This window comes from Salvelinus alpinus, chromosome 34 (assembly GCF_045679555.1).
Source record: "Salvelinus alpinus chromosome 34, SLU_Salpinus.1, whole genome shotgun sequence".
Lineage (NCBI taxonomy): Eukaryota > Metazoa > Chordata > Actinopteri > Salmoniformes > Salmonidae > Salvelinus > Salvelinus alpinus.
The window spans coordinates 11,798,666-11,870,754 of record NC_092119.1 but is presented as its reverse complement, the minus strand read 5'-3'; the positions used below and the strand labels follow the sequence as shown (position 1 = coordinate 11,870,754).

Here is a 72,089-nt window from a genome sequence, read left to right as displayed (position 1 = left end):
TACTACAGCAGAGCCTGGACACTACAGCAGGGCCTGGATACTACAGCAGAGCCTGGATACTACAGCAGGGCCTGGATACTACAGCATGGCCTGGATACTACAGCATGGCCTGGATACTACAGCAGGGCCTGGATACTACAGCATGGCCTGGATACTACAGCTTGGCCTGGATACTACAGCATGGCCTGGATACTACAGCAGAGCCTGACCTGGATACTACAGCATGGCCTGGATACTACAGCAGGGCCTGGATACTACAGCAGAGCCTGGATACTACAGCAGGGCCTGGATACTACAGCATGGCCTGGATACTACAGCAGAGCCTGGATACTACAGCATGGCCTGGATACTACAGCAGGGCCTGGATACTACAGCTTGGCCTGGATACTACAGCAGGGCCTGGATACTACAGCTTGGCCTGGATACTACAGCATGGCCTGGATACTACAGCAGGGCCTGGATACTACAGCAGGGCCTGGATACTACAGCAGAGCCTGGATACTACAGCATGGCCTGGATACTACAGCATGGCCTGGATACTACAGCAGGGCCTGGATACTACAGCATGGCCTGGATACTACAGCATGGCCTGGATACTACAGCAGGGCCTGGATACTACAGCATGGCCTGGATACTACAGCATGGCCTGGATACTACAGCAGAGCCTGACCTGGATACTACAGCTTGGCCTGGATACTACAGCAGGGCCTGGATACTACAGCAGGGCCTGGATACTACAGCAGGGCCTGGATACTACAGCATGGCCTGGATACTACAGCATGGCCTGGATACTACAGCAGGGCCTGGATACTACAGCAGAGCCTGGATACTACAGCAGGGCCTGGATACTACAGCATGGCCTGGATACTACAGCAGAGCCTGGATACTACAGCATGGCCTGGATACTACAGCAGGGCCTGGATACTACAGCTTGGCCTGGATACTACAGCAGGGCCTGGATACTACAGCTTGGCCTGGATACTACAGCATGGCCTGGATACTACAGCAGGGCCTGGATACTACAGCAGGGCCTGGATACTACAGCAGAGCCTGGATACTACAGCATGGCCTGGATACTACAGCATGGCCTGGATACTACAGCATGGCCTGGATACTACAGCATGGCCTGGATACTACAGCATGGCCTGGATACTACAGCAGGGCCTGGATACTACAGCATGGCCTGGATACTACAGCATGGCCTGGATACTACAGCAGAGCCTGACCTGGATACTACAGCTTGGCCTGGATACTACAGCAGGGCCTGGATACTACAGCAGGGCCTGGATACTACAGCAGGGCCTGGATACTACAGCATGGCCTGGATACTACAGCATGGCCTGGATACTACAGCATGGCCTGGATACTACAGCATGGCCTGGATACTACAGCAGGGCCTGGATACTACAGCTTGGCCTGGATACTACAGCATGGCCTGGATACTACAGCATGGCCTGGATACTACAGCAGGGCCTGGATACTACAGCAGAGCCTGGATACTACAGCATGGCCTGGATACTACAGCAGGGCCTGGATACTACAGCAGGGCCTGGATACTACAGCATGGCCTGGATACTACAGCATGGCCTGGATACTACAGCATGGCCTGGATACTACAGCAGGGCCTGGATACTACAGCAGGGCCTGGATACTACAGCAGGGCCTGGATACTACAGCATGGCCTGGATACTACAGCAGGGCCTGGATACTACAGCATGGCCTGGATACTACAGCATGGCCTGGATACTACAACAGAGCCTGACCTGGATACTACAGCTTGGCCTGGATACTACAGCAGGGCCTGGATACTACAGCAGGGCCTGGATACTACAGCAGAGCCTGGATACTACAGCATGGCCTGGATACTACAGCAGAGCCTGGATACTAAAGCATGGCCTGGATACTACAGCATGGCCTGGATACTACAGCAGGGCCTGGATACTACAGCAGGGCCTGGATACTACAGCAGGGCCTGGATACTACAGCAGGGCCTGGATACTGCAGCATGGCCTGGATACTACAGCAGGGCCTGGATACTACAGCAGGGCCTGGATACTACAGCAGAGCCTGGATACTACAGCAGAGCCTGACCTGGATACTACAGCAGGGCCTGGACACTACAGCATGGCCTGGATACTAGAGCAGGGCCTGGATACTACAGCAGGGCCTGGATACTACAGCAGGGCCTGGATACTACAGCATGGCCTGGATACTACAGCAGAGCCTGGATACTACAGCATGGCCTGGATACTACAGCATGGCCTGGATACTACAGCATGGCCTGGATACTACAGCATGGCCTGGATACTACAGCAGAGCCTGGATACTACAGCATGGCCTGGATACTACAGCAGGGCCTGGATACTACAGCAGGGCCTGGATACTACAGCATGGCCTGGATACTACAGCTTGGCCTGGATACTACAGCAGGGCCTGGATACTACAGCTTGGCCTGGATACTACAGCAGGGCCTGGATACTACAGCATGGCCTGGATACTACAGCAGGACCTGGATACTACAGCATGGCCTGGATACTACAGCAGGGCCTGGATACTACAGCAGGGCCTGGATACTACAGCAGGGCCTGGATACTACAGCATGGCCTGGATACTACAGCAGGGCCTGGATACTACAGCTTGGCCTGGATACTACAGCATGGCCTGGATACTACAGCAGGGCCTGGATACTACAGCATGGCCTGGATACTACAGCAGAGCCTGGATACTACAGCATGGCCTGGATACTACAGCAGAGCCTGGATACTACAGCATGGCCTGGATACTACAGCAGGCCCTGGATACTACAGCATGGCCTGGATACTACAGCAGGGCCTGGATACTACAGCATGGCCTGGATACTACAGCAGAGCCTGGATACTACAGCATGGCCTGGATACTACAGCAGGGCCTGGATACTACAGCATGGCCTGGATACTACAGCAGAGCCTGGATACTACAGCAGGGCCTGGATACTACAGCATGGCCTGGATACTACAGCTTGGCCTGGATACTACAGCATGGCCTGGATACTACAGCATGGCCTGGATACTACAGCAGAACAACGTTGCACACATCCAGCCTCACCAGACACACACTTTTCAGAGAGACGGACACACAGATCTCATCAGAGATAGGGGTAGAGAGTGCGAGAGAAAGAAAGAGAGTGAGAGTTAGAGGGGGGAAGGAGAGAGAGATAGAGGGCGGAGGGGAGAGAAAGAGCAAGAGATGGACAATTGATAGAGGGATAGAAAGCCAGATAAACTTTGAGGGGATTAGAGAACAGAGATGGACGGAAGGACAGGGTATGACAGCGGCAGAGAGAGAGAGAGGGGCTAAGATGCTGCTTTCGACTGGCCTTGGCACCTCACTTCTGATCAAACACTTCCAGAACCTGTCAGAAAAAGGAGAGATGGAGAGATGAGGAAGGGAGGGAGGGAGGGAGAGAGAGAGGCCTCGCTCACCTTCAAACACAAGAGGAGCAAGAGAGGAGAAATGCCAATAAGGCAAAACAACACTGACTGACAGAAACAGAGAGGTGGAGACAGATGGAGGGAGAGAGAGATGGATGGAGAGAGAGAGAGATGGAGGGAGAGAGGGATGGAGGGAGAGAGGGATGGAGGGAGAGAGAGATGGAGGGAGAGAGAGGGGGATGGAAAGAGAGATGAGGGTGAGAGGGGATGGAGAGAGAGATGGAGGGAGAGAGAGAGATGGAGGGAGAGGGGGGGTGGAGAGAGAGATGGAGGGAGAGAGACAGATGAATGGAGAGAGAGAGAGAGATGGAAATAGAGATGGATGAGAGAGAGATGAGGAGGAGATAGGGGGATGGAGAGAGAGATGGAGGGAGAGAGAGAGATGGAGGGAGAGGGGGGTGGAGAGAGAGATGGAGGGAGAGAGAGATGAATGGAGAGAGAGAGGGATGGAAATAGAGATGGATGAGAGAGAGATGAGGAGGAGATAGGGGGATGAGAGAGATGGGTGGAGAGAGAGGGGGATGGAGAGAGATGGAGGGAGAGAGAGGGGGATGGAGAGAGGGGGAGGAAGACAGAGATGGAGGGTGAGAGAGGGGGATGGAGAGAGAGATGGAGGGTGAGAGAGGGGGATGGAGAGAGAGATGGAGGGTGAGAGAGGGGGATGGAGAGATGGATGGATGGAGAGAGAAGGGGATGGAGAGAGAGACGGATGGAAAGAGAGACGGATGGAGAGAGGGGGATGGAGAGAGAGATGGATGAAAGAAAGATGGATGGAGAGAGAGATGGATGGAGAGAGAGATGGATGAGAGAGAGGGGGATGGACAGAGAGATGGATGAGAGAGAGATGGATGGATGGAGAGATGGATGGATGGAGAGAGAGAGATGGATGAGAGAGAGATGGATGGATGGAGAGAGAGAGAGATGGATGGAGAGAGAGAGTGGAGTGTGAAAGGAAGAGAGGAAAGCATTCCTGAGAGATGCAAGGAGAGTGGCAGGTCTCGGGGCCATTGTTAGTCTCCTTCCCTTCCTCCATCCCTCCCTCCGTCCGGTCGTCACATCAAAGGTGTCCAGATTTTTTCTCTGCTGCCTTCTCCATCTCTCGCTCTAAACCGAGGTGATTTGGATTGATCTTGTGTAATACTGCATAAGAGCTGACTTTTGGTCTGACCCTTGAAGTCCATTTCACCATGAGGTAAAACCTCACTTCTCTTTCATCTAAGAACGACCGCTAATTGAACAAACGTTGGAGTGAATTTACACTCTATCCAGATCTAGCACTCTGAAACTAAGGAAAGGTGAAGGTTGTGATCTGGGCTTATTTTGTCTATTAGACCCAGTCTGTCAGCTATCCCCTCTCCTCAACCTCAGCCCTGGTAGGTAGGTAAGATGCCCGGGAAGGTTTTCCCAGCCTACCATGCACCCTGCTTGGGCCCTAAGAGGTTCTCACCCAAAAGGACCAAGCAGGCAGGCAGGCATGCATTGCGACAGGCAGACAGTCTGGGAGACAGATAGAAATGACATCTGGGATCTGCAGGATCATTTCTCCTGGCAAATCAGAGGCCCATGGTAATGAAGTCTGAGGCATTATGGACTTTATTTTGACCGCAACACTCACTGGTCTTACTCATTATTTCTAGAATACACACCTCTCTTCCTGAGACCAGCCTATTGTATATTTGTTCACTCTCTCACCCCTGGCCTAAATCCACACAGATTATACTGAACCACATGTACCAGCTTTATGAAATGATAGAGGGGCTTCCAACCAGATATCCCCATGCTGGTGTTGTCAGTGATGTCAAGATGAGTTATAGACTCATAATACACATTCTTATCCAGCAATGAGGATGCTCCCTAGAAGAAATGAGGATGCTCCCTGGAAGAAATGAGGATGCTCCCTGGAAGAAATGAGGATGTTCCCTGGAAGAAATGAGGACGCTCTCTGGAAGAAATGAGGACGCTCCCTGGAAGAAATGAGGACGCTCCCTGGAAGAAATGAGGATGTTCCCTGGAAGAAATGAGGACGTTCCCTGGAAGAAATGAGGACGCTCTCTGGAAGAAATGAGGACACTCTCTGGAAGAAATGAGGATGCTCCCTGGAAGAAATGAGGACGTTCCCTGGAAGAAATGAGGATGCTCTCTGGAAGAAATGAGGATGCTCCCTGGAAGAAATGAGGATGCTCTCTGGAAGAAATGAGGATGTTCCCTGGAAGAAATGAGGACGCTCTCTGGAAGAAATGAGGACGCTCCCTGGAAGAAATGAGGATGTTCCCTGGAAGAAATGAGGATGCTCCCTGGAAGAAATGAGGACGCTCTCTGGAAGAAATGAGGACGCTCTCTGGAAGAAATGAGGACGCTCTCTGGAAGAAATGAGGACGCTCTCTGGAAGAAATGAGGACGCTCCCTGGAAGAAATGAGGACGCTCTCTGGAAGAAATGAGGATGCTCTCTGGAAGAAATGAGGACGCTCTCTGGAAGAAATGAGGATGCTCCCTGGAAGAAATGAGGATGCTCTCTGGAAGAAATGAGGATGCTCCCTGGAAGAAATGAGGACGTTCCCTGGAAGAAATGAGGATGCTCCCTGGAAGAAATGAGGACGCTCCCTGGAAGAAATGAGGACGTTCCCTGGAAGAAATGAGGATGCTCCCTAGAAGAAATGAGGACGCTCCCTGGAAGAAATGAGGACGTTCCCTGGAAGAAATGAGGATGCTCCCTGGAAGAAATGAGGACGCTCCCTGGAAGAAATGAGGACGTTCCCTGGAAGAAATGAGGACGTTCCCTGGAAGAAATGAGGATGCTCCCTGGAAGAAATGAGGACGTTCCCTGGAAGAAATGAGGATGCTCCCTGGAAGAAATGAGGACGCTCCCTGGAAGAAATGAGGACGTTCCCTGGAAGAAATGAGGATGCTCCCTGGAAGAAATGAGGACGCTCCCTGGAAGAAATGAGGATGCTCCCAGAAAGAAATGAGGATGCTCCCTGGAAGAAATTAGGATGTTCCCTGGAAGAAAGAAAGATGAGAGGGAGCAAGGTTTACATTCAACAGAAACATAATAATGGAGTTTCCAGTTCCTCTGATGAGAGTAAAATCCAACACACAGGGACAGCTGAATACAAAACCCAAATGGAAAGTAAAAACGAAAACATTTTTGTACACACAACTATTTTTCCTGTGTAGCTCTGTAGTCGGAAGATTAATGAAATCAAAGCTCAGTGCTTTCAGTACGACTTCCAGAGCCTCACAGGAGCTGTGGTCTAATTGCTCACCTAAGTAGAGAAAGCAATCAAACAGAGGATAATTGGGACTGTTTGCTAACAGTCAGATTGCCATGTTCCCAGTTCCCATTCAGGAATCAATGTTATTTTGTGATTGGAAATGCAGGAAACTAGAAGCTAGAGCATACAAAACAACGTTCCCTTACCCCTACCCCTCTTTAGAAAAAGTACATCTCTTTATCCTTGCAATTTTTTTTTGTTTCTGAAATAAAGTTCTTAGTTCTGAGAGGAATAAAAAATATGATGTGACTGGTAGTTAGTGTGCACACAGTGTGATGTGACAACAGAGTTAAAAGGCGAAAGACATTCTCAAAGGGTGTCTGATTATTCACGATCAGATTACTTTTAAATAAAGTCTAGAGAAACACTTTGATGGCCACAGCATCAGTCTTTCTCTATTAGAGGCCCTAGTTCCTCCCCTTCTTCATTCCCCTTATAAACTGTTATCTCCATGACCGCGGAGGGGGAGCAAACAGCACATCACTGTCTCACAGCCACACACATCCTCATTTACTCCACATTAGCATAATCATTTTTTTTTTTTACAATAATCACTTAACTGTACTACAGGAACAGGGGGAACCGAAGGAAGGGGGAATTAAAATCTCTTCTATATTGGGGAAGATAACTAAAGCAGGGTGTCATCACCCCAGTGTGATGTTATCATGTTATCAGTGTGTGACAACAAAGCGATGGGAGAGAGATAGAGAGATGACCCTATGTTGGAACCACATAGCTGTCCTGTTTCACTCGTGGAAGGGGGCAGGGGTTCACCCCAAACGGAAGCTTCTCGGGGTTCACCCCAAACGGAAGCTTCTCGGGGTTCACCCCAAACGGAAGCTTCTCGGGATTCACCCCAAACGGAAGCTTCTCGGGGTTCACCCCAAACGGAAGCTTCTCGGGGTTCACCCCAAACGGAAGCTTCTCGGGGTTCACCCCAAACGGAAGCTTCTCGTGGTTCCCGACGGAAGCTTCTCGGGGTTCACCCCAAACAGAAGCTTCTCGTGGTTCCCGACGGAAGCTTCTCAGGGTTCACCCCAAACGGAAGCTTCTCGGGGTTCACCCCAAACGGAAGCTTCTCGGGGTTCACCCCAAACGGAAGCTTCTCGGGGTTCACCCCAAACGGAAGCTTCTCGTGGTTCCCGACGGAAGCTTCTCAGCATCAGAGTTGAACTCTCAATTTTAAATTCAGTTCACCTGCTGTTGTAGATTAATGTAATAGTAAACCAATGGCCACTTAGAAATGATATTGATCACTTACTGCAATATGATGTCTGTAGGGATACTAACTCTAGTGTTGTAATATTGTAATATTGCACTGTTGTCACGTAGTTTACGAAAGTTCAATCAGTAAGCCTGAATAGCTCGTCACTTTTACATTTATCTAGTAAGCACAATATAATTCTCATCGCGTCCTATCTCACAGGCATAGCAGGTATTCATATGGTAGCGTTTATAATTATATCTCATTAGCATAGCAGGTATTTATAGGGTAGCGTTTATAATTCAACCTCATTAGAATAGCAGGTATTTATAGGGTTGTGTTTATAATTCTACCTCATTAGAATAGCAGATATTCATATGGTACTGTTAGCAAGCGTGCGGAATGTCATTCAACTATTAACTTGAGCCTATGAGCATGTCACACTAAGGTAATTCCACCATGCTTCCTGAATAACCTATCGGCTCATTCGTGTAATAATCACTTTCCAATCTTTCAACCAATTGGCATAGATCTAGGGGATCCTTTTTTTGTTGTAATTATCTTTTTATAAGAATGTTATTGTCTTTTAACAGAGGTTACATAGACAACCAAACAAAATGAACCACACAGACGAAGTACAATACAAATAATAAGGATAAAGCAAAACTTTATACAAAATGGAGAGAAAAATATATATATATATAAACGTTGCAATTATAACATGGGTATTTATGGGAGGTTTTCTACATAAGACCACAATGGAGACCAGATTTACCTAAATGTATCAGATGTCTGGTGTAAATCAAAGGTAAGTTTCTCTCGGGGTAGAATAGCAGAAGCTTGAGAAAGCCACATTCTCGTAGATGGTACATCAGGTGTGGATCAAAATAACAATATGCATTTTTTGTCTAAGTATACAAGGGTACATCTCTCCATCCCTCCATGGCTCTCTGCCTTGTTTATTCAAAGTTATAAGCTCCAGCTTCCGTCACCACCACCATGACATGACAGCAACATGAGAGTATGAATTATGGATTTCACACAGTTTACTGTTGATGGCAACACCACGTCCTAATTAACCAGTGTATATTAATTAGTAACAGCTGGTCATCTGTTGAGGCGTTCATTTGCTAAGCCACTGTTCCACATATATCTAATTTGAATACATCAATCTCCAAAGGTGACAAAATTGCGTGGTTAGTCGAAACGGTGATCTTTTCTTCTCCTGACAACCAGAACAGAACATTCAAGGAATGAATGAACGAGAATCCCTTCTTCCATGCAAATAAAAAAAGCAATACCATACATCTCTTGCTCTCTCTCACACTTTCTCTCTCTGTCTGTGTTGGGGACTCTCGCTCTCTGTCTGTCTGTGTCGGGGAAGGAAGGAATGCAATCATGTCAACTGTTTCTCCCTCACATCAAGTGGAGCAACCAAACGCACGTCGTCTTCGTTTTGCCAAATCCCACTGTGGGAGGATGCCACCGGCTTATTTTACATACTGCCCGTTGTCTTTCATCCTTAAAAATGATTCATTGTTCAAAGGACATGAGAGTACAAAAGGACTTATCCTGTCTAGGAGTTGAAGAACAGACAATAGACCCACAAAAATGTTTTCAGTCAGAACATAAATTACACATTCTGTAAATACAAAATATCCTGGCGTGTAACTATTGAATTTCATTGGTAATTATCTGTGTACAGAGACACACCAAAACAAATCACATCATGACTGACGTGGGTGACTGAACATTGTGCCAAAGACAACATTTGGGTTAAAGAAAGCTATGATAATAGACCGCATGTACGCACGCACGCACGCACGCACGCACACACGCACGCACGCACGCACACACGCACACACACACACAGTGTGTAGTCTAATAGGTTAGTGCATGGCATTAACATAATCAACATTATGGCAGTATGAGTTATGACATTGTTCTACTTTATAATATCTCTTCTGAGCACTTGGCAGAGTAACCTGGAAGGTAGGATTTTATTATATTAATTAGTATGAGACAAATACTATTCTACGGTGGTGGTTGGTTAATATATCCATTCTGTTTGGGTATAGTATAGTACAGCGATGTGGCAACTCTCTGTACAAACATTCTGTTTGGGTATAGTATGGTACAGCGATGTGGCAACTCTCTGTACAAACATTGTTTGGGTATAGTATAGTACAGCGATGTGGCAACTCTCTGTACAAACATTGTTTGGGTATAGTATAGTACAGCGATGTGGCAACTCTCTGTACAAACATTGTTTGGGTATAGTATAGTACAGCGATGTGGCAACTCTCTGTACAAACATTCTGTTTGGGTATAGTATGGTACAGCGATGTGGCAACTCTCTGTACAAACATTGTTTGGGTATAGTATAGTACAGCGATGTGGCAACTCTCTGTACAAACATTGTTTGGGTATAGTATAGTACAGCGATGTGGCAACTCTCTGTACAAACATTGTTTGGGTATAGTATAGTACAGCGATGTGGCAACTCTCTGTACAAACATTGTTTGGGTATAGTATAGTACAGCAATGTGGCAACTCTCTGTACAAACAATTTGAGGCAGTGCAACCCCAGCCCACCCCACCGATTACACACACAAGCAGACAAGCGCACACACACCGATCCCCCCTCACACACACACACACACAAATCCAGTAGTTGCTGTTTTTCATCTTAATGAATTTCTGAACTTGTGAGCCTCCTTCCTTTTCCTAGTGCTGTGCTGCTGAGATGGGCTGCGTAGCGTAGAGGAGAAGACGAAGGGACCGGCTGCCAAATCTTTTGATGTGTCAGGAGGGAGAGGGACAAAATGGAGGGATAAAAAGAAAAGCTTTCCCTCTCTAGGCAGTGAGGGATATGGTTTATAAACTTGACATCTACAGAAGTTATCTCTGGTGCATTTGCCAATCTTCACTCCGTCTTGATCCAGGACTCCCAGTCCCAATCTCTGCCACTGTTCTGTCTCTCTGGGTGGCTTGGTATTCTTTTTCTTTTTTTGTATTAACTCTGAATGTTTCACTGCATGTTTTTTTCCCTTACTCATTTAATTATAATTTAAAAAAATGTTTTTGCACTTTTCTACAGTTAAAGCTCTTAATGGTTAAAATCACCCGCACATTTTCCTTTCAGCATCTTTTCCGCAATAAATGATAAATGATTTAAAATAACACAACCTTTTATCTCACACCCTTTGAAGGCAGCAAATTAAAAATGTAAATTGGGAGCTAATTAATATGCAAATGTATTCATTCCCAGTTAACAATTAGCAATTAAACCTGCAGTGTCTAGAAAGAGCATAGAAAAGATGTGTAACTTAACTTATTATAAAAATTACGCACACAAAATTCTAATTGACTTCATAAATATTTCCCACTGTCTTTCTTTGTTTATGTGTAATGATTTTGAAATAATGATGCATTTTATCTGTGTAAAATACATTTTATCCCTAAATGCTAGATGTCAAATATAATGTTTATTTTCACCCCTGCCTCTGAATGCTTCTTCCGCGTGTGGACTGTGTGTGTGTCCAGAGCTGATGCACATTAACATTTAAAAGTCTGCATGGGAAGTTATTTAGACTGGATGGTGTTTAGATATGAATACGTCTGTATGGTATCGCTGGGCAGACAGACGGTTATTGCACATCAGAGACACTGGTTTTCTGATGGATGTTGAGGTACAGGAATCAGAGAGAGAGAGAGATGAAGAAAGGAGACGGAGGGGAGAGATACCTTTGCCTGATCTGTCGGAGATTATCAAGATGGCGCTGCTGCAACAGCAATACTACAACTACAATCACTAATAATACTGCTACTGCTGTTATTATACAAAAAAGGACTTATACCACATGCAAAACATTTTGTGTTACTCATACAATTTTATTCAACCTAAACCAACATGAACAATAGTAGGTCTCCTCTCAAAATAACATGTATATTAAGAGGTATATTAAGAGATCGTTTCACTTCTAAATAAAGGGTGTTTAGTGACCGTTTGTCTGCGTATTTACCAAATGACAATCTAGTGTGAGCATGTGTGTGTGTTCCCAATGGCCTCCAACTAAGCTAAGGAAGCCCACTTCTCTTCAGGCTCTCACACTCCTCTATTCAGATAGCTGTGGTTATGGCATTTCAAATGCCCCAGTAATCATCCCCTGTTATCGCTGTCTGTGTTGTAACGAGCGAGGAGACATATGTCCGATTCCCCTGCTGTTTTTTTTATAAGCCTGCATTCAGTCCCAAACATTCAAATCTCTCTCCTCTCTCAGCTTGTATTTGCATCTGAAGCACTAACAGCCTAGGAAATAGTGCAGCACTTACTTAGTGACATTTCTCTCTCGTCCGCCTATTCCGTACGCCCAGGGAGACACAATAACAATCAGCATGCATTTAATTTAAAAAATGTGTTCCCTTTAGAATTCCAACAGGGCGAAAAAGAGAGAGAGACATCTCAGTGTGCTGTGAAAGGCAGCCGAGTATCATGATGTAACACTACCGTACTGTAGGTAGGTAGGCTACCACTACAGCAGTGCAATATTAATGCTAATCAAAAGACAGTGAAACCAGCAGGGTTAGCATATAAAACACAAATATTTTCTTCTGTCTTAATTTCTTAGCAGGGATTTTTTCTTGGAGGGGATTTAGCCACACACACAAACACATTTCTGTGAATTTAATTGAACGAACCTTCTGAATTTAAGAACAGTAAAATGTCACGTTGGCAGCTTTGCACTGGGAGGGATAATTCACCCTTCAATAAATAGGGAAGTTGTCGAGGTAATTGATTTCTACTCAGTCCACTCAACTGAAAAATCTGCAAGAGGAATAACCAATATCTATTCATTAAACGATTCAACAACAAGCAACTAATTCCTAGCTTAGGCTACTCCACCTGGTGCCTACAACCCACAGAGAATAATAACTCCTATTTAGGTCAATGTGATTAGAGTCTTACAGTACTTTGGAATCATAAAACATTTCTGAATTTCACCCTTGTCAGTGAGAGCTCCAAAATGAATGCAGAGCACTTAAATCAAATTGGAAGTGCTTTTGAAATGAATGAATTTAAAAAGTAAACAAATTGTCTAAAAAAACAACACATACTTAGTAGCACATACTTTAAATGACAATAGTCATTCAAATAACCCTCCAAAATATGCCAACTGTGCTTCATGTCAAAGTCAAGTGTCTCAATTTGAATCTGAATGATTGCAGCATTTTGAGAAGTTAAAGGTCCAGTGCAGCCGTTTTTATCTGAATATCAAATCATTTCTGGGGAACAATTAAGTTCCTCACTGTGATTGTTTTCATTTTAAAATGGTCAAAAATAAACATAATAGCTTCTTAACAAAGAGCAATTTCTCAAGCAAGAATTTTTCTTGGAATGTCTGGGATTGGTCCGAGTGACGAGAGTAAAACTGAAAGCTAATTGCTATTGGCCTAGAGGTTTGGAACTCTCTTATTGGTCTATTAACTAATTTACCACCCGGTGATGTCACCAAGCAGGCCAAAACTCCATCCCACCAAAGCTCTTAAACTAAAAGGACATTATCATAATTTTCACAATTTCACAATATTATTCCAACCTCATAGTGGCGAAATACAGTATATATAAAATACAGGAAATCTAATTTTTGACTGCACTGGGCCTTTAACCTCTCCCGTTTCCTATCTGGGCCTAATTATTTTGAAAGGACTTATTAGAATTATGTACCTAAGCACGGGATCTAACCCAGAAAATAAAGCTTCATGAAATTACAGACTTCAGAGGGAAATGAAATGAAGGAATAAGAGAATATGGCAACCCTGGGCCCTGAGCTGAAACTCATTATTGTTTACCTCTCTTATGAAGACATAACCAAAAGCAATGTTTTATCCACTTTAAACATTTCAAAGAAACAGCGAAAGCCTGTGGGTACAATAACAGCTTTAAATAGTCTTCAACGCCCATCCTCAGGGGATTACCCTGCCTGAAAATACTTAATTTAATAAATATGCTCTTTAACCTCACACTCTCATTTCGCATACTGTTATTATGAATTCATACGGTCTCTTTCTCTCTCTCTGCTAAATATTTATCCTGTTAGCTACTCCTTAACCATACATATTTTACTATTTTAGGAGGACCACCTACATTCGTTTTCGAATGCAATTGGGTTCATTAGTACCTCCAAGATAATACAGTGTGTGTGTGTGTGTGTGTTTATTGTAAGCACTGCTAAGTCTCTAATCTTTCACAAATAATTCTCCTTGATCTAATCATACATTTATGCAGGAGAGAAACTGATGTTCTTAACATGGCTGGTCCAAGTAAAATAAGTTAGTACATCAAATAAATTATACATGGCGGAATGTGTATAGTTTGTGCATGTGTGGTGTGTGTGCGTGTGTATGTACACACCCTCACTAGCCCATGTTTATTTGTTTTTGTTTACAGCTATGTTATTATTTACGAAGTCACTAACTTAAATCCAATGTAGTAGTTAACCTGCTCTTAGCCTCTTGTTTGCACTAGAGATGCTGTTCTCATTTTCTTGTGCAGTAAGCCTGATGGAGGCTGATTAAACGAACTGATTAAAATTACCCTTGGAATTTTTATATGTGCAGTCTCACAGCGTGAGCCTACCGCTGTGGGTGTCTGCTATAAAGCTGAGGAACCACAGTATTTCTGCCTATCTGTAGTAAAATCTTGTTGGATTAAGGTAAAAAATGTCTCCTGTCACCACAAATAAGTATAGTCAGAGATGATTCATATCACTGGGTAGGGAACTGATATGAACTGATGAGATGTGTCTTTCTTCGTGAGCTGTGAGCCGTCTGATCAAACCTCCACTCATGTACCGCAGTGCAACATGTACTGCAGACCTGGGCAGAAAATAGTTGCATGTTGTAGTTTATTTGAAAATAACAACTTTTCAAATACTCGAGGTAGTTGAATATAATTTATATAGAGTTTCAACTAAAAGGCAACTATTTTCTTTGATATTCAAAAACGTGTCTCAGAAAAAACAAATAATATTTGAAAGAATTGTGAACACCTCTCAGAAAACCAAATAATATCTGAAGGTATTTGAATATATACATGTTATTTGAAAACATAAAAATATGTATTTGATGGCGGCGAAATATCTGACGAAGAACCCAAAAAGTTAATTGAATTAGTGTAAATATATTATCATAAGCACATGGTATGAATCTTAAAATATAGCCTATACCAGGGGTAGTCAACCCCACGAGGTCCAAAGCCTGCTGGTTTCCTGTTCTATCTGATTATTAATTTCACACACTTGGTGTTCCAGGTCTAAATCAGTCCCTGATTAGAGGGGAACAATGAAAAAATGCAGTGGAACTGGCTTCAAGGTCCAGCGTTGAGTTTGAGGGGCCTCTAGCCTAGAATGAAATACATGAGGGACATGGAAGCCCCTAAAAATTAGACTGGAACACTTTTGCAGCTTCAAAATGACTAACAAATATATTTTCATAATGAGTGACATAAGGTAATACAGTAACACTTCACATCAAGTTCACATACATGTCTAGTAACTTTGTGATTATTACAATAGCAACGTTGTTACATAGGACTTTGGAAATTGCTTTATAACAGCATAATAATGGAGTTATTACATAAGTGGAATAAGGAACAGTCACTATTCCTCGTGTACAGTAGTTAACTCTCAGCTCATTGCAATGCAATTAAAATGCAATTACCAAAGTATTATGAAACATGCTAATAAAATGTTGTTCAAAAAGTAATTCCAGTTGTATTACACAGGAACAAGAACCATTTCATTTCAAGGGTTACTGAGAATGCTAATAGTAACAAAATATGGCTGTTAAGTGTCAAAGGGAAAATACATATACCAAACCTGCTTTCGGTGGAAAAATCATGTTAGTTTGTATTCTGAGTAAACTACTCATTGATCGATGGTATTGTGTGTGTTTGAAACAAGAACACTTACCCTCAGATGGTCAAAGATATTCAAAGTTGTTTTTGCTAAGAATCCAACTTGGTGTTTGCAATGTTTGCAAATGGTTTTGAATTACTCTGCAGTATTTTCAGATATCATAAAATGAATTGCAGCTTTCAACTTTTTCAGTGGCATGTTGAAAGCACAGGAGGGCTGTGGCACCTTAATTGGAGAGTACAGGCTCGTAGAACAAGTGGAATGGTATCAAATACATCAAACACATGGGGTTCCATTTGGAACGCAGACTGTACCCATCTGATTGACTGACTGTGGGGAAGGGAGAAGATGGAAGTCATTCGGGAGTGGGACGGGTAGCGAGGATAAGTGTCTGCCTTATAAATCAAACAATCAAGTGATCAAATTCATCACAGATGCCTTTCTTATGGAGTGAGTCAAACAGATGTAGCTAGGCCTATAGGACTTGCAAATGGGAACACTTGACTCACTGACTGTCTCAAACTTGATACAACTTTAGTGTGACACAAATGATGTATTGCATATAAACAATGTATTTCACAGCATTCATCACAACAAAAACCATAACATGACAATGGCCTCCATAGTCATTCCAATGGTTATGTAAACATACTGAAGGTCGGTCTATCCAGAGAACGACAGCTCCCTCTAAACCAATAACAACACTTATCTTGAATGTGATAAGAAAGGTGTGTGTGCCTCAGGGTGTGTCAATCCTGGCCATTAATTAAAAGTAAGAAAAAAGTAAACAGTAATTAATTAATTTACTTCAAAACATGTAGATCACTAGGAGATACTGCTGTGATTCTGTGTTGGTTACAATGTTTATGCAAATCACTGATAAATAAATGAAGGAGGGGAAAACAGGGAGGGAAAGCTAGAAAGGCAAGAATACAAATCACGAGTCAGACGAATGAAAATAATGTAACATGTCCAACTTTTCAATGAGCAGAGTGTGAAACTTTTCAGTGCTAGGCCTACCTGTCACCAGCCTTCCACAGAACAACAATATGCCCACAGGCCTATACAACAGCTAGTCTAATAGGCTAGTCAATTTGGAAACAATACCCTATGAGGGAGCCTATATTACTCCCTAAAAGTTCTCTCAAATGCATTCCTTCCTCAGAGCCATCAAGGATGAGAAGACAAAGAGGACATCAGCTCTCCCATTGCTCAAGTCCTTTCGCTCAGCCAAGCCTCACACTATCTCCTCATCCGGGAAGGACACACGCATGCTTTTCACCTTTACATTTCTTCAGGAGCCGGGACGGAGACAGGGACGAAGTATCTCCTTCATTATTGCCGTCACTGTGTCAAGTGATCGTTCGTTCCGCGTCTCAACGTGCACCATGAATCTCCCGTTTGGGGAGGACATTTTTGGGGACAGAAGTGCACATCGAGTAGAGTTGCCAGAGCACTCCGTGTTTTATCCGTTGGACATCTCAAGGGCCACTCTTGTTTTACACAGGCATAACTCACATTTTTTTCAAACTCTCCCATAGTTTAGGTCCCAGTGCAACATCTCTGGAGGGAGGCTCAGGCTAGAAACAAGATAGGGCTACTCAGGGACTCATATCTTATTCATGAGCCACGTGTCCGGTGATGCAAGTGAACCCCAATAGTTTCCAAGGCTATCAAATTGCCAGCAACAGGTACAATAATAATTAAGTTAAATGTGTATAAAATAGGCTACAAAATAACAGATGGGTTGGATCATTAATAATGGCAACTTCTTATATAATAATCAAGTTCTTATATGTATCTTCCAACTGCCTGCATCCATAGACCTATCTGATTACATATTACAACGTTTGTTTAAAAAAATCTTACTTTGAAACATTTGCATAGTTGCTGCTCCTCCACCTCTCCTTCCTCAGCACAAACAGCACATTCGATTTAGAACTCAGCACCCCTGAAAATATGCAAATGACCCTGAAAATAGGCAAATGAGAAAAACGTGTTTCTGACCAATAGGGTTAGGCAGTGTTGCAGTATGTGCGAATCTATTTCCGGTTGGCGTTAGTGCGGGAATTTTTGAGGCGCATCGAGGATAACTTGGAAATAACAACAAGGACAACGAGGTTTGCATTAGACATTAAAAACCTGTGAAATTCAATGTCTTTGTTTAGATGTATTGACATAACGTGTTTAAGAACAAGAATATCCCGGAAACGCGGTGTTTTGCTTATCATCCAAGGCTTCATCAGAATGAAGGCCATTTCTAGCATGCCGTCAGCTAACACGTTAGTTAGTAATGTTGTTAGCTAGCTAGTTAGAGTATCTCGTTGGAGAAATTGTTTAGCTACCAGTCCGCTGGCTTTTGCAATTGTCTGCAAATCATGGATGCACGCGTGTTACCTATTGGCATTAAGTTCGCTTAAATTAGCTAGCAACTAACAAGTAGTAGCCGTTAACTAGCTAGGTAACGTTAGCTAGCTAAATATAGGAAATGCCTTACTAGATTTGATGCAATTTACATTGTGCTGGACTAGCACAATGTAAAAACTATATTGGTTGCATCGAAGTTATGAAAATCTCTCCCGCCCCAATTTGTTGTAAAAGTCTAACTCTGGCTAGATTGGTGATTGTAAACTCTGTAGCTAGCTAGTTCGTCGAGCCAGCGTGAACCTGACAATAATCGAAACAGCTACCTACCGTAGTGGTTACCAGATCGATTTGAAAACTCACGTGATCCTATCATGTGATATGGTGTTTACACGTCATATTCAAACTTAACTGAGACGTTAAGAAACAGCTTTTGCAGATATATTGTTATTAACGGTCAAATAAAGGCATTGCTATGATATATGATCTAGGAGTATGCAGGATAACGTATTGGCTGGTAGTCACAAGATAGTTGTGTTGAATTAACTAAAATGTGGTAGATGTATAGATTATATAGATCATGTATACGGTCCCTCCAGATGCCCCCAAAAGCCCAGGCAGCAGGGAAGGGCAGAGGACCAGCCAAGAGGAAGCTTGCTGAGGAGTTTCCCCCTGAAGAAGTACTGACTGATACCAGCAAGAAGTCCTGGAAACTGGGAGCCCCTATCGGACAGGGCGGCTTTGGACTGCTCTATCTGGGTAAGAGAAGCATGGCTACATGGGTGATAAAACACATATTCTAGTCATTGATTGTTCATTCATTTATTATTGATCAGGAATATTACTGTATGTCTTGCATATGTTATTTTAATATATATATATTTTTTAACAGCCAATGAGAATTCATCTAAAACAGTTGGAGCTGATGCCCCATATGTCATCAAAGTGGTAAGACAACTCTGGCTTGATAGCACATGCCTTTGTATATGAATGCACGATTCGCCTCTGTTCCATCTCATGCCTATACAAGAAAGACAAAGGAGACATTTAACGTCCTTAGAATGCCTGTACAGTTAATGACAATATACTCAACATGTTCAGTTCAATCTGATAGCCCTGCATGACTCCAGGCCTACCTATGCTGCATGTATAGTGTTTCCAGAGTATAACTGTTCTCTTTATAATGTAATCTAAATTGACCGTAATGGGATGAATGAAGCTGTACTGTTTGGTCAACTGTCCCACTGTCCTTTTTTTTTTCTTAATCTAGGAGCCCAGTGACAACGGACCACTGTTCTCAGAGCTCAAGTTCTACATGCGAGCTGCCAAGCCGGATCTAAGTATGCATACCAGACACCACTCCCTCCCTCATGAACACACACACACACACACACACACACACACACAGTCTCTCAACACTGGAACAAACAAATACGCATAAAGAAATGAGCAACTTTCTTAATTAAGGAAGTGTAGTTGTAGCCCTATTTAGTGAGGGCCTCTGTTTCCAACATGGTGCCTTTGGTGGCTCCTGTGTTTGCCCCAAGGCTGCAACTTTGCATTTTATATCATAACAATCCAAATGTCAATCTCCCCTGACAATTAACTGTTATATTGCTAAGGAATGAACACTCATATTTTATTCATTGGAATATGGCGTTGTCTGTTGGTAAATATTTGTCCCAGTAGGAGATTACGTTACGGCCGGCACTGGCTTGGCCCGCACGGAATTATGCTGCTCTTATTACTTTGAACACCACTACCACCAAGTTTTATTAAGTGTGTTTTGAATCATTTCAATAATTTGCCTTGTTTTTACTTTTAAATGGATGTTATCTCAGTTTAAACCTTTAAAAGTGAACTGCCTTTTAGCGTGTTGTATCGTGAATGATGTTTAGGCAAGTATTTTGCTTTTTTTTCATATCTAGTATTGTTTAAATAGTTGTGCTACTCATGATTCCATAAAGATTATTGTTTTATATTGATACAACTGTTGCCATTTTTTTGTATTTTAGTTCAGAGTTGGATGACGTCTCACAAGATGAAGTATTTGGGAGTTCCGAAGTACTGGGGGTCTGGACTACATGAGAAAGGAGGAAAAAGGTATTGGGTAGTTAAGAAATAATACATGAGAGGCTATGAGATTTTTATCATGGCTTTGACATGGTCATAGCCACGAGGCGAAGCCGATTATCGTAGACCACCACAGCCATTAGAAAAATGTCATAACCCATAGCCTCTCATGTATTGTTGTTTTTATACAACGCTTACCAGCATTAAATAGCAAGATTACTTCCCAAATCATCAATTTTTGGAACTCTATCACTTGTTTCTCCACAAAAGATGTTGGTATCTGGTTGCTAAGCAACCATTTTTTGTTTGTCCAGACGAAACCAGTTTATCAAAAGTTGCTGACTAATGACCAAATTATCAAACAAAACGCATATTGCAATTCGCATACTGCAATTGGCAACTCCTCAACGCCAAATTTCATTACAAAGCTAGCTAGCAACGAAATAACCAAGCTAGCGACGACTTAAGCTAGCTAGCACAAGGAAAGGTTCACTTTGAAAATGAAATTTCTTGACTGCCAAACAATGTCCATAACAATCTCTCGTTCTGCTGTCTCTTTTTCCAGCCTTGATCACTGGTTACACAGCACTGACAGCTGTATTATTGACATGACAACTGGGTCAGAATGGATTATGTGACAAAGTATTCGTTTTGATTGTGCGACTAGTGTCAAGCTACAGCAAAAAATGAAAAGTTACAACTGGATGCAACCAAGTTTCAGATGAGTTGCTTATTAGTTGCAGGGGGTGTTACACGAAGCAATCAAGAAACAACTCGGTTGCAAGCAACCAAAGTTTGTAAAAGTTGATTTGTCTAACTCCAGCCTAACAATGTGAGTTCCAAACCACCCGTTGTGTAATGCCTCTTTTAAATCTGGTTCTTCCAGTACCTTGGCAGCAATCTGTTATGATATGTCAGCCATATAAATACCCGTGGACCAGTTTGGTATATTTGACACACCCATGAAGTTAAGCGGTTGTGCGTGTCAAACCAACGCCTTACTCCTCCAGCTACAAGCAATTTTGATTGATTAACATAGACAGTATGTTATCGGGGTGTGTCAAATGGCACCCTATTCCCTTTATAGTGCACTACTGTTGACTGGATGCCATATGGCTCTGGTAAAAAGTCTATAGGGAATAGGGTGTCATTTGGTATGCACCCTGAATCTCTGCTTCCCTCTGGTTCCTTCCTTCCAGGTACAGGTTCATGGTGATGGACCGGTTTGGGACGGATCTTCAGAAGAAATTTGAGGAGACTGGAAGGAGGTTCCCCCGGAAACTGGTCCTGCAGCTCGGGCTGAGACTCGTGAGTTTTGTCGTCATAAAGCTGCCGATAGTAGAGCCAAGAAAAACAACTAACTAAAGCATTGATATATTTCATTCACTCTATGAAACATCTTGGCTGTTTATTTAATTGACTATATCTTTACATTTGTCATTTATCCAGAGTGGATTAGTTCATTCATCTGAAGATAGCTAGGTGGGACTAGGGCGGTTATGGTGACTGTATTACAGCCACACCGGCGGTTACGAGTCATGTCAGCAGTCAAATTCCACGTGACCGTTTAGTCACTGTAATTGGGCTTCTCCAAGCTCTTATGCTGCTGCTGGTCATTAGTAGCCTACCAATCTTGCTAACTGCCTGCTACTCAGCACTATTGTCCCTCTAATCACTCTGACATCAATGCAAATGTATAGTGATAATGATCAATTCTAAATCAAAACAAATGTAACACTTATGATTTAGTATATGTAAAGACAAGATTAAATCAAGAATAGTGTCATGACAATATTAGCCTATCACTTGTGAATGATGCCCAGCTTTTTTTGCGCTTTTTCAAATCATTGTCGCACACCTCGTGTAGCCTAGCTCATGGGCCTATATGTTTTGATTCGTTTTTTGTATCACAACTAAAGTTGCCGAATAACTTCTTAAAATGAAGCACATTAATCTGCTTTACAACAGCTGTAGAGCCCAACTGGCAAACATACGCAGCGTGTGAGTTTCAAGTTTGGGGAAGATCATTTTCACCATAAAAATGCACCTTAATAATAACAGCATTACATGCCTAATTGCATTTGTGGCCACTTTTGATAATGGTGTTTTCCGCTAATGGAACATTTGCACTACTGCCGTGTGCGCATTGCTGCGCTTATATTGTGAATAAATAGCCTAATAGTTTATAAACATTTTAAGCTAAACGTTCTCACTTGTGTCAGGCGCATTGCTTAAAACTGTTTTTTTTTATGCTAGTGGTTGTATTAATTTGGGATCTATTGCATCCCACAACAGTCCCAGACTATGGAATATTTATTTCTCGCACAGAATAGAGTTTGTCAACTTTTGTACTATGGGGATAGCAGATTTACATGGGCTAGTGCTTTTGCTGTTCGTTAGGCCTACTCATCTTGTTGGCTGATGAAAAGTAAATGTGGACAGTTCTTCCAATATCTTCAATATCTCCAATACCTTTCATGCAACATTTTTCAAATCATCATTAGTCACATGCAGCCTTACACCATGCAAAACCGGAAACGCGAGTGCGCCATCGTGTGCAAATTGATTTTGTCCCCCCACCAAACGCAATCACGACACGCAGGTGGAAATATCAAAACTAACTCTGAAACAATTATATTAATTTGGTGACAGGTCGAAAAGCATTAAACATTTATGGCAATTTAGCTAGCTTGCAGTTGCTAGCTAATTTGTCCTATTTAGCTAGCTTGCTGTTGCTAGCTAATTTGTCCTGGGATATAAACGTTGAGTTATTTTACCTGAAATGCACAAGGTCCTCTACTCTGACAATTAATCCACACACAAAACGGTCAACCAAATAGTTTCTAGTCATCTCTCCTCCTTTCAGGCTTTTTCTCCTTTGGACTTTAGATGGCGATTAGCATCTAACTTTCATAAAGGTGTATTACCACGACCAACCGACCTCAGTTCATCTTTCATTCACCGACGTGGGTATAACCAATGAGGAGATGGCACGTGGTATCTGCTTCTATAAACCATGGGAGAGGCAGGATTTGCACCACGTTCAGCGTCACAAATAGAACTGACTTCTATTTTAGCACTTGGCAACGCAGACGCTCGTTGGCGCGTGTGAGCAGTGTGGGTGCAATGATTGAATAACATGTATGTGTAAATTTATTTAGCAACGCAAGCGGTGTGGTCAGCATGTTAGACTGTATTAAAAATCCAAACATATAGCCCAACATTTGTATCACAACTAAAGTTACATAAATAACTCTAAATTAAGCATATAGGAGTACCTGTTTCCTTCTCATCTGCTCAACACATAATAGTGCGCTTTCCCTCAAATCGTCAGCTATGTTCATTGTATTCTTCATAATATAAAATAACGCCACGGAATTCTAAGCAAATCTCATCTGCTAAATGAACTAGTGTAGCCCACAGCCATATGGCATAGCCCCATCAGGGCCTAACATAAGGACAGCTCAGAGTATGCTATTCTGTTTTTCTGAAATGGACTACATTTTCTTCATATCCTGTTTCTTTAGACCTGTCTAAAATAAATAATGGATTTATTGTAATGGTGTAGGCCATTTTACATGGATTTATTATACTTTTTAAAATGTAGATGGCTTGTAGGCTACTGATGTGGAAGCCTGGAGATGCTACATTTGTTTATATTAATTACCAGTCAATTAACGTGAGACCGGCAGCTATTTGCTTGACAATCACCGGCTGACAACCTTTCATGACCTACACAGCCCTCGGTGGGACAACCACATAGCTCAGTCATAGTAAGTAAATTTTTCCTTAATAAAGTGGCTATCTGCAAAGTCAGTGCTAGTAAGGGGGAAAAGTCAAGTGTTAGCTCACGAAAGGCAATATGCATCTCCAGACGGGATATGACAAGTGCCTGGATTAGGACCTGCGCCACTTCCTGTGTGAGGAAAGATCATACTCTACAGATGTTGTAGAGCATGAACCTGCAGGAGCGAGTCACTGCTTTGATGTTTGCAGAGAACGACCTGGGGGCTGTGCAAGTTCACGCCAAGTTTATTTACACTCTGGGAGGGGGACACTTTGTCAACCACGATGGAGAGGTCTTGGAGCGTGCAGGCCTTCCCCGGGAGGAATAGAGCAGCTCCCTCTTGTTGAGCTTGAGGTGGTGGGCCGACATCCAAGCTGAGTTATCTGCCAGGCACGCAGATATCTTTCGTGTTCAAAATGTTGTTTGCCTATGTATTATTATCTCTGTAAATAATGTTTGATATTTGTGTTGCCTCTTCTTCTCCCCTCACTTGTGTAGCTTGACATTCTGGAGTACATCCATGAGCATGAGTATGTCCACGCTGACATCAAAGCCTCCAACCTCCTCCTCAGCCACAACAACCCCAATCAGGTCAGTGGCTGTCTTTTCCAAAGATATTGGCCTTGAGCTGTTGTATTTTCTTGGGTCCTACCTGTCTGTCATTCACGCTAGTCCAGCACTTACACACCCGATTCAGCTAATTCTTAAGCCAAGGCTTGATACGTTTAGTTGAGTCTGTTGAGTTACAACCCAAGGAATGGGTTGAGAAACACGTATGTAGTGGAGCTTTTTGTCCTGATATGGCTAGCGTCAATGCTATGCTAATCCTGTTAGATCTAACTATGTCAGGGCTGTATAGCTTGCTAGAAATGTGCCTTGTGTGTAGCAGTGGAGGTTGCTGAGGGGAGAGCGGCTCATAATGATGGCCAGAATGGAGCGAATGGAATAGTATCAAACACATAGTTTTCATTTGTTTGATACAATTTCATTCAGTCCATTCCAGCCATCACATTACACCCCAGCCATTATTATGAGCCATCCTCCCCTCAGCAGCCTCCACTGGTGTGGAGTGACTAGCAATGTTAGCGTACCTGTAGACTTCCAGTCAATGCTAATTAGGATTGGCTCGCAAACTACAGCCAAGTTCCTTTATACTGCACGCAGAGACATGCCAGACTCTAGCAGTAACCCTTTACAATGGAGAGGCCTATTTCTCAGTCTGGGTAGGATTTCAAATGGTTGTCTCTACTTCTTGAAGTGAAGTAATGCCTTTGACCTGATATGTAAATTGAACAAACATTGGATATATTTATTTATTTGATTATGCTGCTGCCGCTGGTTCATTGGATTCAATTCGACATTAGAGACATAAGAGGGGAGGGGGGGGTGTTCTTTATTCTTCTCTAAACAGGGGAGAGATTAGATGGTGGCTAAGAGCTCTTTCAAGCAAACAAGGTGGGGGCAGGGGCAAATATGTAATTTAGAGATTAATAATGTTTCTGCGGTGTGTTATTAAAGTGCTATTTTTAAATTACAATTTAGAAAGCAACCCCTTGGGAGTGTCAGGGTTAGCCTGCTCCCTGCCTGCAGTTATTGGAAACATTTGTTTGACTTTCTGGGAGCTGAGGATTTGAGCAGGGAGGGAGGGAGCTGTGGTTTACTGTAACTATGCTTTGTAATGTATGCGTTATTGTTATAGTCCAGGCGATATGTGGAAAAACATGTTTTCATAAAAGCATGAAACTTAGTACACATGTACAGTGTTATTAGTAGTAATTTAGTTACAAGCAACATCATGTTAAGTATACTCACTCATTTGGTTGGCTGTGTGTCAGTGTGTGCATGCATGAATTTGTCTGTTTTGTTTGCAAACCTCTAGGTTTACTTAGTAGATTATGGACTGGCCTATAGGTACGCTCCAGAAGGAGTGCTGAAGGAGTACAAGGAAGACCCTAAGAGGTGCCATGACGGAACCATCGAGTTCACCTCCATCGACGCACACAAAGGAGTCTGTAAGTACAGTACACCTCACTGAGCCAAGCCAGGGGTAGGTACGTTCAGTTGGGAGTAAATGGAAGAAATCATTGTTTTTCAAAATAAAAAGGTAACCTGATTAGGGCGTTCACCCACGGTGCTCAGAATGACAGAAATCACATTTACATCATGGTAATTGTTCTTAACAGAGCATGGAAGTCGAGGATGCAATGATGTGTATCCTTGCGATGACGTGTGTCCTTACAATGACGTGTGTCCTTACAATGACGTGTGTCCTTACAATGACGCGTGTCCTTACAATGACGCGTATTTTTACCACACACTTTGAAGATGTTAGAATAACTGTCTACATTTACTTTTCCTCAACCAAGACGAGTAACGAACAGCAAAATCATAGCATAGACAGAGTGTGATTTTGAAGTCTGGGGAAGAAAATCTTCACCATAAAAATGCACCTTTATAATAAGGCATTCCATGCATCATCACATTTGAGGACTGATGTAAGAGAGCCTACTAATCCTAATGTGATGAGTAGATTGAATAGTCATGATTTAGGCTAATAATATAACTCAATCACTGTTTGCAAAAAAGACAGTTCAATGCATGGCTGAGCGTATAGTGTAGAGGCCTGGGCTATATTATATATGTTTCTTCTTTCTTTGCACGGGGAAAACACATGTCATACAATTCTACTGCACTTTATATGATTGTAGACATTAGTACAATACTTTTTTAATACGACAATTTACAGGGTAGCCTACTCTGCTGACACTGATAAACAGATCAATGAAAACCATGTGGTCCATATAATAGACCTACGAGAACGAGAGACATCTAAACTGGAGGAGGAAATTATGATAAATAATGAATATGAACAGTGCGCACTCACCGGGGATATGGCCGGTGCTCTCCGCTGGAGCCATTAAGATAGGCTATAGGCCTGCTGTGGTTCGCTCAGTTAGGTTGAGAATTTTTAAAGACCGATTTAAAAATACAGTCTTTTCATTGTCTTCTCTTTACAGCATTAGCCATTTGCTTTCCAAACTTGTCCCGAGATTTGAATTTTGATATATAGTGGGGAGAACAAGTATTTGATACACTGCCGATTTTGCAGGTTTTCCTACTTACAAAGCATGTAGAGGTCTGTAATTTATCAGGGGTACACTTCAACTGTGAGAGACGGAATCTAAAACAAAAATCCAGAAAATCACATTGTATGATTTTTAAGTAATTAATTTGCATTTTATTGCATGACATAAGTATTTGATACATCAGAAAAGCAGAACTTGGTGAGGGATCAGCCCAGAACTACATGGCAGGAACTGGTCAATGACCTGAAGAGAGCTGGGACCACAGTCTCAAAGAAAACCATTAGTAACACACTATGCCGTCATGGATTAAAATCCTGCAGCGCACGCAAGGTCCCCCTGCTCAAGCCAGCGCATGTCCAGGCCCGTCTGAAGTTTGCCAATGACCATCTGGATGATCCAGAGGAGGAATGGGAGAAGGTTATGGCTCCATAAGAAGCATCTCAAGGTCCTGGAGTGGCCTAGCCAGTCTCCAGACCTGAACCCAATAGAAAATCTTTGGAGGGAGCTGAAAGTCCGTATTGCCCAGCGACAGCCCCGAAATCTGAAGGATCTGGAGAAGGTCTGTATGGAGGAGTGGGCGAAAATCCCTGCTGCAGTGTGTGCAAACCTGGTCAAGAACTACAGGAAACGTATGATCTCTGTAATTGCAAACAACGGTTTCTGTACCAAATATTAAGTTCTGCTTTTCTGATGTATCAAATACTTATGTCATGCAATAAAATGCTAATTATTTACTTAAAAATCATACAATGTGACTTTCTGGATTTTCCGTCTCTCACAGTTGAAGTGTACCTATGATAAAAATTACAGACCTCTACATGCTTTGTAAGTAGGAAAACCTACAAAATCGGCAGTGTATCAAATACTTGTTCTCCCCACTGTATATACAGTTGAAGTTTACATACACTTAGATTGGAGTCATTAAAACTCGTTTTTTATCCACTCCACAAATTTCTTGTTAACAAACTATAGTTTTGACACAAGTAATGTGACACAAGTAATTTTTCCAACAATTGTTTACAGACAGATTATTTCACTTATATTTCACTGTATCACATTTTCAGTGGGTCAGAAGTTTACATACACTAAGTTGACTGCGCCTTTAAACAGCTTGGAAAATCCCCCAAAATTATGTGATGGCTTTAGAAGCTTCTGACATACATATTTTGAGTCAATTGGAGGTGTACCTGTGGATGTATTTCAAGGCTTACCTTCAAACTCAGTGCCTCTTTGCTTGACATCATGGAAAAAAGAAAAAAAATCAGCCAAGACCCCCAGAAAAAAAATTGTAGACCACAAGCACACTTCCAAAGTTGTGGCAAAATGGCTTAAGGACAACAAAGTCAAGGTACTTGAGCGGCCATCACAAAGCCCTGACCTAGATCCTATAGAAAATTTGTGAGTAGAACTGAAAAAAAGTGTGCGAGCAAGGAGGCCTACATTCACCCATTTAAATTCACCCACTTATTGTGGAAGGCTACCTGAATCGTTTGACTCAAGTTTTCCAATTTAAAGGCAATGCTATCAAATACTAATTGAGTGTATGTAAACTTCTGACCCACTGGGAATGTGATGAAAGAAATAAAAGCTGAAATAATTATTTCTCTCTACTATTATTCAGACATTTCACATTCTTAAAATAAAGTGGTGATCCTAACTGAATTTGTACTAGGATTAAATGTCAGGAATTGTGAAAAACTGAGTTTAAATGTATTTGGCTATGGTGTATGTAAACTTCCGACTTCAACATTATATGTAAAAGCAATGAATCAATAGATCAGAACGTTTAGCTTAAAGTCTTGATAAACTGTTTCTTAACATTAGGCTATTAGCACAGCAAAGAGCACAAGGTAGTAGGCTGCGCGCAAATGTGCGTTTGGCTATCGGACAATGAATAAGTTGAAAACCAAAAGAATATGAGAGAAATAAGCTACTGGTTTCAATGGTGTATGGAAGTCTTTATAAAATAATTGCCTCCACGGATATGGTTGGATTTTGCTTAGGCTACTTTGAAGCAAGACAACATGCCTCATAATATGTAGTAAAACATTCGGCTTTCAAACAATTAAGTAGCTATGTGTTTTCAAAATGCATACGGCCTCCAGCTCTTTGCAAAGTGGTGTGTGACGCGCTAATGAAGCCTGCCTTCCTTTGCCTGTGCATTTGAATGGCGAATGGGAAGCATGCTTCAATTACCAGTTGAGAAATACAAATATTAGCTTTTAGAATTGCATCTAGAATTGTTGTGCAAAGATTGGGCTTATAAAAGCTCTGTCTGACAGATTTCCCGCTAAAAGGCTCTGTCTGTATGCTGTGCATGTGAGGATAAATAAGATTACACAAAGAATATACACGCACCAATTTAATTCCACAAAATTATGCAAATTAACCCATATATTGATCAGCATGACCAGTCAAATGTATTTACATCAATGAATAGGCTAAAAAGCATTATTTTCGCAATGTTTTTTTTTTGTTCTCCTGGACAGTTGGCCAGAGACGATTTTATTTATTTATCAGCAAATAAAATTACAGCCAAAAGCCAGCTATTATCAGCTAACAGATACCCTGCCACCACTGTATCAGTAGGACCTCTAAAGGTATCTGTTGATCAGTTCAGTTGTGATAATAATGGTATGAAAAAGGAAAATATAAGAACAAAACTCACCGTGGCAACGAACTGTTAAAAGCAGCGTGTAGCCATCTTATCGCCTCTGACCACAACATTTGCTGTCATTTTAATTTCCTGCCGATTCTACATGTTTATTGGCCACTGTTGGTCGACACCCAGCAGGTGAGCGCTGCTTTAAACCCTTCAGACTGACGTAGTGGTGTTGTATGTCTGCAGCTCCCTGTAGAAGGAGTGATCTGGAGATCCTGGGGTACTGTATGGTCCAGTGGCTCTGCAGTAAACTGCCCTGGGAAGACAAGCTGCAGGACCCCCTCTATGTCAGAGATGTAAAACTACAGTAAGACGTCACAAACACACACACACACACACACACACACACACACACACACACACACACACACACACACACACACACACACACACACACACACACACACACACACACACACACACACAGGTTGGTAAGTTGAGATCCTAACTCGTTTTTGTCGTTCACAGATGCAGGGATAACGTGTCAGAGTTCATGTCCAAGTGTTTCTCCTCACAAGACAAGCCAAGTGAGAAAGAGACAAATGCTACATTTCTAAGAACTAAGTTTTCTACTTTGTATGTTGAGCACACATCTGTTGGTCTTTGTGTGGATGAGGATGTCAATATTGTAGTTGAGATTAGTTATCAAACTTTAACATGAGTAGCCGTTAGGCCAGTGGAGATATAGTTACACCATTATCACTAGCTGCTGCTTCACGAACAGGATCTCCTCATAATGAGTGCTAATTCATTAGCCCCACCGCTAATTCTCTGACCGCAACAAAACTTTCCACTTTAACTGTCTTGTGAATTTCAGTGTGTTGAGTGCATTTGTGTGAAGCATAGGTTGGAGGCAATACCAAGGAGGGCAAGAGTGTTGGCTGAAGTTTGCCTTTTGGAGTGACATCACTTCAGATATGTTGTAGACATACACTACCAGTCAAAAGTTGAGACACACCTACTCCTTCCAGGCTTTTCCATTTATTTGTACTATTCTGCATTGTAGAATAATAGTGAAGACATCAAAACTACGAAATAACACATGAAATCATGTAGTAACCAAATAAATTAAATAGTAATATATTTGAGATTCTTCAAAGTAGCCACCTTTTGCCTTGATGACAGCTTTGCATACTCTTGGCATTCTCTAAACCAGCTTCATGATGTAGTCACCTGGTGTGCATTTCAATTAACGGGTGTGCCTTGTTAAAAGTTAATTTGTGGAATTTCTTCTTAATGCGTTTGAGCTAATCAGTTGTGTTGTGACAAGGTAGGGATGGTATACAGAATATATCCCTATTTGGTAACAGATCAAGTCCATATTATGGCAAGAGCAGCTCAAATGAGCAAAGAGAAACGACAGTCCATCATTACAGTCAATCCGAAAAATGTCAAACTTTGAAAGTTGCTGTCACAAAAACCATCAAGCGCTATGATGAAACTGGCTCTCGTGGCGGTCCGCCACAGGAAAGGAAGGCCCAGAGTTACCTCTGCTGCAGAGGATGAGTTTATTAGAGTAAACTGCACCTCAGTTTGCAACCCAAATAAAAGTTTCACGGAGTTCAAGTAACCGACACATCTCAACATCAACTGTTCAGAGGAGACTGCGTGAATCAGGCCTTCATGGTCGAATTGCTGCAAAGAAACCACTACCGGGTTGTTAGCCACTAAGAGTGTGCAAAGCTGCCATCGTTGCAAAGGGTGGCTACTTAGAGGAATCTAAAATGTAAAATATATTTGGATTTGTTTAACACTTTTTTGGTTATTACATTATTCCATATGTGTTATTTCATAGTTTTGATGTCTTCACTATTATTCTACAATGTATAAAATAGTAAAAATAAAAACCCTTGAATGAGTAGGTGTGTCCAAACGTTTGACTGGTATATGAACTCTTAGTTTTTTGTTGATAGATTTGTGGGCAATTCATATGGTATAGAGGCCTGCAGATTTGACTTCACTCAACATAACATTAACTTTACAATATGGACTAGGGGCGTTCAATCTGAAGGAGGAACAGTAAAAAAAAAAAGAGAGAGTTGACTTTTAACAATGTTTAACAAGCCATTTAATTCAGAGCCTGAACCCAGGGCCTTCCTCTCCTATCCTCCCCTTCTCGACCTCCGCTCATTCGCCTCTCCGTCTCCTCCTCTCCATTGATCTCTCTGTGGCAGCACCCGCTCTGTGGCCGCCGTGTGACAGAAGGAGAGATTTCTCTGTGGGCTGTTGTGTTGTGTGCGGCTGTACCACAACACATCTCAACAGCCCAGACATAGAGGTGATGGGAGTGGAGCCGCCGTGGTTCTGTTGTGTCCATCATCACTAATTATGTTTGTTGTGACTAGGGTTCCACATTTTGGGGAATATTCAGAGGTGGAAACTTTCCCGTGGGAATTAATGGGAATATATGGGAATTAACGGAAATATATTCAAATTAATATTAATACCATTTAAATGTAATATTTTTTGCATTGGATATATTTACCTTATCATATGGAGACAAAACATAATCCTTTTACTTGATCATAAGTAGACATAATTGCAAATGATTGAATCATTCCAATATAATAAATTAACAATTATTTAGTTACGAATTGAACTTTTTAATTAAATGAGTTGACTCTTCACATGATGATGATTTCACTGAACAACAAAAGAAAGGGAATATTGAATGATCCTCAATGATCCATCGCATCTCCCAAAAATGTTTTCAACATACAGCTAGCTGTAAAATGATAGTCTAGAAACTAAAGCTTTGGTTGTCTTCCTCTCAGCCTTCCATGTCTTCTCCCTGGACCTCCTCAATGTCCACCTCTTGAACATCAGACTCTAAGGTCTCATCTTCACTGTCACTTTCCAACCTTATTGAGTATGGCTCGTTGTCAGGCTCAAAAAGCTTCAAATTTGCCTGGATGGCCACCAATTTTTCAACCCTTGTAACCAGGACAAGTTGCGCTCTGAGGCGGCTGATGTTGATGGGATTTGGAGGATGATGGAGGCAAAAAGAGAAAGCGCCTCGGATCCACCAAGTCTCTTCCACCAGGTGGCTGATGAGATATGTTGACACGACTGCCATATTGCATCTCCATCCCAAAGCCCTTACTTGGAAGTGTACTTCGCCAGACTGCCAAGAACCTTGCCCTCATTCAGGCTAAGGTGGCGAGACACGGTAGTGATGACACCATAGGCCGTGTTGATCTCTGCACCAGACAGGATGCTTTTGCCAGCATACTTGGGGTCCAACATGTATGCTCTGACGTGTATGTGCTTCAGGCAGAAGTCTTCACGCTTTTTGATTCATTTCAGAACTGCAGTTTCCTCTGCTTGGAGCAACAGTGGGCAGGGCAGTACGGATCTCTTCTCTTACATCTGCAAGCAGAGTCTGAACATCAGACAATGGCATTGTCTCCCTCAATCCATGCAATTGCTACTACTGCTATAGGTTTCAGGCTGCTTACCACTCTCCCAAAATATATAATCCAGTAGGATCCTCTTAATGGGGCTGTCCATATTGGCAGGCTGTGATATGGCCATTTCTTGGAGAGACTCATTCCCCTCCAGGAGACTCAAACATGATGACAACACCACCCCAACGGGTGTTGCTGGGCAGCTTCAATGTGGTGCTCTTATTCTTCTCACTTTGCTTGGTCAGGTAGATTGCTGCTATATCTTGATGACCCTTCACATACCTAACCATTTCCTTGGCTCTCTTGTAGAGTGTATCCATTGTTTTCAATGCCATGATGTCCTTGAGGAGCAGATTTAATGCATGAGCAGCACAGCCAATGGGTGTCATGTGAGGGTAGGTCTCCTCCACTTTAGACCAAGCAGACTTCATGTTCGCAGCATTGTCTGTCACCAGTGCAAATACCTTCTGTGGTCCAAGGTCATAGATGACTGCCTTCAGCTCATCTGCAATGTAGCGACCGGTGTGTCTGTTTCTTGTGTCTGTGAATAATGATTAAGGGGTTCGACATCAGCTAGATAACAAACGTTCTAATCCTTGTTGTAGTTTATGGTCAGTGAGGGTTGGGAATCGTCAAGTTGAATTGGTTTAGTTTCTCTTTTTTTTGTATTGGATGTTTGTGTTTTTATCACAATGTTGTTGGAGCAGATGGGGGAACAGGTTGAAAACTTTTTTTTAAACTTATATTTATGTGTTATGATGCTGGGTGTCAAGTAAAGTGTTACCTTTTTTGGGTAAGCACCGCAGCTCATATACAACTTGCTGGGACTCATTTTAAAATATAAATCCACTCTTTTATTTTATTTCTTTATCATATTTTAGATGAACTTCAGAAGTTCATGGAAGAGGTGAAGACTCTAAGCTACACAGACAAACCGGCCTATCAGAAGCTACGGTCCATTCTGGAGGCGGGGCTTAAGTCAATCGGCGCCAAAGATGACGACACGCTGGAGTTCTCCTCAGTCGTCAGCAGCAACGGAGCTGGGCCATCGTCCTCTGCCAAGGTCGGTGCACAGACACACGTTGCACGCAAAGACAGACATACACACACATATACAAATGTGTTGCTGTGAGATCATAGTAGCCTTGGCGTTTAAAACCTGGCACGCTCCAGACCTTTTTGAAGCCCGGCCTTTCAAACGGAGCCCATTTCAACCACCCCTAATGTGTTTACCCGTTGAAAGCCATTTCATTTGAAATGTAAAAATGCCCAAGCACGATCCGAGACTAATTGAGCAGGGTCGTGTGAATGGCTGCCAAGTGCATTGATTTTCAAATACAATTAAGGTGTGATGCTTTTAAAAGATATGCCTTGACCGCTGCTTATTGACGTTTTTACCCCCAAAACACAGTCACACACACTGGTCAAAGCGTTGTCTATGTCACGCTGGCTAACACCCAGGGTTTTCTCCAACAACAGCAAAAGCCTTTTTCCTTTCCTCCTCTCTCAATTTCCTCCCCTCTCCTCCCCTCTCTTCTCCATCTTACCTATCTCCTTCCTCCTCTCCCCTTTTCCCCTCTTCTCATTGTCCTCCCTTTTCTCCACTCTTCCCTCTCTCCTCCTTATCCTCTTTACCGTCCTCCTCACTCTCCTCTCCGACAGGTCTCAGTACCTGTGTTTATCCCTCAGTAATGTATCACAAATTTGATGACACGGTAACCTTGGAGTTGGTGCTACCTGGCAATCAGTGGGCCACTCTCACTGCAGAGGGAAGGGTCTCCCCTTCCCCTTCCTTCCCCCACCCACAATATGTTTGCATAAGGACGGTGCCACTGGAGAGCTGGCTCATGCCAGTTGAGGGTTACCTGCCCACTGCCGTTATTGTATGTAATTATCCAGCCAATCTGTTCAGCTCAGCAGGGTCTGCTGGTAATCATAAGGTAGCAATTGGCAAAAAGAAAGGCAAGACGAGAGAGGGAAGAAAGGAGGGAGGGGCGCGCGTTCATTATACAGTTTAAGAGAGAATGAGGAAAAGGAGGGACGGCAGAAGGAAGAAGAGGTGGAAGAGTTGATTGCTGTCGGTAAGTGCATCTTTCTCATCAACGTGTTCTGGGCTGGTATGATTTCATGGACACAATTATTTGCTAGTTTTAGTCTTGAATGTGTAGAACAGGGAGAACAAGTTAAGTCATAGTTGATGAAAATTATACCAAATGGCTCACCTCAAATCTCAACTTTGACACTGAAGACAGTTCCAGATGTCTTAAACAATTACCCCAGAAACAAAATTATCCCTGTCCGTTGTTGTTATTTAGATAGGTCAAGAAAGCAGAATTCATTGTGTACTTTGAGTGGATTATTCCTGTAGAAGGTTTTCTTCCTCTGTGAGAGTCATAATTGCATTTGCTCAGATGTCACACAGACGTTCACAAGGCTCCGGGCAGATATAAGCATTCGGTTGTCGTGTGCCAATGCAGAGTTCCTAATTTCATGTTTGATTTCTGCCCCCTCCAAGGTTGCTGCAGGCGGACTGTGAGATTTGACCACATTTCTCTCTCTTTTTTTCTCTCCTCACAGAAGACTTCCAAAAGAAAGAAAGTGGTAGATTATAAAGAGGAGTCTGATGATGAGGTCGATGGCTCTCCCGCCAAGAAAAAAAGATCTCTAAAGAAGAAGGGTAAGAATCCTCTTTTCCTCCTCTCCTACGCTCCTGTCCTCTTCTCAGGTTAAACCATACAGAATACGTTTTGATCTTCTCCCGACAGGGGTGAAGGAAATGAAAACTGCCAGCCCTAAAAAAACGGCTACCACGCCTAAAATTACTGCTGCCACACCCAAGAAGGCACTGGTGGAGATGGGTACTCAGACCACACCTGGCCTGAAGAGAGGCAGAGGTAGACCCAAGAAAAAGCAGAACCACTAGATTCAGAATGAGTTCTACTTCTATTCCAGCCAGCCTTCCTCTCTGCTCACCTTCCTCTCACTGTCTGCTTTTAAGAGATACTCCGTTTTAACAGGTTGTAGAGTATGTCTGTTCTGCACTGTGCATATTTTTTCATTTTGTTAACACGCAAGGCCTTCTGTAAGTCCGATAATAAAATAATAATGTTGATGTGAGTTTCAGTGGTATACTTTTTGTACACTATAAGTCATTGAAAACTTGTGTATCATGCTTATGTACTTAAAAATAAAGCCAGTCTTCACATTTTCAAACAGTACATTTATTTTTTCCAACAGGGCTATACATTTGGGTGAGGTTTTTTCTCTCTCGTCTGAGTAGCCTCATTTCACTGCCAAAAATAAAGTTAAACCATCTAGTGTTCAGTGAAATAACAACACAATGTCAAATACAGGTAGCCTCGTCAAATAATTAACATCCAATCACATTAACCGTTACTGTCTCACAGTAAACCTTCACTCTTGCGCAGACATTTTTTTTTGCCTGAATGATCTGAATCTAGGATTACAGGGACTCTCCGCAACTATATTCAATGTGCGGGACAAAATTGAGGCTATGATTAAGAAGTTGGAGCTTTTTCTGTCTGCATTAACAAGGATAACACACAGGTCTTACCATCATTGTATGATTTTTTTTTTGTGTGCAAATGAGCTCAAGCTTACGAACAATGTCAAATGTGATATAGTGAAGCACCTGAGTGAGCTGGGTGAGCAATTATGCAGGTACTTTCCCGAAAACGGACGACACAAACAACTGGATTCGTTATCCCTTTCATGCCCTGCCTCCAGTCAAGTTATCGATATCTGAACAAGAGCCTCATCGAAATTGCAACTAGCGGTTCTGTGAAAATTTAATTTAATCAGAAGCCACTGCCAGATTTCTGGATAGGGCTGCGCTCAGAGTATCCTACCTTGGCACATCGTGCTGTTGAAACACTGCTGCCCTTTGCAACCACGTACCTATGTGAGAGTGGATTCTCTTCCCTCACTGGCATGGGAACTAAACACAGGCCCAGACTGTGTTTGGAAAATGATTTAAGACAGACTCTCCAATACAACACAACATTGCAGTTATGTGCATCCTTTCAAGCACACCCTTCTCATTAACCTGTGGTGAGTTATTCACAATTTTTGATTAAGAAATAAGGTTTTATGTATAAGATGGTTAAATAAAGAGCAAAATGATTGATTATTATTATATTACTCTTTGTGCCCTGGTCCTATAAGAGCTCTTTGTCACTTCCCACTAGCCGGGTTATGACGACAACTCACACTCATTGTTATGTTTAATAAATGTATCGTATAGTGTGTGTGTGGCAGGCTAACAATGATGGACAAAAATAACATTTGAAAGTGCGCTGACCCTGGTGCTAGAGGGGGTACGCAGCTGGAGGTTGAATGTTTGAAGGGGTACAGGACTAACAAGTTTGGGAACCACTGCACTAGGGGAAAAGTGAATCTATGCCACTGTCATCCCACACATACAGTACACTTGGTTTCCTAAATAGTTTGCCTTGCTTGGTTTCCATATTCAACACAAGAATAAATGAAAACTGATCGTCTTCCTCCTCTGCCCTATAATGGAGAAGAATCTGTTATGTCATCCAGCTGTTAAGGCTGATGTGAATGTGAAGCATCGGTCTCCAGTTTGGCCGTGTGTCTGACATGGTCATGTACAAGGGGCTGACGGCTCGTACCCCATCCCTTCTCTCTCCTCCCATCCCTCCTCTCTCCTCCCATCCCTCCTCTCCTCCCATCCCTCCTCTCTCCTCCCATCCCTCCTCTCTCCTCCCATCCCTCCTCTCTCCTCCTCCCATCTCACCTCTCCTCCCATCCCTCTCTCCTCCTCCCATCCCTCCCTCTCACTCTCCTCTTCCCTCCTAGCTTCACCCATTCCCTCCCGTAGTCTCCCCCTTTTGCTTATCCACTCCTCTTCCTCCTCCCCTTTCTCCCCCTCTCCTCCCCCGGTGGGTCGGACCCCAGGCCAGGTGGCCACAGCTTCATACGGAACTAATTATGGCTGATGTGCAGGACTGCAAATTAAGTGACATGATTTGCGGAAACCATCCCAAATTAGGCCGACTGTGTCTAACTTTTGTGACTAGAAACTGGAGCGAACAGTACTCTGGGTCAAGAGACTAATGTGGATTAATGTGAGGAGATTAGAGATTAACGGTCATTCTGTTCACATTTGGTGAAAAGAGATGGTCAGACATGGATTAGTCATTCGTGCCTCTGTATTACTGATAAAGTTAACTATTTTACCGTTGTATTTTCTGTGTTTTCCAAAGGCTACTTTTCTGCCCAATGTTTCAAAAGACGAGTCCGTGTGGAATAGTACCTGTATTACTGATCAAGAATACCCTCTTCTTTTTTGGTTTGACGCGGTCACACTTTGGACAAAACCTTAGGAACACCTGCTCTTTCCATGACAGACTGACCAGGTGAATCCAGGTGAACGCTATGATCCCTTATTGATGTCACTTAAATCCACTTCAATCAGTGTAGATGAAGGGGAAGAGACCGGTTAAAGAAGGATTTTTAAGCCTTGAAACGATTGAGAAATGGATTGTGTATGCCATTCAGAGGGTGAATGGGCAAGACAAAAGATTGAAGTGCCTTTGAACAGGGTATGGTAGTAGGTGCCAGGCACACAGGTTTGATTGTCGAGAACTGCAACGCTGGTGAGGTTTTCAAGAATGGTCCACCACTCAAAGGACATCCTGCCAACTGCAGGCCAGTGGTCGAAAATGGTTAATTGATGAACGGGGACAAAGGAGGCTGACATGAATTGTGCGGAGCAACAGACGGGCTACACTTAGTCAACTGACAGTTCAGTACAACATTGGTGCCCAAAGACCCATGAAAGAATGGGGTATGGCAATCAACGACCTTAGAGTTGAACTTCTTTCAGCAAAAAACAAGAAACTGCGGTTGCATTGGGCTAAGGAACAATACTGGAGAATTGGAAAAACATTGCCTGGTCTGATGAATACCACTTAGTGCTGTGTTCGATGCTGATTAGAGGACTAGGGTATGGAGTACATGCAGCCATCATGCTGCGTGTCAAAATTGCAGGCTGGTTGTGGTGTAGGTTGTGTTTTCATGGCACACATTGGGCCCCTTGATAAAAGTGGAGCAACGTTTGAATGCCACAGGATATCTGAACATCGTTTCCAATCAAGTGCATCCCTTTATTGCAGCAGTCTATCCATCTGGAAATACACTTTTTTTCAGCAAGATAATGCCCCATGCCACAAGGCTAGGATTGGCCAGAATCCACAAACATGACATTGAATTAAATGTACCGCAGTGGCTTGCCCAGTCACCAGATCTCAATCCAATTGAGCATCTGTGGGATGAAATGGAACGAGCTACTCTCTACAGAGTAGAGATACACTACCAGCCAACTTGACACAACTGTGGGAAGCATTCGAGTCAACGTGGGCCAGAATCCCTGTGAAACGCTTTCGACACCTTGTAGAGTCCATGCCCCAACATTGAGGCTGTTCTGTGGGCAAAAGTGGGTGCAATGCGATATTAGGTGTTCTTAATGTTTAGTTCACTTGGCGTATGATTTAATATTGATTAAAAAAATACATCCACCTCACCTGATAATAATAGTTCAGTGTACTACCATCTTCTTACTTTGAAAGTGCAACCTCTGCTTGTTTCCAAAAACGTCAAAACTTTTGTCACCTGAACAGTATTTGATTATATAGATTGTCCACCTCACCATGTCTCCTCCGCTCAGCCCGTACAGACCTCACCATGTCTCCTCCGCTCAGCCCGTACAGACCTCACCATGTCTCCTCCGCTCAGCCCGTACAGACCTCACCATGTCTCCTCCGCTCAGCCCGTACAGAGCTCACCATGTCTCCTCCGCTCAGCCCGTACAGACCTCACCATGTCTCCTCCGCTCAGCCCGTACAGAGCTCACCATGTCTCCTCCGCTCAGCCCGTACAGACCTCACCATGTCTCCTCCGCTCAGCCCGTACAGACCTCACCATGTCTCCTCCTCTCAGCCCGTACAGACCTCACCATGTCTCCTCCGCTCAGCCCGTACAGACCTCACCATGTCTCCTCCGCTCAGCCCGTACAGAGCTCACCATGTCTCCTCCGCTCAGCCCGTACAGACCTCACCATGTCTCCTCCGCTCAGCCCGTACAGACCTCACCATGTCTCCTCCGCTCAGCCCGTACAGACCTCACCATGTCTCCTCCGCTCAGCCCGTACAGAGCTCACCATGTCTCCTCCGCTCAGCCCGTACAGACCTCACCATGTCTCCTCCGCTCAGCCCGTACAGACCTCACCATGTCTCCTCCGCTCAGCCCGTACAGACCTCACCATGTCTCCTCCGCTCAGCCCGTACAGACCCCACCAAGTCTCCTCCGCTCAGCCCGTACAGACCCCACCATGTCTCCTCCGCTCAGCCCGTACAGACCTCACCACGTGTCCTCCGCTCAGCCCGTACAGACCTCTCATCTCCTCTCCCTCCTCTGCTCAACCCGTACAGACCTCTCATCTCCTCTCCCTCCTCTGCTCAACCCGTACAGACCTCTCCCCCTCCTCTGCTCAACCCGTACAGACCTCTCATCTCCTCTCCCTCCTCTGCTCAACCCGTACAGACCTCTCCCTCTCCTCACACTCCTCCGTTCAGACCTCTCCCTCCTCCGTACAGACCTCTCCTCACCCTCCTCCGTACAGACCTCTCCTCACCCTCCTCCGCACAGCCCGTACATACCTCTCCCTCCGTACAGATCTCTCCTCACCCTCTTCCGTACAGACCTCTCCTCACCCTCCTCCGTACAGACCTCTCCTCTCCCTCCTCCGTACAGACCTCTCCTCTCCCTCCTCCGCACAGCCCGTACAGACCTCTCCCTCCTCCGTACAGACCTCTCCTCTCCCTCCTCCGTACAGACCTCTCCTCACCCTCCTCCATACAGACCTCTCCTCACCCTCCTCCGCACAGCCCGTACATACCTCTCCCTCCGTACAGACCTCTCCTCACCCTCTTCCGTACAGACCTCTCCTCACCCTCCTCCGTACAGACCTCTCCTCTCCCTCCTCCGTACAGACCTCTCCTCTCCCTCCTCCTTACAGACCTCTCCTCTCCCTCCTCCTTACAGACCTCTCCTCTCCCTCCTCCGCACAGCCCGTACAGACCTCTCCCTCCTCCGTACAGACCTCTCCTCACCCTCCTCCGTACAGACCTCTCCTCTCCCTCCTCCGTACAGACCTCTCCTCTCCCTCCTCCACACAGCCCATACAGACCTCTCATCTCCTCTCCCTCCTCCACACAGCCCATACAGACCTCTCATCTCCTCTCCCTCCGCACAGCCCGTACATTATTTTGTAGCAGACACTCTTATCCAGAGCAACCTACAATAAGTGCATTCATCTTAAGATAGCTGGGTGAGACAACCACACATCAGTCATAAAGTAAGTACATGTTTCCTCAGAGTTGTCATCAGTAAAGTCAGTGCTAGTAGGAGTTTTATACACACATACACAACTCAGCACCAGGTGTTTCTGTTGAGGGGAAACTGCAGTCCTTCTCTATTTATCTCCCGTTAACTTTCCTTAGACCCCTGCTTTCCTCTCTCCGTCCATCAAACACACACACACACACATACAAACTGTGACACACACACCGAGGAAGATGTCTCTGTTTGTTTTGTGGGCCTGCGGGGGCTCATGGTTACATGGTGGTGGGATCGATCCTCTCAACCCAGTCCGGGCGCTCTGAGGGAGGGAGTAAGTGCTCCCCTGCCTACCTTCTCCCTTCCCAGAACCTGGGTGTGCCCCAATAAGCTCTCCTTCCTCCTGAAGTGTGCACTTGTTTACTACTCCCCACAAATGTAAAAGCATTGGATTGGTGTAGGTATAGTCTAGAGGGAGTTTCCATATATCAGTAATTTCCTTACAAATCCATGAAGGGAAGTGAACAAGTACACACTTTGGGAGAAAGGAAGGATATATGATTGCGACACAACCGTGTGGTGCGCACAGCCATCGCTCCTCAGTAGGGGGCAGTAGCACATAATGATGGCACATAGAGGGGGCCTGGAGAGCAGGGGGAGGGGTGGAGGGGACGACACTTAACCATAACACAACCACCTGTTCCCTCCCTAACGCTCACGGCCAGGCCAGGCACAGGGCACATCCCAATGTTTTGCTGTGCTGACTGATTGACTCTGTTTTTATCCAGTGCCTGACCGGAGGTGGGTGACTACCTGCTCTCTGGGCTGAGGCTGAGGACACAAACGATGGATACATGTTGAAGCATGACTAGCTCCCAGCAGTAGTATAACCACCTCTTGTCCCTCCTGAAGCACCAGGCCATGATCTGGATGTAATACAGGTTTAGACGGACAGAGTCTTATAAAACTCAATAACACTTTATCTCTCTAGGATCCCAGCTTTCAGACAATTTACACTATTTTTAAAAAAAAAAGAGAAAAAAAAAAGGGTTGTAACTTTGAGGCAATGTCAGGTTGCATTTTATAAGATGAAAGAAACAATTCCACCCTACTAGGAGAAGACCTGGGTGAATTAGAATATTTTTCAGAAGAGTGAAGGGTTTTATTATTTCAATGGAACACAGCCTGACTTAACATAGTAAACGTAGATCTGGGGCACTCCAATTAGTATGAAATATTAGGTTAGTTATGGTTACATAAGACAGAAGGTTACTTAATAAAGTGAAAACCCTTTAACCTAACTCCTAACCGTAACCCCTAGCCTAACTAACGTTAGCCACATAGCTAATGTTAGCAACAACAAATTGGAATTTGTAACATATACGCTTTGCAAATTCGTAACATATAGTACGAATTGCAATTCCTAACGTATCTATCATACGATATGGATGATGGACATCCACAAATTAATACATACCACATGAAATGTAACAAACTACCTGACCAAAAGTATGTGGACACCTGGGCGTCGAACAACTAATTCCAAAATCATGGGCATTTTTGTTGCTGTAACACCCTCCACACTTCTCGGAAGGCTTTCCACTAAATGTTGGAACGATGCTGCGGGGACATGCTTTCATCCAGACATGAGCATTCGTAAGGTCGGGCACTGATGTTGGGCATTCCACAATTCATCCCAAAGGTGTTCTTTGGGGTTCAGGTTAGGGCTCTGTGCAGCCCAGTAAAGTTATTTCACACCGATCTCAACAAACCCTTTCTGTATGGACCTCGCTTTGTGCATGGGGGCATTGTTATGCTGAAACAGGAAAGGGCGTTCCCCAAACTGTTGCCACAAAGTTGGAAGCAAAGAATCGTCAAGATTGTCATTGTATGCTATAGCATTAAGATTTCTCTTTACTGGAACTAAGGGGCCAAGCCGGGAACCATGAAAAACATCCCCATACCATTATTCCTCCTCCACCAAACTTTACAGTTGGCATTATGCTTTCGGGCAGGTAGGGTTCTAGCATCCGCCAAACACAGATTTGTCTGTCGGACTGCCAGATGGTGAAGTGTGATTCATCACTCCAGAGAGCGCGTTTCCACTGCTCAATGGCAGCAAGCTTTACACCACTCGAGCCGATGCTTGGCATTGTGCATGTTGATCTTAGGCTTGTGTGAGGCTGCTTGCCCATGGAAACTCGTTGCTTCCAGAGGCATTTTGGAACTCGGTAGTGAGTGTTGCAACTGAGGACAGATAATTTTTACACACTACACACTTCAGCACTCGGTGGTCCAGTTCTGTGTCCTTGTGTGGCCTACCACCTCGCTTCCAAGCCGCTGTTGCTCCTAGACGTTTCCACTTCACAATAACAGCACTTACAGTTGACCGGGCAGTTCTAGCAGGGCAGAAATGTGACGAAGTGACTTGTTGGAAAGTGACTTGTTGCATCCTATTATGGTGCCACATTGAAAGTCACTGAGCTCATCAGTAAGGCCATTTTACTGCCAATGTTTGTCTGGAGATTGCATGGCTGTGTGCTCGATTTTATACACCTGTCAGCAATTAGTTTGGTTGATATCGCCAAATCCGCTAATTTCAAGGGGCGTCTCTTTCTGTCTCTGTCTCTCTCTCCATCTCTCTCTCTGTCTTTCTGTACTGAACATGTATAGTAGATACTGTATGTATACATTTGGGCAAAAATTAAGTTTATGTTTGTTGTAGATATCAAAGCTGATTTGATTGTGTGTGTCAAGGGCTCTGGTGAGCTCAACACCTATTCAGCAACTCATACAGCCGAGTCTCTACAGCAGGGGTAGGCAACTATATTGAACAAAAATATAAACGCAACATGTAAAGTGTTGGTCCCATGTTTCATGAGCTGAAATTAAATATCCCACAAATTAAAAGCTTATTTCTCTCAAATGTTGTGCACAAATTTGTTTACATCCCTTTAAGTGAGCATTTCTCCTTTACCAAGATAATCCATCCATCTGACAGGTGTGGCATATCAAGAAGCTTATTAAACAGCATGATCATTGCACAGGTGCACCTTATGCTGGGGACAATGAAAAGGCATTTGTCACACAACAGAATGCCACAAATGTCTCAAGTTTTGAGGGAGCGTGTAACTGGCATGCTGACTGCAGGAATGTCCACCAGAGCTGTTGCCAGATAGCCAGCCCAGGACCTCCACATCCAGCTTATTTCCCTGCAGGATCGTCTGAGACCAGCCACCCGGACAGCCTCCTGAGTGGTGCAGCAGCCTAAGGCACTGCATCCGGGTTAAACGAGCAGTGTGTCAAGAAGCAGTGCAGTTTGGCAGGGTTGTGTTTCGGATGGACGCATGGCTCTCGACCTTCACCTCTCCCGAGTCCGTAGGGAAGTTGCAGCAATGGGACAAGACTCTAACTGCCACTTGGATACCACGAAAAAAAGTTTTGCGCAACCAAAGAATTTCTGCGCTGTCAGAAACTTTTTCAGGGAAGCTCATCTGCGTGCTTATCGTCCCTGCCAGGGTCTTGACCGGACTGCAGTTTGCTTTGTAACTGACTTCACTGGGCAAACGCTCACCTCCGATGGCCACTGGCACGCTGGAGAAGTGTGCTCTTCACGGATGAATCCCGATTTCAACTGTACCAGGCAGATGGCACGTAGTGTGGGCAAGTGGTTTGCTGATGTCAGCGTTGTGAACAGAGCGCCCAATGGTGGCGGTAGGGTTATGGTATGGCCAGGCATAAGCTACGAATAACAAACACAGTTGCATTTTTATATTCATGGGAATACATGGGAACAGATTTCCTAAATGAAACACATTTTTAGCTGTATTCCTGGTGATTAGTTGCTGACCCCTGCCCTACGGTCACTATCTGCATTGTAACGCTCAAAATAAATACCTAGATTAAAGCTTCACTGCCGCAATTGTCCACACCTATCTCTCTCCACCAGTATTTCTGATGAAAAGAAACAGACATTTCACTATTTATGTGTTCTGATTTACCTTCATCTGTCCCACTACCCCTCCCCTCCCACCCCTCCTTCCCTTCCACAAAAACAAACCATCTCCCAAAAGACAAAACACCAAAACTATACCCCTGATTTGAGGTGGGTGGGGTGGCTCTTTCAATGCATGTAAGGTACATTTGTGATTCTGTGTGTAAATATTCGAAAACATTGGGAGAATCCAGGCTTGGCATTGGGGGCTAAGACATGCATCCTTATCGGTATTGTGTTCACACTACAGCATCCTCCTGCTGTTTCTAATCTGCCGCTGCTGCTGTGAGCAAAACTGGACAGGCATTTATTGTCTCAGCAGGGGGACGCTTGACAAGAGAATGTTAAACACTCCACTACCTGCAATTTTCAAAGGCGATACCAGACGATAAAATGTAGATACACGCTTAATTTCTGTTTTGGGTGAAACGGCGGCGGAGAGAAAGCAACCGCAACCGGAAAATAAATATTTCTTTGGAAAGGGGGTGGTATACTTTTTCTTATTTTCTTTATTTTGTTGTCTTTTAGAGCTGTGTTTGTCTGTTTTCTATTTGTTTTGGGTTTCAGCATTGGCTGTAGAAGTTCAGGGGACAGGGCATAAAGAAAAGTGTTGTCTCCTCTGTAGCCTGTGATCCCCAAGGGATAAAAAGAATGAGGACTCCAAGAGGAAAGTGCCAAAGTGGAATCTTCCGTCCAAACTGAAAGGCATTAAAGGTAGACTCAGCAATATGTCGTAGGCGCACAAAGTAAACAGCGTAGTGGATAAAATTCTGCAACAACTAAGAGTGTTGAAGCACGAGGCTAAACTCCCCCACTGTTTTGGTTCTGTATCTACCACACTCTAACAGCGTGAAGCAAACCCATACTCATGCGCAGATACTGTGTGTGACTGTGTGGGAGTGAAGTCTTGCATCTCGCTCACAGCAATATCGGCAGTGCTGCTCGTGGCAATGTTATTTAGCTGACTCTACCTTTAATTTGATTTAGCCCTGGCAGCAGCTTTGAGTGGGCTTAGCGTTCATCAAAAAGACATGTTCATCAGCATGTGGCAGGCTGCCTGACTGGAGCTGTCTGTGCTTAAAGTCCCCTCCTTCTTTATTCCTGCCTCCTTCCCTACTTGCTCACCCAACCCCCACACCAGGGTTGGGCTCAATTCAGAATTTAATTGAGAATGCCTCATTAAATTCAACAATTGAATTTGAGTTGAATTAGTAAACAGGATGCAGAATTGTAATTTGAATTGAAATGAAAGGAAATGTAACTGAGTTCGGTGAAATTAAAATGCCTCTTCTATTCTATAATAGGTGTAGTGTATATTTGTATAGATCTTGTACATAAAGCATCAAACATGTTGTTATATACATGTATATAAAATATTGTTAAAACAAATGATTTTCAGGACAAACTGTTGAAAAATGAATGATCAAAGAAAGAAAAACCTGAATGCTAATATTCTAAGTTATTATATTTCAATGAAATCACTTAAATGTTGTTAAATATGGGGAAAATACTGAATTTCCCAGAATACATTTAACCCTCAAGTTGACCCAAGTTGACCCTAAAGCCTTCAAAAACAAGCCAAACAAATGAAATGATTGCTGGAAATACACCCCCCCCCCCCCCCCCCTTTGCCCTCAGAAAAGAGCCTAAATCCGTCGGGGCATGGACTCTACATGGGGTTGAAAGCGTTCCACAGGGATGCTGTCCCATGTTGACTCCAATGCTTCCCACGGTTGTGTCAAGTTGACTGGATGTCCTTTGGATGGTGGACCATTCTTGATACACACAGGAAACTGTTGAGTGTGAAAAACCCAGCAGCTTTGCAGTTCTTGACACAAACCAGTGCGCCTGGCACATACTACCATTCCTAGTTCAAAGGCACTTAAATATTTTGTCTTTCCCATTCACCCTCTGAATAGCACACATACATAAGCGATGTCTCAATTGTCTCAAGGCTTAAAAATCCTTATTTAACCTGTCTCCTCCCTTTCATCTACACTGATTGAAGTGGATTTAACAAGTGACATCAATAAGAGATCATAGCTTTCATGTAGATTCACCTGGTCAGTCTATGTCATGGGAAGATGTTTTGTACACTCAGTGTAATTGGCAATTCTAAGCACTAAGTTTTAAACAGTATATGAACATTGTTTCCAGAGAAAAGTTATATATTCTTTGGTATCTGAAAGTGTGACCTGTCAGATTCAATGACACTCTCAGGTTCTATGACTGAGTGGAATATCTTTGAATTGCACTTAATTAAATTCTAGTTCCTGCCACTCAAACTCAAAAGCGACATACTGTGGGGTGTGGCCAATTCAATTTGAAACTTCAACCCTGCACTAAACCCCTCTTTGCATACCACCACACTCATCTCCTTTCCCACCCACCCGTCTCCCTCCCCAACCATCACCTCCTTCCCCACTCCCCTCCCCACTCACAACCTCCCTCCCTCCCCACTCATCACCTCCCTTCCTCCCCACCCATCACCTCCTTCCCCACTTCCCTCCCCACTCATAACCTCCCTCCCTCCCCACTCCTCCCCTCCCTTCCTCCCCACTCATCACCTCCTTCCCCACTTCCCTCCCCACTCATCACCTCCCTTCCTCCCCACCCATCACCTCCTTCCCCACTTCCCTCCCCACTCATCACCTCCCTCCCTTCCTCCCCACCCATCACCTCCTTCCTCACTTCCCTCCCCACTCATCACCTCCCTCTCTCCCCACCCATCACCTCCTTCCCCACTTCCCTCCCCACTCATCACCTCCCTTCCTCCCCACTCATCACCTCCTTCCCACTTCCCTCCCCACTCATCACCTCCCTTCCTCCCCACCCATCACCTCCTTCCCCACTTCCCTCCCCACTCATCACCTCCCTCTCTCCCCACCCATCACCTCCTTCCCCACTTCCCTCCCCACTCATCACCTCCCTTCCTCCCCACTCATCACCTCCTTCCCACTTCCCTCCCCACTCATCACCTCCCTTCCTCCCCACCCATCACCTCCTTCCCCACTTCCCTCCCCACTCATCACCTCCCTCTCTCCCCACTCATCACCTCCTTCCCACTTCCCTTCCCACTCATCACCTCCCTTCCTCCCCACCCCTCACCTCCTTCCCCACTTCCCTCCCCACTCATCACCTCCCTTCCTCCCCACTCATCACCTCCTTCCCACTTCCCTCCCCACTCATCACCTCCCTTCCTCCCCACCCATCACCTCCTTCCCCACTTCCCTCCCCACTCATCACCTCCCTCTCTCCCCACCCATCACCTCCTTCCCCACTTCCCTCCCCACTCATCACCTCCCTTCCTCCCCACTCATCACCTCCTTCCCACTTCCCTCCCCACTCATCACCTCCCTTCCTCCCCACCCCTCACCTCCTTCCCCACTTCCCTCCCCACTCATCACCTCCCTTCATCCCCACCCATCACCTCCTTCCCCTCTTCCCTCCCCACTCATCACCTCCCTTCCTCCCCACTCATCACCTCCTTCCCCACTTCCCTCCCCACTCATCACCTCCCTTCCTCCCCACTCATCACCTCCTTCCCCACTTCCCACTCCACTCATCACCTCCTTCCCCACGTCCCTCCCCACCTCCCTTCCTCCCCACTCATCACCTCCTTGCCCATGTCCCTCTCCACTCACCACCTCCCTTCCTCCCCACCCATCATCTCCTTCCCCACCTTCCTCCCCACTCATCACCTCCCTTCCTCCCCACCCATCACATCTCTCCATACCCATCACCTCCGTCACTACCCACCATCACCTACAGTGGCGTAACAATACTTTAAATTACTACTTAGGTAGTTGTTTGGGGTATCTGTACTTTACTATTCATACTTTTACTTCACTACATTCCTAAAGAAAATAATGTACATTTTACTCCATACAATTTCCCTGACACCCAAAGTACTCGTTACATTTTGAATGCTTAGCAAGACAGGAAAATTGTCCAATTCACACACTTATCAAAATCCAGGCTGTATCACATCCGGCCGTGATTGGGAGTCCCATAGGGTGTCGCACAATTGGCCCAGCGTCGTCCAGGTTTGACCGTGGTAGGCCGTCATTGTAAATACGAATTTGTTTTTAACTGACTTGTCTTGTTAAATGAAGGTTAAATATAAAATAAAAAATCAAGAGAACTACCCTGGTCATCCCTACTCCGTCTGATCTGACGGACTCACTAAACACATGCTTCGTTTGTAAATGATGTCAGAGTGTTGGAGTATGAGCCTGGCTATCCGTACATAAAATAAAAACAAGATAATGGTTTGCTTAATATACCTGGTTTGCTTAATATAAGGAATTTGAAATTATTTATACTTTTACTTTTGATACTCAAGTATATTTTGACAATTACATTTACTTATGGTACATAAGTATATTTAAAATCAAGTACTTTTAGACTTTTACTCAAATAATATTTTACTGGGTGACTTTCACATTTACTTGTAATTTTCTATTTAGGTCTCTTTACTTTTACTCAAGTATGATAATTGGGTACTTTTCCACCACTGATCACATTCCCCCCTCACCATCACCTTCCTCCCTTACCATCACCTTCCTCCCTTACCATCACCTTCCTCCTCACCATCACCTCCCCCTCACCATAACCTTCCTCATCACCTTCCTCCTCACCCATCACCTCCCCCCTCACCATCACCTCCCTCCTTACCATCACCTTCCTCCTCACCATCACCTTCCTCCTCACCATCACCTTCCTCCTCACCATCACCTTCCTCCCCACCCCTCACCTCCCCCCTCACCATCACCTTCCTCCCCACCCATCACCTTCCTCCCCACCCATCACCTCCCCCCTCACCATCACCTTCCTCCTCACCATCACCTTCCTCCTCACCATCACCTTCCTCCCCACCCATCACCTTCCTCCCCACCCATCACCTCCCCCCTCACCATCACATTCCTCCTCACCATCACCTTCCTCCTCACCCATCACCTCCCTCCTCACCATCACCTCCCTCCTCACCATCACCTTCCTCCTCACCATCACCTTCCTCCTCACCCATCACCTTCCTCCTCACCCATCACCTCCCTCCTCACCCATCATCTCCCTCCTCACCATCACCTTCCTCCTCACCATCACCTTCCTCCCCACCCATCACCTTCCCCCTCACCATCACATTCCTCCTCACCATCACCTTCCTCCCCACTCATCACCTCCCCCCTCACCATCACATTCCTCCTCACCATCACCTTCCTCCCCACTCATCACCTCCCCCTCACCATCACATTCCTCCTCACCATCACCTTCCTCCCCACCCATCACCTTCCTCCTCACCCATCACCTCCCCCCTCACCATCACATTCCTCCTCACCATCACCTTCCTCCCCACCCATCACCTCCCCCCTTACCATCACATTCCTCCTCACCATCACCTTCCTCCCCACCCATCACCTTCCCCCCTCACCATCACCTCCCTCACCATCACCTTCCTCCCCACCCATCACATCCCCCTCACCATCACCTTCCTCCTCACCCATCACCTCCCTCCTCACCAATCACCTCCCTCCTCACCATCACCTTCCTCCTCACCATCACCTTCCTCCCTCACCAATACCTTCCTCCTCACCATCACCTTCCTCCCTCACCATCACCTTCCTCCCCACCCATCATCTTCCCCCCTCACCATCACCTTCCTCCCCACCCATCACCTTCCCCCCTCACTCACCCCCTTCCTTTCCCCCTCACCATCACCTTCCTCCCCACCCATCACCTCCCCCCTCACTCACCTCCCTCCATCCCCCATCACCTCCCTCCCCACCCATCACCTCCCTCCTCACTCACCTCCCTCCTTCCCTCCTCACTCACCTCCCTCCATCCCCCATCACCCCCCTCCCCTATCTCCTTCCTCTCCCCCACCTCCCTCCCCACCCATCACCTCCCTCCCAAACCATCACCTTACTCAGCTTTCAAACATCCCCCCTACTTCCTCCCACGCCTCCCTCCCAACCACTCTGCCACTTAGACAAGTGATGACTGTCAGACGCGGCCGTGGTAGGGAAGTGGGTAAATGTTGGTGACACTGCAGCGTCAACCACGGCAGCAGCCACGGCAGTTGTTAATTACTCTGACACAGCCACGTATCACACACACTAAGAGAGAAAAGGAGAGAGAGGGAGACAGAGACGTCTTAATAATGAAGTGTTGGCTGGAGCTTCTAATGAATTCTGAAGGGGTCCTAAAGAGGACGTTCAAACTTACATTATGCCCACCTCCTTCATTGTCATTCAGTGGCGACAGAGGTAGGAGCCGTGTAAAGAAGAGGCAAGGAGAGGCAGTGGAGATAGGGTGCGTCCAAAATAGACCCTATTCCCTATTTAGTGCACTACTTTTGATCAGGCCCCAGCTAGTGCACTACATAGGTAATAGGGTGCTATTTGTGATGCTGCTACAAAGCCCTGATGATGCTAATGTAATGTGTGAGCAATGGCTCTTAAATTAGGTCACAGTGTCTAATGGCCAACATGCTGGGACCACCATTAAGGGGAAATAAACCTATGTGGACTTATTCATTAACTTATTTATATGTTGGCTGTGGAGCACCTATTAGTTGATAATCAGGGAGGGAGGGTAGTTGGCTCCTCTGTGTTACAGTAGACGAGGCCTTGTGCCTCATGAATTTACATGATGCTGGTTAGCATTTTATGCCAATCGATGTCATTTTCCCCCAAAATATGCCCTTATCTGACTTCTCAAGCCTCCATACATCCTCTGTCCCTCTCTGGTCCCCCCCCCCAGCTGCTCCTTCTTCCCTACCACTTGCCCAGGCTTGCCCAGGCTTGCCCAAGCTACCTCAGCCCTACAGTGCCTTGCAAAACTATTCATCCCCCTTGGCGTTTTTCCTATTTTGTTGCATTACAACCTGTAATTTAAATGTTTTTGGGGGATTTCATGTAATGTACATACACAAAATATACCAAATTAGTGAAATGGAAAAAATTACTTGTTTAAAAAAATAAAAAAATAAATGAACAATGGGAAAGTGGTGTGTGCGTATATGTATTCACCCCCTTTGCTATGAAGCCCCTAAATAAGATCTGGTGCAACCAATTACCTTCAGAAGTCACATAATTAGTTAAATAAAGTTCACCTGTGCGCAATCTAAGTGTCACATGATCTCAGTATATATACACCTGTTCTGAAAGGCCCCAGAGTCTGCAACACCACCAAGCAAGTGGCACCATGATGACCAAGGAGCTCTCCAAACTGGTCAGGGACAAAGTTATGGAGAAGTACAGATCAGGGTTGGGTTATAAACAATATCAGAATCTTTGAACATCCCACAGAGCACCATTAAATCCATTATTAAAAAAATGGAAAGAATATGGCACCACAACCAACCTGCCAAGAGAGGGCCGCCTAACAAAACTCACGGACCAGGCAAGGAGGGCATTAATCAGAGAGGCAACAAAGAGACCAAAGATAACATTGAAGGAGCAGCAAAGCTCCACAGCGGAGATTGGAGTATCTGTCCATAGGACCACTTTAAGCCGTACACTCCATAGAGCTGGGCATTACAGAAGAGTGACCAGAAAATATCCATTGCTTAAAGAAAAAAATAAGCAAACACATTTGGTGTTCGCCAAAAGGCATGTGTGAGACTCCCCAAACATTTGGAAGAATGTACTCTGGTCAGATGAGACTAAAATTGAGCTTTCTGGACATCAAGGAAAACGCTATTTCTGGTGCAAACCCAACACCTCTCATCCCCCCGAAAACAACAGTATCCTGTAGGTTGTTCAGGGTCTGGGACAACCAGTCTGTGGTCAGTCAGTGGTCTGAGGAGGAACATCTGTCTACCTGTCCCTGCCATTGAATGTTTTTGGATGTTTTTCATCGGCAGGGACTGGGAAACTGGTCAGAATTGGACGAATGATGGATGACGCTAAATACAGGGAAATTCTTGATGGAAACCTGTTCTTCCAGAGATTTTAGACTGGGACGGAGTTTCACCTTCCAGCAGGACAATGACCCTAAGCATACTGCTAAAGCAACACTCAACTGGTTTAAGGGGAAACATTTAAATGTATTGGAATGCCCTAGTCATTGCCCAGACCTCAATCCAATTGAGAATCTGTGGTATGACTTAAAGATTTCTGTACACCAGCGGAACCCATCCAACTTGAAGGAGCTGAAGCAGTTTTGCCTTGAAGAATTGGCAAAAATCCCAGTGGCTAGATGTGCCAAGCTTATAGAGACATACCCCAAGATCCTTGTAGCTGTAATTGCTGCAAAAGGTGGCTCTACAAAGTATTGACTTTGGGGGGGTGAATAGTTATGCACGCTCAAGTTTTCAGTTTTTTTGTGTTATTTCTTGTTTGTTTCACAAAAAAATATATTTTGCGTCCTCAAAGTTGTAGACATGTTGTGTAAATAAAATTATACAAACCCGCAAAAGATCCATTTGAATTCCAGGTTGTAAGGCAACAAAATAGGAAAATGCCAAGGGGGGTGAATACTTTCGCAAGCCACTGTGTGTTGAATACAGTGGTGATAGGGGAAGAGTCCGGAGGGAGCTGGCTGCTGTTTTGTTTTCCTGGATGTCTGGGAGGGGCGTCAGGGTCCGGCTGGTAGACTGGCCCTAGGCCATTGTCCCTCTGACTGGGGATTGAGTGCTGTGGGTGATGGTGGTGGAGGGTGTGGAAGACATGGTCCATTGGGGCACTTGTTCTCGTTGACTGAACAGAGGCCTGGTGGGTTGCCCAGGGCAATGTCCCCACACATGGGCCACAGAACATTGTTGCAGTATCCTGTAGGTTGTTCAGGGTCTGGGACAACCAGTCTGTGGTCAGTCAGTGGTCTGAGGAGGAACATCTGTCTACCTGTAAGCCAATGGCTTTCCTGGTGAAATATCCCTTTGTGTTGAAGTGGTCAACTGTATCTGGCTGTGGATTTGTTGAGAAAGGGAGTAGATGGCAAATATGACTTTTTCATCAGCTTCACAGAGTAAATGTAATTGACATATGATATGTCTCACTGATAAACCAAATGTACAACTTTAAAGAAAACAAGCTTCATACAAAGCCTTACAATGTATCCATGACACCATTAGTGTTAATGTATTCACTGTCTGCCTCAGTGCAAGTGTTTGATTTGTCCCACTTTCCATTTAAACTGGGAGATACAACATTTTGATGTTCCTGATAGATTGTAATTACAATTATTTTCTCTCTGGTTCCTGTCCTGTAAAGCTGCTCTCCTGGGTCTGATAGTAACTCAGCGCTACTGAATCCACACTCAGCTGTCTGTCTAAATGGAAAAGACCTTGGTGTGCAGAGAGACTCTGGGGTTGTGTGTGATGTACACCTCTTAATAGTTTTTGCTCTATACTGTAGGCCCTGATTTTTGTCCTCTTCCACTTTGTCTGTTATTCATACTGTAATATTTAAATGTAAAATGTTCTTAAATATGGTAGAATATTCAAAATGTCTTCACTACAATAAATAAAAGGAATATGTTCTCTCCCTCTCCTCCCTCTCCCCTGCTGTTCCCAGGGAGTAGATATCTTCATCTGTCATCTCACTTCCCAACAGCTGAGCTCTTCAAACAGCCTCGCTTCTCATTGTGGCCGAGGGGCGAGAAGGGACGACCCTCTGAATCTCAGGTTTCATGGGCACACCCTCCCCTCTCCACCCGCCACCTAAAGCGACCACACTACCTAGCTGCCCCTTCTGCCCTCTCCCACCATTGTGTTCCATTGTGTCCCACCCCCCTGTCCTCCTCCCTCACCCCTCTCCGCCCTCCTCGCCCCTGGCCTCCAGATTGGCTTGCTCAGGAATGGGAGGAGAGGCTGTGGCTGGCTTGTCCATCTGTCAGACTCACCATCAAATAATAGGATTTTCTGTCTTGGAATTGAAGATAATTGCGGTCTCTATTCCACTGCCTAACCTTATGATATTAACCCCTGTGCTCCCCAGCCCCCTGTTAACTCTGTGTGTATGTGTATGTCTGTCCATCCATGTGTGTGTGCGTGTGAGTGCGTTTGTGTGTGTCAGGGCCAGATGGCACTGTGTTTTGATATCTGAGCTGGAGGGGATCAAGGGTCAATTTGAAGTTCAAGTCCAAAGGACTGCTGGTTCTCACCCCTCCTCTCCTCTTCTCACCCCTCCTCTCCTCTTCTCACCCCTCCTCTCCTCTTCTCACCCCTCCTCTCCTTCTGTCCTCTCCTCTTCTCACCCCTCCTCTCCTCTTCTCACCCCTCCTCTCCTTCTGTCCTCTCCTCTTCTCACCCCTCCTCTCCTCTTCTCACCCCTCCTCTCCTATTCTCACCCCTCCTCTCCTCTTCTCACCTCTCCTCTCCTTCTGTCCTCTCCTCTTCTTACTCCTCCTCTCCTCTTCTCACCCCTCCTCTCCTTCTGTCCTCTCCTCTTCTCACCCCTCCTCTCCTCTTCTCACCCCTCCTCTCCTCTTCTCACCCCTCCTCTCCTCTTCTCACCTCTCCTCTCCTTCTGTCCTCTCCTCTTCTCACCCCTCCTCTCCTGTCCTGTCCACTTCTCACCCCTCCTCTCCTCCTGTTCTCTTCTCACCCCTCCTCTCCTCCTGTCTTCTCCTCTTCTCGCCCCTCCTCTCCTCCTGTCTTCTCTTCTTACCCCTCCTCTCCTCTTTTCACCCCTCCTCTCCTCCTGTCCTGTCCTGTCCTGTCCTCTCCTCTTCTCACCCCTCCTCTACTCCTGTCTTCTCCTCTTCTCACCCCTCCTCTCCTCTTCCCACCCCTCCTCTCCTCCTGTCCTGTCCTGTCCTCTCCTCTTCTCACCCCTCCTCTCCTCTTCTCACCCCTCCTCTCCTCTTCTCACCCCTCCTCTCCTCTTCTCACCCCTCCTCTCCTCTTCTCACCCCTCCTCTCCTTCTGTCCTCTTCTCTTCTCGCCCCTCCTCTCCTCCTGTCTTCTCCACTTCTCACCCCTCCTTTCCTCTTTTCACCCCTCCTCTCCTTCTGTCCTCTCCTCTTCTCACCCCTCCTCTCCTGTCCTGTCCTCTTCTCACCCCTCCTCTCCTGTCCTCTCCTCTTCTCACCCCTCCTCTCCTCCTGTTCTCTTCTCACCCCTCCTGTCTTCTCCTCTTCTCGCCCCTCCCCTCCTCCTGTCTTCTCCTCTTCTCACCCCTCCTATCCTCTTTTCACCCCTCCTCTCCTCCTGTCTTCTCCTCTTCTCACCCCTCCTCTACTCCTGTCTTCTCCTCTTCTCACCCCTCCTCTCCTCTTCCCACCCCTCCTCTACTCCTGTCTTCTCCTCTTCTCTTCTCACCCCTCCTCTCCTCCTGTCTTCTCCTCTTCTCACCCCTTCACTCTTCTTCTCACCCCTCCTCTCCTCCTGTCTTCTCTTCTCACCCCTCCTCTCCTCTTCTCACATCTCCTCTCCTCTTCCCATCCCTCCTCTCCTCCTGTCCCCTCCTCTTCTCACCCCTCATCTCCTCTTCCCTCCCCTCCCCTCCTCTCATGTCCTCTCCTCTTCTCACCCCTTCTCTCCTCCCGTCCTCTCCTCTTCTCACCCCTCCTCTCCTGTCCTCCTCTTCTCACCCCTCCTCTCCTCCTGTCCTCTTCTCACCCCTCCTCTCCTCCTGTCTTCTCCTCTTCTCGCCCCTCCTCTCCTCCTGTCTTCTCCTCTTCTCACCCCTCCTCTCCTCTTCTCACCCCTCCTCTGCTCCTGTCTTCTCCTCTTGTCACCACTCCTCTCCTCTTCCCACCCGTCTCCTCCTGTCTTCTCCTCTTCTCACCCCTCCTCTCCTCTTCCCACCCCTCCTCTCCTCTTCCCACCCCTCCTCCTGTCTTCTCCTCTACTCACCCCTCCTCTCCTCTTCTCACCTTCCTCTCCTCCTGTCTTCCCCTCTTGTCACCCCTCCTCTCCTCTTCTCACCCCTCCTCTGCTCCTGTCTTCTCCTCTTCTCACCCCTTCACTCCTCTTCCCACCCGTCTCCTCCTGTCTTCTCCTCTTCTCACCCCTCCTCTCCTCTTCCCACCCCTCCTCTCCTCTTCCCACCCCTCCTCCTGTCTTCTCCTCTACTCACCCCTCCTCTCCTCTTCTCACCTTCCTCTCCTCCTGTCTTCCCCTCTTGTCACCCCTCCTCTCTTCTTCTCACCCCTCCTCTCTTCCTGTCCCCTCCTCTTCTCACCTCTCCTCTTCTCTCCTGTCCTCTCCTCTTCTCACCCATTCTCTCCTCCTGTCCTCTCCTCTGCTCACCCCTCCTCTCCTCCTGTCTTCTCTTCTTTTCACCCCTCCTCCCCTCCTATCCTCTCCTCTAATCACCCCTCCTCTCCTCTTTTCACCCCTCCTCTCCTCTTGTCCTCTCCTCTTCTCACCTCTCCTTTCTTCCTGTCCTCTCCTCTTCTCACCCCTCCTCTGCTGAACCCGAGATGGCCTATTCATCAGTGTATGTGTCATTTATTTAATAGTCTTTGTGTGTGAAACACAGTGAGTGGATAGACATTGATGTTATTCTTATATTCTGTCAATCACTTACTAATTTAACCTCACATGTTTGTGTGTGATATACTAGTATTTGTGTACCTTACTTTCTCACTACGGCGCAGTCAAACAGTCCTTAATTCACAGGGAACAGACTCATCGGTTAGAACCACTGCCCTAAGGTCCTCTCACCCTCTCTACCCCTCCCTACCACTCTCTCCCATTCTCTACCACTAACACAGTCCCTGTGACCCAGCCGTGGTTACGGTCCCCTTGGAAACCATTTACAGAAACCTCTCCACATCCAACCGCAGGAAACCCAAATATATGTCAGAGTGGTGCCCCAAAACAACATTAAGATGATGTGTACCTGGTGGGAGATCAAATGAGTGGTGTCTCAAAACACAATATTAAGATGATGTGTACCTGGTGAGAGATCAAATGAGTGGTGTCTCAAAACACAATATTAAGATGATGTGTACCTGGTGAGAGATCAGATGAGTGGTGTCTCAAAACACAACATTAAGATGATGTGTACCTGGTGAGAGATCAGATGAGGAATGGAATTGGATTTCTGTTGAAAATTAACACAGAACCGGATGCATGTTTGCTTTTGCTCTGATGGTAAGACAGGACAAAAGGTTATTTTTCTTTCTGAAGGTAAGACTGGACAATATGAACTTTTTTTCTGAGGGTAAGAAAGGGCAATAGGTTATTTACAGGGCTGTAGTTGAGCATGGGTTTGATTTTAATTCATATATTCAGATTGTATTTTTTATTTTTTTTTACAGCTTTTTATACTACTGGACTGGGATATGAATGATGGTGTGACTCAGAGAGTAGCACAGATGAGGTAAGTAGTGGGTGGGGGGGGGTGGGGTCATGTCTTATGAAATGGTTTACTATGACCTGTGTAAAGCGTGCAAAATGCCTCCATTACGAAGACTTGTAGCCTAAAAGCCCCCCCCACAATCCCTGTCCTATCTGGGGAGCATTGACTAAGCTCATTGGAGGTTTGTGTGTGTGTGTGTGCCATCATTTTAACACAGACTTCATTAATAGGGTTAAATCTGGCTAATTGTAATCCAATTAATAACAGGCACAATGGCCTACTGCAAGCTTCTGAGAGACAACCACTCACCTCTTCACCTCCTCCCTCATCTTTCACTCCCTCACCCTCTTCACCAAACACCCCCCCTCTAACCCCCCCCCCCCCCCACACACACACACACACACTACCATCCCCCTATTACCTCCTAAGCCCCTCACCTCCTTCACTAAATAACCCCTCCCTCCTCTACCTCTTCCCTTGCTCTCCCTTTCTTCTCCCTCACCCCCTTCTGTCACCCTCTGCTGCACTAAATCATCTGTGCATAGGATGGTAGGATGCAGTTATATTATTTACATGAGAAGAAAGGAACTGCCACTGACCAATTAGAACGGAGAGATTGATTTAATGTCGCCTGGGTATTAAAGAAAAAGGTGCAGGTCACTACTGTACTTCCTCTCTCTCTCCCTCTCTGTTACTCTCTCTATCTCGCCCCGTGATGTTTTTCATAGGGGTGAGGCTCAGTTGATGGAAGAGGAGCGGAGAGAAGAGCAGTTGAGACTAGAGGAGAGGAGAAGAAAGAAAGGAGGGGGTGAACCTATTTGTGTTTATCGCTTTGGAGGAAAAGAGATAAATGGCCTCAGTGTTTTATTTGGTTTTAATGAAGTAGGGATTGAGGGACTCCTGCGTCCCCCTGGCATTAAACTGGGATTCCCGACCCCTCCCCGCCTGTCCTCCCTGTCCCCTCCACACACACACACACACACACACACACACACACACACACACACACACACACACACACACACACACACACACACACACACACACACACACACACACACACACACAAACAATCACACACCACGCCAGTCTCTGACCTACATGCAGGTACACAAAAAGGATATCGGGCTCTGTTTGCATGTGTGTATACTTCCCTCCCTCCTTCTTGGATAAACAACCCTGTGTTGTTCTCTCTCAGCATGAATGAATGAAGGGTCAGGGGGGAAAGGGGATGGTGGACGGCAGAGCACCTCTGAAATGATCAGTGTCCCACGGTAATGAGCGCCCCCTGGCCTTTCTGGCTAAACGATGGACCCTCTGAGAGCCTCTGCGTCCCAAATGGCACCTATTTTCTACATAGTGCACTACTTTTTACCAGCTAAAGCAGCTCCATCGGAAATAAGGAGCCATTTGGAACTGAGCCTACTAACTCGGTCCCCGACCAACCAACCAACCCCCTGGACAGTGGTAGTATTAGTTTAGCCACCTTATGAGCCTGGGCTCGAGGTCGGTGGTAATTGGATACTCAGGCTGTGGCCCAAAAGAAGACCAGGAGAAAAACAACCAGGCCTCTCCTCCCTTCTTTCCCTGTGACTTCATTAAGGCGAGGGAGGAGGGACATCCTGGGGGAAAAGGGACACAGGCTTCATGTAGAACACACACACACTACGATTGAACACATGCACGCACACCCACACACACACTACGATTGAACACATGCACGCACACCCACACACACACTACGATTGAACACATGCACGCACACCCACACACACACTACGATTGAACACATGCACGCACACACACACACACACACACACACTACGATTGAACACATGCACGCACTCCCACACACACACACTACGATTGAACACATGCACGCACACCCACACACACACTACGATTGAACATATGCACATGCACATAAACATATAAATATACAGTATAACACTGACATACTGTTGTATATGGACACACACTACACACTACACACACACACACACACACACACACACACACACACACACACACACACACACATAAACACTGTGACCCAGTTGCACAGCCTGAGCAAACCTGTGGAGAGAGGAAGGAGAGAAATGTTAATTACACACAGAGGGTATGTATTCCTCTTCCCCAGTTCAGACCCCAAAAATATTAGAAATTCATTAACAGAATCAATATGAATTTTATATGATATGATATTCCTTACTGTACTGCGTAATGTGTGTGTGTGTGTGCGTGTGCGTGCGCTCTGGTGGTAAACGCGTGTTGTATTTGCCCTCTGCGGATAGACACAAGGCTGAAGTTTCGTCTGTCTCCTTAGAGGAGTGTGTGTGTGTAGGCACATGTTTATGTTTGGGAGTTTACTTATAAATTCATCATTGGCGTGGCTTTGCTTGTGATTAATTGTGACTTGTGTGTCTTTCCGTTTTAGCGGCAGTCTGACACGGACACCGCCGCCATACAGGCACCAAGCCTTGTAATGAAGTTGATTTGTTAATGTTGCTGCCACACAGGATGAAAGCCTGTCTAATCAGGCTGCCCTGCCCACCCCACCAGTCACATAGTATCTTCTCAGACGGGCAGCCTCAGTGGGACTGATTGCAGTGTGCTACACCATACAGTTGATGTTGTGTACCTACTGAGGTTAGTGACATTCTAGTGTTTTTAAAAGGCATTAGCCTAGACAGCTCCAGCACTTCTCTGAGCTCACTCTGTGTTTGCGTTTCGTCCTCTTAACTACTCTGGCTGCATAGCTTTTCCTCCATTCAACCCACATGGGGAAATATAGAAGAGATGCTTATTGAAATAAACAGAAGGACAGAACTATAGTAGATATATTCTCCTCTCATTGTTCCCTGTGTACTTGTGTGTTAGTCATCAAGTTCCCTGACGTCACACCAGTAGTAGGCCTGATTACGAACAACGACGAGATGGTCTACAGGGAAGAGGTTGGCACTCTCTGTGTGGTGCCAGGTAAACAACCTCTCCCTCAACGTCAGCTAAACAAAGGAGCTGATTGTGGACTTCAGAAAGTACCAAGTTGGGCACACCCCATCCTCATCAACGGGGCCCCCATGGAGACGGTCAGAAGACATCTCCAAGGAGCTGGTCAAACCACACAGACACTGTGGTGAAGAAGCCATGACAGTGACTCTTCAACCTCAGGATGCTGAAGAAATGTGGCCTGTCCCCGAGGGCCCTTAAAGTGTTCTACAGGAGCACCATCGAGAGCATACTGTCGGGCTGCCCCCCATTTATATTTATCATTGTCACAGTTGTAAACATGTATATATTATTATACATATATTTTTATTTTATTTTACCCTCTTTCTCTCCCCAATTTTGTGATTACGTTCTTTATTCATCGTTGCAACTCTCCAACGGCAGCACCAATGTGTCGGAGGAAAAAACCCTTAACTGACGACCGAAGTCAGCCTGCAGGCACCCTGGCCCACCACCAGGAGTCGCTAGAGCGTGATGAGCCAAGAAACCCCCCCCCTCCCCTGGCGAGGATACTGGAAATTGAATCAAAGCCTACTGGATGATAACTTGTTTTTAACTAGAACAGAAGAATTTATAACTGACTTTTTCCGACATAACATATGTACAGCAGATCCCCTTATTGTATGGGAGACTTTTAAGTGTGCCTTTACAGGCCATGCAATTCAGTACACAACTATAAAACACAATTTTATAGTAATTTAGGTCAAGAGTCCATATTAACACAGGAAATTGAAGTACTAACAGTACAGATAGATAGCAATAAAAACTGTACCATAGAGGCACAGAATAAGTTAGAGGGAAAACAAAAAGAAATAGAGGAACTTATTCAAGTCCGGAACGCCAGAGTTAGTTACTTTAAGGAGCAGTTCTCTATCTGTGGGTCTAACCCCAAGAAGTTCTTGAAAACGGTTAAAGACCTGGAGAATAAACCCTCCTCCTCACAGCTGCCCATGTCCTCTTAAAGTTGATGATGTGGTTGTTACTGACAAGAAGCACATGGCTGAGCTCTTTAATCACCACTTCATTAAGTCAGGGTTCCTATTTGACTCAGCCATGCCTCCTTGCCCGTCCAACATTTCCTCATCTCCCACCTCTTCCAATGCGACTATCCCCGATAGTCAAAGTTACAAAGTGTTTCCCTGCAGGTGGTCACTGAGTCCAAGGTGCTAAAGGAGCTCCTGAAACTTAACCCCCAAAAAAACATCTGGGTCAGATGGTTTAGACCCTTTCTTCTTTAAGGTTGCTGCCCCTATCATCACCAAGCCTATATCCAATCTTTTGAACCTGTCTCTCTTTTCTGGGAACGTTCCCATTACTTGGAAGGAAGCCACGGTTGGTCCATTATTTAAAGGGGGAGATCAAGCTGATCTTAACTGTTATAGGCCTATTTCTATTTTGAACTGTTTATCAAAAGTGTTGGAAAAAACCTGTCAATAATCAACTGACTGGCTTTCTTAATGTCTATAGTATTCTCTCTAGTATACAATCTGGTTTCCGCTCAGGTTATGGATGTGTCACTGCAACCTTAAAGGTCCTCAATGATGTCACCATTGCCCTTGATTCTAAGCAATGTTGTGCTGCTATTTTTATTGACTTGGCCGAAGCTTTTGATACAGTAGACCATTCCATTCTTGTGGGCCAGCTAAGGAGTATTGGTCTCTGAGTGGTCTTTGGCCGGGTTTGCTAACTACCTCTCTCAAAGAGTGCAGTGTATAAAGTCAGAAAATCTGCTGTCTCAGCCACTGCCTGTCACCAAGGGAGTACACCAAGGCTCAATCCTAGGCCCCACGCTCTTCTCAATTTACATCAACAACACAGCTCAGGCAGTAGGAAGCTCTCTCATCCATTTATATGCAGATGATACAGTCTTATACTCAGCTGGCCCCTCCCCGGATTTTGTGTTAAATGCTCTACAACAAAGCTTTTTTAGTGTCCAACAAGCTTTCTCTACCTTTAACCTTGTCCTGAACACCTCCAAAACAAAGGTCATGTAGTTTGATAAGAAGAATGCCCCTCTCCCCCCAGGTGTGATTACTACCTCTGAGGGTTTAGAGCATGAGGTAATCACCTCAAACAAGTACTTGGGAGTATGGCTAGATGGTAAACTGTCCTTCTCTCAGCACATCAAAGCTGCAGGCTAAAGTTAAATAGACTTGGTTTCCTCTATCGTAATCGCTCCTCTTTCACCCCAGCTGCCAAACTACCTCTGATTCAGATGACCATCCTACTCATGCTAGATTACGGAGATAAGGGTGAGGTCGAGTGGTAAGGGTGCTCTTGAGTGACTAGATGTTGTGTACACTGGAGAGAGGAACTCTGCCTAGAAGGCCAGCATCCCAGAGTCGCATCTTCACTGTTGACGTTGAGACTGGTGTTTTGCGTGTACTATTTAATGAAGCTGCCAGTTGAGGACTTGTGAGGTGTCTGTTTCTCAAACTAGACACTCTTAATGTTCTTGTCCTCTTGCTCAGTTGTGCACCGGGGCCTCCCACTCTTCTTTCTATTCTGGTTAGAGACAGTTTGTGCTGTTCTGTGAAGGGAGTAGTACATAGCATTGTACGTTTCTTGGCTATTTCTCGCATGAAACAGCCTTCCTTTCTCAGAACAAGAATAGACTGACAAGTTTCAGAAGGAAGTTATTTGTTTCTGTCCATTTTGAGCCTGTAATCGAACCCACAAATGCTGATGCTCCAGATACTCAACTAGTCTAAAGAAGGCCAGTTTTATTGCTTCTTTAATCAGAAGAACAGTTTTCAGCTGTGCTAACATATTTGCAAAAAGGTTTTCTAATGATCAATTAGCCTTTTAAAATGATAAACTTGGATTAGCTAACACAACGTGCCATTGGAACACAGGAGTGATGGTTGCTGATAATGGGCCTCTGTACGCCTCTGTAGATATTCCCCAAAAAATCAGCCATTTCCAGCTACAATAGTCATTTACAACATTAACAATGTCTACACTGTATTTCTGATTAATTTGATGTTATTTTAATGTACAAAAAATGTATGTTTCTTTCAAAAACAAGGACATTTCTAAGTGACCCAAAACTTTTGAACGGTAGTGTATTTACCCCAAAAATATATGGGGGATTGGAAATGATGCAGACAATTAATTATATTGATGGAAACAATAATCTATCCGCAACATTAAAGCTGATCCACCCCTAAATAAATAAAACATATATTTATTGGCCCGCACGACGCTGAGCCAATTGTGCGCCGGCCAATGGAACTCACGGTCACGGCCGGTTGTGACACAGGCAGTGTTGCGGCGTCACTACAGCCTGTGGTACGATCACTTAGACCGCTGCGCCATTTATATATAATTTTTATTTAGTTTCATTAGCACCTGCACTGTTGGAGCTCGGAGCTTAAGAATTTCACTGTATGCTGCAGATACATCTGTGCATGTGACTAAATAAAAACATCTAATGTCTGTCTGTCTGTCTCTATCTAATGTTACTTACTAGTCTACTTTGTCCATCCCACAAGGATTTACTTACTGTAGAATAGTAAATACAGAATGAGAAAAGAGACAAGAAAAAACATGCCCAAAGACGCATATAGGGAAGTGAACTTCTCCTCTCATTGTGTCTGGCTATGAACCGGTTATCAGAGAGAGGTTTAACTTTTAATGGAGGGCTATAAATATAACATCAGCAGTGCTCTCACTGTAGTGGTGGATGCCTGTGTCTCGGCGGGGCGGTGATAGCATGTTGCTGTTGTCCTGAAGCTCGCCTGCAGACTGCCCTGGAGGGAGCACTCTCCACGGGCGCTATGGAGCCCCCTGCCCTGACCCCCCTCACACACACACACAAACACTCACACACACACACAAATGCACCCGCTCTTACGTAGGCAGGCACATACAGACATATGCAAGCACACACACACAAACCCGGTCACCCTTTAATCCCATTACGCGAACACAGTTGTATACACATAGACAATATATACAAAAGTATGTGGACACCCCTTCAAATTATTTCAGCCATACCCGTTGCTGACACATGTACAAAATCGAGCACACAGACATGCAATCTCCATAGACAAACATTGGCAGTAGAATGGCCTTACTGAAGACCTCCCCTTTCCAACAAGTCAGTTCGTCAAATTTCTGCCCTGCTAAAGCTGCCCCAGTCAACTGTAAGTTCTGTTATTGTGAAGTGGAAACGTCTAGGAGCAACAACGTCTAAGCCGCGAAGTGGTAGGCCACACACGGTCACAGAACGGGACCACTGAGTGCTGAAGCGCACAGTGTGTAAAAATGGTATTTTCTCGATTGCAAAACTCACTACCGAGTACCAAACTGCCTCTGGAAGCAACGTCAGCACAATAACTGTTTGTCAGGAGCTTCATGAAATGAGTTTCCTTGTTCGAGCAGCTGTAAACCAGCATAAGATCCCCATGTGCAATGCGAAGTGTCGGCTGCAGTGGTGTAAAGCTCACCGCCATTGGACTCTGGAGCAGTGGAAACGCCTTCTCTGGAGTGATTAATCACGCTTCCCTATCTGGCAGACTGACGGACTAATCTGGATTTGGCGGATGCCAGGCGATGTCTACCTGCCCCAATGTATAGTGCCAACTATAAAGTTTGTTGGAGGAGGAATAATGGTCTGGGGCTGTTTTTCACGGGTCTGGCTAGGCCCCTTAGTTCCATTGACGGAAAATCTTAAAGCTACAGCATACAGTGACATTCAAGACGATTCTGTGCTTCCAACTTTGTGGCAACAGTTTGGAGAAGGCCCTTTCCGGTTTCAGCATAATGCCCCTGTTCACAAAGCGAGGTCCATACAGAATTGGTTTGCCGAGAAAAGGTGTGGAAGAACTTGACTGGCCTGTACAGAGCCCTAACCTGAACTCCAACAAACACCTATGAGAAGAATTGGAACACCGACTGTGAGCCAGGCCTAATCGCCACACATCAGTGCCCGACTTCACTAATGCTCTTGTGGCTGAGTGGAATCAAGTCCCCGCAGCAATGTTCCAACATCTAGTGGAAAGCCTTCCCAGAAGAGTGGAGGCTGTTATAGTATCAAAAGGAGGACCAACTCCATACTTATGCCCATGATTTTGGAATGAGATGTTCGACGAGCAGGTGTCCACATAGTTTTGTTCATGGAGTGTACTTTGGAATAGATGTCCCAAATTAAAATCACTTTGAGCTGATTTGCTGGTGTTTTTACAGTATTTTATGTCCAACAGTAGAAACATGGGGGGGGGGCAAATAAAATCACCTGCGGGCTGCCAGTTGGGAACCCTGCAATATAGCGTGCACAACTTTTGACCAGATCCCATAATTATCTATTTATAAAGACTGTACAACATATGGAATAGGGAACCATTTGGGATGCACATATAAACTGTCAGCTAGAGCAGCGCGCTTCAGTGCCAGCCTAGTGCTAGCTATCCTACCCTTACCTCGAGGCATGTCTTCAGGCCCTCTTCATTAAGCTTTCTTTAGTTCTTGCCAGGGGGAAACAGGGACAAAAGTGCTTCTCTCTCTCTCTCTTTCTCTCTCCGTGTCTCTTTCTCTCTATCTCTCTCTCTTTCTCTCAGCAAGTGGGATAAGCCTCCTATACCTCAATATTTGATTGTGGAGTCGTGATCTTGGCTCAGGACACAACACAGCTGTTAAGCGTCAATAGTGTTTTGTAGCTTTTAAAAAGGGTCACTTGGCCCATTTAAGTTGGGTTTTCCGTTTTCATCATGTGGCACTAATGGACCTCAAAGGGAGCTCTCAAAGGAGAGGCTAGATAGAAGGATTCTATTTATATAGTAGCCTATATATTAGAATTGTGTTTATATAGTATCCTATAGATTAGAATTGTATTTAAATAGTATCCTATAGATTAGAATTGTATTTCTATTATATCCTATAGATTAGAATTGTGTTTATATAGTATCCTACAGTATGTCTTACAATGAGTCTGTCACCTTGCACTGTGTTCATATAAGTAACTTAATATCCATCCATATAGAGGATATACATTCTCATTAAATATTTTATTCAATATAATTCGTCATTCTCTTCTGTGTGTTTGTTTGTGTGATTCGTGTGTTCATGTATGTTCCTGCAGGTTAGGTGGCCAGAATGTTCCCTTTACATATTACCACTGCCGTCATGCACACTTCTTTTCCCACACACAGTGCTGCTGCTGGTGCAATCACAGTGGTTGTACTTATGCGTGTGGTGTTGTTGTTGCTGGTAAAGCAATTGTGTGTGCACGTGCATTCTTGTGTGTGCACGTGCATTCTTGTGTGTGTATGCATAACATAAGAGTTGTTCTTCTGTGTGTCCAAAGGCGTCCTTGGAGATCAATCCCCTGCATCTTCCCTTTAATGGAGCCCCAGCGAGGCACTTGGGAGTGAGGGTAGAGAAAGAGCTATGACCGGCCCCCTCTGGGTCACAAGGCTTTTAATTGGGTTTTAGTAGCTTAATAATGCTGGAGGCTGGGTGACCTCCCTCCCTCGGCCACTTTACAACCACTACCCTGACATTGCTAAAGCACTGGGCCTCGCTAAACAACAAGATCCAATAGAGACCCATTTCCCCAGTCCCCACCACCACCACCAGCAGCAATAGACTGTTGACACGATGGCCATTATTTTTCAAAGCAACAGGGTATTAATCTAGGAGGTGGTGTGTTTAGACTGCCCAGGTCCCAATGCACAAAAACATGCACACTCATTCACACGTATGCACACACGAGAGTGAACAATCACACACACACTAACACACACACATCTACTTGTGACTCACATTTCATAAAATGTCCATAACTGTTGTAATAAAAACACGATATCCTATTACTTACATTTGAGAGGTTCTGTTATGGTATTTTCAACTGATGAGAGGTTGTGTTGTGATATTTTGTGGCATGGAGGGCTTTGCTCTCTTAAAGACATGATTTTCCTTTTCATGTTGAGAGAGACTACTTTATTTCAAGCTTGAACAAGTTTCACAGCTCTGTAACAACAATAAGTAGTTGTGGGTTTGAAGACTAAGGGTTTAATGTTAGTTGGTTACATACAGCTGTGTTGAGCCAATGGTGTGGAAGACACAACGTTAGTCTCATGAATAACAGAGTGATCGCTGTGTTAACCTAAAGAAGGTATCTGCTCATCACCATCAACTGATATCATTTTGAGAGAGGGGGGTTGGCAGGCAGAAAGATAAAATACCGCTTTCATATCAAAACCGAGCTACATATGCCTACATTGAGCTACATAGGTCAAGTATACCTACTAAACATTTAAGGATACTGGTCCATTTCATTACATACAGCCTATACTGAATACAGTATTCATTAGTGTGTTGACTTATTTCAAGCATGAACAAGTTTCACAGCTCTAGAACAAAACAAGTTCCTGTGGGTTTGAAGACTAAGGGTTTAATGTTAATTGGTTACATACTGCCATAAGCTAACATTACTGTGCCAAATAATTGCTTTTAAGGACACTTAGAATTACACTTTGTCACCCACAAGGTTATGGTTCCTTGAGACGTGTATAGGCAGACGGCTCAACCCCGGTCACTCCCCAGCCACACTCATTTCTTCCTGGTTTGAGTGAAATAGGAAGTGGGTGTGTCAGAATGAAGGAAGCACATCTTGGACTGATTTATGTGGTCAGACCATAGAGAATGATAGAGAACTTTAGCATGGGCAGCACAATTGAGGACTTTCACCATTTTGAAGTAGTCAACTGGGTGGAACTTCCTAATGGTCAAGGAAGGATCACATCATTTGATCCAGGTCATCAGGAGGGATCAGCCAATTAATTAAACTTGTGAGCAAAAATTCCATAATTGCATGTGGCAGTAAAATGCCAATCTTGTTTTATACCTGTTCAAACAACACACTCCAGGTGGCAGTGGGCACCCTTTCAGTTTGTTTATCAACTCATAGAACTAGTAGAGGAAGAAAATTGACTACTTTAAAATGGAGATGGCCTCAATGGCGCTGACCATGCTCTCACAGACGCCATAATGGGACTAATACAATGTTGTGTCCTTTAACTGTCTCTATGTGTAAGACATGTTTGCTAACTAGGAAACTGATTAAAGTTTAAAAGCCAACTTCTATCACTACATACAACTGAGCATTTTCTCAATGAATTGTAAAGGATATTATATTGATCATAAAGATAGGTTTCCTTTGGACTTTTTACTTCCAAAAAACAAAGTGTGAAGGAAAGGCCTACTTGTAATTTTTTTAATCCGTGGACTATTTTCCTTTGGATTACTGCTGCGTTTAAGACAACTCGGAAACAATGACATTTCCAAATTGAAAATTCGTTGTAGAAAGATGAGGCCCGATTCTAAAATATCAGAATTTATCAATAGGAAGCTCTACCAAAAACACGTGTGCACATTTTTATTCAGATGTTCCGACTCTCCGAGATCTCTTGGAAGCGGCATATTACAAAGACTAACAACTGAACAGGTAAAATCAAAACTTATTTTGGGGATTTTTTAAATTGATTTTGGGACTGAACTGAATTTAACATTAACTTTAGTTTGAGGACAGGGACATTATTGTTGCTAAAAAAGTGAAAACAGGCGTGATTTAACATTTTATTTGAGATTCAATTACTGGTGCTATACATTTGAGATGATTTTGTGGAATTTGGGTTTAATTAACCCCTTATGCCACCTGATGGTTTTCACTCTGCATGCCAGCTGATGGGTTTGACACAGTATGCCAGTTGAGTAAGATGGCGACGACAGACATGGTAGCTCTGCTCAGCTCCAAAGCAACTTTGCAGTATTTCGTTTTTTTGTGTGTTATTTCTTACATTATTAGCCCAGAACGTTTTTTGTGTTATTGCATACAGCCGGAAATCATTTTGGATTTCAGAGCTCACCAGCATTACCACCAGGAATACGACTTTCCTGAATTGGATCCTTTGTTTGTACCCCCCGGGGCAATTTAACTTATCCTAAAGGCTGCTCCAAGTCCCCGCCGGCAGAGAAGAGGTTTTCGTGATTGGACTTCTAGTGTGACTCAGAAGGCGGGCACACCATCCACAACTTCCAAGTATATTACTCACTAATGTTCAGTCTCTGGACAATAAAGTAGACGAGCTCAGGGCGAGGATGTCCTTCCAGAGAGAAATCAGGGACTGTAACATACTCTGTTTCACAGAATCATGGCTCTCTCTGTATATACTGTCTCAGTCCATACAGCCAGCTGGATTCTCAGTTCATCGCGCAGACAAGAATAACTTTGGGAAGAAAGTTATGTTTCATGATTAACTACTCATGGTGTGATTGTGATAACATACAGAAACTCAAGTCCTTTTGTTCACCCGACCTAGAATACCTCAAAATCAAATGCTGACCGTATTACCTCCTAAGAGAATTCTCTTCAGTTATTGTCACAGCCATGTATTTTCCCCCTCAAGCCGATACCAAGACGGCCCTCAAGGAACTACTGTACACCGTACTTTATGCAAACTGGAAAGCACATATCCTGAGGGAGCATTTATTGTAGCTGGGGATGAAGAAAATGCTACCAGAGTTCTATCAACAGACTGACTGTAGTACTCTCTTAGGAAAAAAAAATAGATCACTGCTACTCCCCTTTTCGAGATGCCTACAAGGCCCTCCCCCGCCCTCCCTTCGGCAAATCAGATCAAGACTCCATTTTGCTCCTCCCTTCCTATAGACAGAAACTCAAACAGGAAGTACCCGTGCTAAGCGTGTTAACTCTCGCAAGGCTGCCGGCCCAGACGGCATCCCTAGCCGCGTGCGTCCTCAGAGCATGCGCAGACCAACTGGCTGAAATGTTTACGGACATATTCAATCTCTCCCTATCCCAGTCTGCTGTCCCCACTTGATTCAATATGTCCACCATTGTTCCTGTACCCAAGAAAGCACAGGTAACTGAACTAAATGACTATTGCCCGTAGCATTCACTTCTGACATCAAGTGCTTTGAGAGGCTAGATAATTAAGGATCATTTCATCTCTACCTTACCTGACACCCTAGACCCAATTCAATTTGCTTACCGCCCCAATAGATCCACAGATGATGCAATCGACATCGCACTGATCACTGCCCTATCCCATCTGGACAAGAGGAATACTTATCAGAATGCTGTTCATTGACTATAGCTCAGCCTTCAACACCATAGTACCCTCCAAGCTCATCATTAAGCTTGGGGCCCTGGTTCTGAACCCCGCCCTGTGTAACTGG

At 44.7% G+C, this 72,089-nt stretch overlaps 1 protein-coding gene across 4 annotated transcripts; it reads left to right on the top strand.

Annotated features, from left to right (window-relative positions):
• The first annotated feature begins 17,875 nt into the window (after positions 1-17,875).
• LOC139563427 (serine/threonine-protein kinase VRK1-like) lies at positions 17,876-36,458 on the top strand. Of its 4 annotated transcripts, none has more exons than XM_071382092.1 (13): positions 17,876-17,986; positions 18,830-18,989; positions 19,123-19,178; positions 19,501-19,570; positions 20,246-20,333; positions 21,503-21,611; positions 24,589-24,681; positions 25,970-26,102; positions 30,025-30,145; positions 30,307-30,365; positions 34,127-34,308; positions 35,823-35,922; positions 36,011-36,458. In XM_071382092.1, exons 2-13 carry the CDS (start codon positions 18,830-18,832, stop codon positions 36,166-36,168), a joined length of 1,329 nt encoding a protein of 442 aa, XP_071238193.1. In that variant the 5' UTR covers positions 17,876-17,986; the 3' UTR covers positions 36,169-36,458. The 4 variants fall into 4 exon arrangements, with proteins under 4 accessions (XP_071238193.1, XP_071238194.1, XP_071238195.1 ...); XM_071382093.1 differs by having other exon boundaries at positions 17,912-17,986; positions 18,791-18,989; positions 35,826-35,922; XM_071382094.1 differs by having other exon boundaries at positions 17,915-17,986; positions 18,799-18,989.
• Positions 36,459-72,089: the final 35,631 nt, after the last annotated feature.

Coding starts and splice junctions, on each gene's coding strand:
- LOC139563427 (XM_071382093.1), top strand. CDS start 18,791: ATGTATAGATTATATAGATCATGTATACGGTCCCTCCAGATGCCCCCA. Junction 19,179..19,500: donor CCCCATATGTCATCAAAGTG/GTAAGACAACTC, acceptor TTCTTAATCTAG/GAGCCCAGTGACAACGGACC. Junction 26,103..30,024: donor CGACGCACACAAAGGAGTCT/GTAAGTACAGTA, acceptor GTATGTCTGCAG/CTCCCTGTAGAAGGAGTGAT.